This window comes from Oryctolagus cuniculus, chromosome 13, assembly GCF_051225735.1.
Source record: "Oryctolagus cuniculus isolate XC-2025 breed Fujian yellow rabbit chromosome 13, ASM5122573v1, whole genome shotgun sequence".
Lineage (NCBI taxonomy): Eukaryota > Metazoa > Chordata > Mammalia > Lagomorpha > Leporidae > Oryctolagus > Oryctolagus cuniculus.
Window position 1 is genome coordinate 90,941,222 of NC_142879.1, and position 60,948 is coordinate 91,002,169.

At 50.6% G+C, this 60,948-nt stretch overlaps 2 protein-coding genes and 1 long non-coding RNA gene across 17 annotated transcripts in view; all 3 read right to left on the reverse strand.

The window, feature by feature from the left end:
• The window catches only part of CCSAP (centriole, cilia and spindle associated protein), a 19,361-nt gene extending 14,282 nt beyond the window's left edge, over positions 1–5,079 (reverse strand). The window contains exons 1-2 of one of the 3 annotated variants that reach the window (XM_070055857.2): positions 4,928–5,079; positions 3,687–4,692 (exon numbers count right to left, since the gene is read on the reverse strand). In XM_070055857.2, the coding sequence (XP_069911958.2) occupies positions 3,687–4,065 (379 nt within the window). In that variant the 5' untranslated portion in view covers positions 4,066–4,692; positions 4,928–5,079. Of the gene's footprint in view, positions 1–3,686; positions 4,880–4,927 lie in introns of those variants that run through there. The other 2 variants (XM_017338846.4, XM_051838165.3) reach the window with 2 other exon arrangements.
• A 15,867-nt stretch (positions 5,080–20,946) lies between these two features.
• LOC103345741 (uncharacterized) lies at positions 20,947–53,199 on the reverse strand. 13 transcript variants are annotated; one of them, XR_016219149.1, is made up of 6 exons: positions 52,927–53,160; positions 52,552–52,591; positions 51,638–52,099; positions 46,615–46,725; positions 30,430–30,511; positions 20,947–21,308 (listed from the first exon to the last, which is right to left on the reverse strand). It is a non-coding gene; the product is annotated as an uncharacterized LOC103345741 (long non-coding RNA). The 13 variants fall into 13 exon arrangements; XR_016219147.1 differs by lacking the exon at positions 52,927–53,160 and having other exon boundaries at positions 52,552–52,869; XR_016219150.1 differs by lacking the exon at positions 52,927–53,160 and having other exon boundaries at positions 46,615–46,743; positions 52,552–52,683.
• On the reverse strand, positions 50,129–50,783 carry LOC100008964 (large ribosomal subunit protein eL18-like). Its single transcript, XM_002722895.6, has one exon. It carries the CDS (start codon positions 50,743–50,745, stop codon positions 50,179–50,181), a length of 567 nt encoding a protein of 188 aa, XP_002722941.3. The 5' UTR covers positions 50,746–50,783; the 3' UTR covers positions 50,129–50,178.
• Positions 53,200–60,948: the final 7,749 nt, after the last annotated feature.

Genomic DNA, 60,948 nt, shown 5'->3' on the forward strand with positions numbered 1-60,948 from the left:
TATTTCTAGAAAACGATTCAAGGGCTGTTGAATTTAAAAAAAAAAAAAAAAATCAGGGGTGGGGTTGGCGCTGTGCCGCAGTGGGTTAACACCCTGGCCTGAAGCGCCGGCATCCCATATGGGCACTGGTTTGAGACCCGGCTGTTCTGCTTCCTGTCCAGCTCTCTGCTATGGGCCAGGAAAGCAGTAGAAGATGGCCCAAGTCCTTGGGCCCCTGCACCCATGTGGGAGACACAGAAGAAGCTCCTGGCTCCTGGCTTCAGATTGGCATAGCTCTGGCCATTGTGACCAGTTGGGGAGTGAACCATCGGCTGGAAAACCTCTCTCTCTTTCTGCCTCTCCTCTCTCTGCCTCTCCTCTCTCTGTGTAACTCTTTCAAATAAATAAATAAATAAATCTTTTAAAAAATTTAAAAACCAAACAGGATCCTCGAAGTGAAAAAGTTATTGAAGACTTAGAAAAATGTTAAAAAAGACTTAGACTTAGATTGAGAACATCACCAAAAAAAAAAAAAAAGGAACAAAAAGATGAAAATTGGGAGGAAGCTAGAAAATTAAAGGATAAATTTGTGGAGTCTAATAGCCAATTAAAAACTCAGGAAAGAAACGGAAAGGAGAGAACTTGTCAGAATCAAACACATGAGTCTGATTGTAAGGACCTGCCCGGGGCCCAGCGCAGCAGAGGTAAACAGATCTAGATCACTGGCCAAGAGCAGAGCAAGAGCAAACCAAACATGGCACCTACGAGGACCAAGACTCAACGACGCAGAAGTGTAACAGCAAGCCTGCATTGGCAGTGTGGGTAGCAATGACTCCAGATGTCAGACACAATGACTTCCAGCTCAAAACTCCCTGCCCAGCCACACTCCTGGAATTGCAAGAGCAGAATAAAGTAAGCTCTCTTCTGAAACGTAAGGCCTCAGAAACTTAACCTCTCAGACTTTCTCAGGCAACCACCAAGAAGATGAGTCCCACCAAGGGGGTGGGGGCAGGGTGGTAAACCCAGGAGGAGGGGGACCTGAGTGCCAGCCACACAGCAATGGTCAAAGTTGGGAGGTCCCTGTGGACTGTTCCAAGACACCAGCCAGGCAGGGCAGCAGTGGGCCAGAGGCTCAGGGTGACAAGAGCAACAGTGGGCAGGTCAGGTTGGTTACGCCGTGAAACAAGGAGACAGGGCTCAAGGGAAACGATGCAGGTCAGCTTTGAGGAACGTTTCCCACAGGCACAGCAGTGGGGATACAAACTGTCACTCTAACAAGGATGACTATATTGACATGGTGTGGGGATGGGCTGTTCAGATGGGACAGAATAATTAAAAGAATTAAATGCCACAGAGGAACAGAGAACTCAAGATGGCACACCCAAGAACGGGCAACCCGATTCTCAGTCAAACCTTCGGCTCCTCCTTGGCATCTCACAGAGAAGCCCTAAGAAAATCTGGCTGGGTTACAATGGGTAATGTTAAAAACCGAAAAATTGGGCTGTGCTGTTGCATAGTGGGTAGAGCCGCTGCTTGTGGCGCCAGCATCCCATTAGGACACTGGTTCAAATCCCAGCTGCTCTACTTCTGATCCAGCTCTCTGCTATGGCCTGGGAAAGCAGTGGAAGACGGCCCGTCCTTGGATCCCTGTACCCACGTGGGAGACCCAGAGGAAGCTCCTGGCTTCAGATCAGCTCAGCTCTGGCCATTGCAGCCATCTGGGGAGTGAACCAGCAGATGGAAGACTTCTCTCTCTCTCTCTCTCTGCTTCTCTTTAACTCTGCCTTTCAAATAAACAAATAAATCTTTTAAAAAATGAAAAATAAAAAAATCCACAACAGCTATGTAACTTAGAAATAGAGAAATAAATACCAAAGGAAAAATCGGGAAATTGAAAGCCATTGCTAAGAAGTAGGTCACCTTTACGTGTGCGGGAGTTGCTGTCTTTTTGTAATAAGCTTTGTGTACATATACACAGGGAAGAGAACAAACGTAGTGTACAGAAACTCAAGAGAGTGGTTATCACTCTAGCATATGAAATCATCGACTTGAAGACAAGGACGTTTAATCTTGCCCAACGCAGGAAGGAAGGACTTTGCTAACTAGGAGCCGGCAAATGATCTTGACAATCGTCAATACTGGAAGCAGAAAACATCCCTTCTTTTCTCCGATGCTAAAGTTAAAATTTTAAAATTCTAGGAGAGAAAAAAAAGTGGAGGCAGGCATGTTGGCGCAGCTGGCTAAGTCGTGGGCTAAATACCAGCATCTCATATTGGAGTGCCTGGGATCAATTCTCACCGCCTCTGCTTCCCATCCAGCATCCTGCTGGCACACTCGGGAGGCAACAGATGACACCCCATCGTGTACTTGGGTCCCTGCCACCCAGGAGGGAGACCTGGATGGAGTTCCTGGCTCTGGCCTGGCCCAGGAATGAATTTTGGAAGGAAGGAGGCTAGCTAGCTGAATCCACTGGGAAGATTCCATATCTCTAAACAACTGAAAATCATCATGAACACAGAGCACACCCGAACAGGCAAACACAGGCCCCCTCCACACCACAACACCGCCTAAAAGTTGTCTGGATAGTGCACACAAATATTCAGCAACTCCTTGCCACACAATGAAGGGGGAGAGAGCAGAAAGAGAAGAATCCCAGCTTGATCGAGAATATTTCATAATTTAGCTAGCAAGCTCGGTGCCCACGGAATAATCTGGAAGGCAGAGTCCCCCCACCCCCTGCACCTTCTGTTACAATGACGGCTGACGCATCAGGAAATCAGTGAGAATTCACAAGAGCCCCGAGGACCGGGAGGCAGCTGTGCCACAGAGGAACGGAGACGAACTCAATAGGGCACGGCCTTCGTCTGTTTCTCAGCATCTCACAGAGATGCCCCGTAAGAGAGTCAGCCTGGCAGGCAAGCCAAAAAGTCACTCATCACCTGTCCTGAGCTTCCATTTCATCATCGATTAAAAAACAACCACAAAAATGGTGGCCCTGCCTCCTAGGATGGCCCCGAAGGTTTACTGAGAAGGCACACAAGGCTACATGCTGAACGCATAAGCTGTCACTCAATCTTGTTATTCTTCCTCGCTAGCACCTGCGAGCCCGCGGTGGCGCCAGATCAGGGTTTCCGGGCAGCAGCAAACAGCCGCTCCAGGCTGCACCCAGGCGCTCCCGGCTCTGCATCACTCCGGGCAGGAGACGTAACGACGCCAAGGAGCCCTGGTCCAGCGTCGGCGAGGTGGGCGCGCCGCCGAGACCCCCAGCCAGCGCCGGTACAGAGCACGGCGCCCAGGCCCGGCGGCGCGCGCGGGCGCCAAGTCCTCCACAGGGACAGCGCGGCGAGCTCAGGGTGCTCCTGCGGCACACAACGGCCCCATTGAGAACGCTTAGCTGCGGACTCTCATCCAGCCGGGGCGCCTGAGAAGCTGACTTATCGCGAACTGGCTCCGAGAAACGGATACAGGTCAGGGCGGCTCCGGAGTCGGAGCGGGCTCGGCCTAATTAGGGAAATAAGGGTGGGAGCGCAGAGGCGGGGCCCACACCTCCCCTGTTTTGTCAACGGAGGCGGATTCTCCATCTGCCCACCCACTCCCCCAAAAAACGCATCTTGCCCGAGCGCAGCCACAGACACTGGCGGTCTAGAAGCGCAAAGCGAACCAGCCCCTCGGCGGAGGCCCCCGCGCACCCGCTCCGGGCTCCGTACCTGACACGGTCGCGTCCTCCGCTTCCTGCGCCTCGGCGTCCCTGGCCTCGGTGTCCGGCTCCTCCGCGGGCCCCCGCGCGCGCCGCGCCGGCTCCTCCAGCGCAGGGGACTCCGCGGGCGGCGGGGGCGAGGCCGGGGCGCACCGGAGAACGGGAGCCGCTGGGCGCCCGGCGCCCGACGTTGCCGACGACGACGCCGAGTCGTCCGAGGAGCCGCCTGGGCCCCAGTCGTCCCAGAGCCAGGGCGCGTGCGCCTGCTCGAGCAGCCGGCGGCCCAGGCGGTAGTGCAGCAGCTCCCGGTAGCAGGGCCCGTACTCGTCCCAGCGCGGCTCCTGGTAGCGCTTCATGTACTCGCTCTTCACCCCGCTTCCCGGGGACATGGTGCCACCGCCGGCCCCGGGCGTCCGCCGCTCCGCGCTGCGCCGCCTCCGCCGCCGCCTACGGGCCGGGGACTCGACACAGAGGCCCGCCCCGCCCCTCGGCCGGCCCGGCCCGCCGCGACGTTTAAACCCGGAGCCCCGCCCGGATGGGGCGGGCGGGGGCGGAGAGGCGGGGGCGGGGCGGAGCCCAGCGGGCGGGAGACGGTGCCCGGGGCCTGGCACGGGGCGGGGCGACCGGGACAGCGGGGGCAGGGGCGAGCCAGGCAGGGATGGGGCGAAGGGGGCTGGGGGGGAACAGGTCTCCGAGGCGGTCGGGTCCGGTGGCTGCGGGCAGGGGGCGACTGGGCCAAGGCGGCCGCGGAGACCTGGAGTTGAGCCGAGAGGGAGGAGTGAAACAGGGACTGCGCAGGGCCGGGGCCCGAGTGGACCCGAGGTCCTCTCGGGAAGTGCCTGCGGGCCGGAGGGGTGACGGGCGGCCTTACCTCTTCCTGCCGTGCCAGCCCGGCCCCGCGACCCGCACTCAGGCCTGCCCGCGATGCGCGTGGCGCAGCAGCTCAAGCGCGGCCCGCTCTGCGCTGTGCTTTCCTCTCCAGCAAGATGTCGCCGTCGGCGCGGCAGCCCGCGTTCCTGCAGCAACCGGGAGGCGAAGGCGCCGCCTCAGTCCCGGGGAGTAGACGCCTCCCCCGCGCGCTCCGGGGCCCCGGGCTCTCCGCCTCGCGCCAAGGGGGCGGCTGGCTCCGTGCAGAGCGCGCGGAGCCGGAGTGCAGCGAATCTGGCAGCCCAGGGACCCAGGTCCGGGTCCCCGGGCCACCCATGCCCCGGCAGGCGCTGTCCCAGGCAAGCATCACCCGTCAGAAGGCACCTGTGGGCAGCAGAAGCTCCTTGTGTCCCGTGAGGGATGCCGCCCCCGGAGACACTGGGTGTCCCGGCTGGAAGTCTACCGGTCTGGTCTTCGCACAAATTCAGTTGTAAGGTGTGGAAAAATACAGTGTTGCCCTGTTTGTTGTTAACAGTTTCAAACACCTGTTCCCTTAAGGAGGGGGAAAAAAAGAAGAGGAGGAGGCGGTTTGATACAGTAACTGTGAAAAAAATTTGAAAGAAGTTTAGAAGAATCAAAACCCATTTCCCAGGGAAGAAACAGGCCCTGAAGCGAATGAGCCAACCCATCCTGGCTTCCATTCTGGGGTTGTTGTGGATTCACCTTGTGTTTTTATTTCTATGCGCGCGGCTTTTCCTCTCTCTCCCATCCTCCCCCTTAACTAAAAGATCCTGAGGTGGGCACTGACCCAACTGGGAGGAGCCAGAGTTCTGAGAACTTGAAGTTACTGGGCCAGAAGGCTTCAGCTGTTAACACCTCCACAGAAGCCGGTCCCCTGCTCTACTTTGTTCTTACTGCAGGCACATAGAGGGTTTTTGTTTGGTTTTTGTTTTGTTGTTTGATAGTGCTCCCATTTGCTGCTTCACTCCCCACATGCCCACAGGAACTCAATCCAGGTCTCCCACGTGAGTGGCAGGAACCCAATCACTTGAGCTGTCTTTCCTGCCTCCCCAGGTCTGCCTTAGCAGGAAACTGGAGCCCAGAGTTGAACCCCAGCACTTGGATGCTGATTGCAGATGTCCCAACAAGCATGCTACTAACCACTAGACCAGAAGCCTACACCTAGAGTTGGTTTCTAATGCTTGCACAAATATTGGATGCTGTGTAAGAAATGGCCGTGTGTGAGTTTTCTGAGAGATACAGGACACGATCTGTTTCAAGGAACTTTTGCTGCATAATTCACTCCAGAACTTAGTGGTTTAAAACAAGTAAGGTTGGGGTCTGGTGTTTTTGTGGTGTAGTGGGTAAAGCCATTGCCTGCAACTCTGGCATCCCATAATGGGTGCTGGTTTGAGTCCCGACTGCCTCATTTCTGATCCAGCTCTCTGCTAATGTACCTGGGAGAGCAGTGGAAGATGACCCAAGTCCTTGGGTCCCGGCAGCCACGTGGGAGACTGGGAAGAAACTCCTGGCTCCTGGCTTCAGTCTGGCCCAGCCCTGGCTGTTGCAGCTATTTAGGGAGTGAACCATTGGATGGAAGATCTCTCTCTCTCTCTCTCTCTCTGTCTCCCTCTCTCTCTAATTCTGCCTTTCAACTAAAACAAATGAACCTTAAAAAAAACAACAACTGAGATTTAGTATTCCTTGGGACTCTCGGGGTAACCTGGGCTGTTCCTCCACGGTCACATTCAGGTGCAGGGAGAGCTGGGCTGAAAGGTTCAAAATGGCCTCACCCATGAACCTGGCATGGCCTTGGTTGGTTGTGGGTGGGGCCATCTTGGCCTCATCCTCCAGAGGCTGGACTGGCCTCTGCATATCACATATCTCTCCTGCTGCATTCTAATGTTCTGGTAAGCAAAGTGGCCGAGCTTCAAGGGAGAGAGAACTAAACATCTCTGGGGGGGCTGGCGCTGTGGTGCAGCGGGTTAATGCCCTGGCCTGAAGCGCTGGCATCCCATATGAGCGCCCGTTTGAGACCCAGCTGCTCCACTTCCGATCCAGCTCTCTGCCATGACCTGAGAAAGCAGTGGAAGATGGCCCAAGTCCTTGGGCCCTGTACCCATGTGGGAGACCCAGAAGAAGCTCCTGGCTCCTGGCTTTGGATCAGCTCAGCTCTGGCCGTTGCAATCATCTAGGGAGTGAACCATTGGATGGAAGACCTCTCTCTCTCTCTCTCTCTCTCTCTCTGTGTGTGTGTAACTCTGACTTTAAAATAATAAATAAATCTTTAAAAAAATAAAATCCATCTCTGCAAAGGAGGAACAGGGAACACACATTGCAAAGGGACCTGCTGTCTGCATGGGAGAATGTGTGACCCACTTTTATAATCTACAACACAACCACACACAAACATATATATATATAAAACTTATTTTTATCAAAGATTTTGTCAGTTCTTTTTTTTCTTTAAATATTTATTTATTTATTTGAAAGGCAGAATTACAGAGAGAGAAGGAGAGGTAGAGTCAGAGAGAGAGAGAGAGAGAGAGAGAGAGAGATCTTCCATCTGCTGGTTCACTCCCCAAATGGCTGCAACTGTCAGAGCTGGGCCGATCTGAAGCCAGGAGCCTGGAGCTTCTTCCAGGTCTCCCACATGGGTAAAGCGATCCAAGGACTTGGGCCGTCTTCTGCTGCTTTCCCAGGAGCATTAGCAGGGAGCTGGATAGGAAGTGGAGCAACTGGGACTCAAACCAGTGCCCATATGGGATGCTGGCACTGCAGGCAGTGGCTTTAGCATCTATGCCACAGCACCAACCCTGATATACCATTTTCTTAAGCAACTGAAAAATAGGCTCAGAAATAATTTGAGTTTTTCCAGTTTGCTTGTCCCTATATTCCATAATTAAAATTTACTGCCTTCCTTCTAATTTTTAAAGGTGTTATTCTGTCAAGATTTATCCACTTGGAAGCGACAGTAGAAAAATTCACCTGCTTAAACAGAGAAGACATGTGTGGCCCCAGGCGGTAATAGACATGGGGGTTTCAGTCCATGTCATTTGGGACTCTCTTTCTATCCTTGATCTCTGCTTTCCTTCTGAGAGCCTCTTCTTCTCCCCTTGAAATGGACTTCAAGCACACAACTGGAGAAAACACCACCTGGAGCCCCAAACTTGTGTTGCTTTAACTGAAGACCAGCTGCAAATGAGAATCTCCAATTATAAAGTCAGATGTTGCCAGAACAGGCTGATATAATTGGCCAAGCCAGGTCACTTACCTATCCCTGTAGACAGGGATTGTGTGGGAGGATGGGATGGACAGCCCCACCAGAAACACACTGAATAGGACATGCTAGGGGCAGGCAAAATAACATATGTCCATCTATATATTTGCCTTTGTGTTTAAATAACAAGAACAGGAGGAGAAAGAACTTAATAACACCTGTGGGACTAAATGAAACAAAACCAAACCTCTCTGGGGATGAGCATGAGTGAGGCACAGCTGTGAGAAGACTGTATTTATAAAGCAGAGGAGATAAACCTCCACCTACAGAATCCTCTGTTCATACAGCACCACAGGACTGCCCGTGTGGATGATGGTATCGATTTGTTGTGTAGCTGGAGTAAGGACCAATGAAGAGAGATGACAAGAAATAACTGTGGCAAATGTATTCAACATGGGACTGGTTTCTTAAGGCAGAAAAAAAATGGAATGGCCTAAAAAGTTTGCAGAAGAAATGGAAAGGGGTAGACACCCAGGAGACCCCAGAGGCCAGGCTGCAAAGTGCTGGTGTAAGCAGGAAGTGGATAATCTGCTTCCTCAACTTTGGTAGAAGGACCCTTCAGTGGGGGGCAGCCCCAGGAGCCAGTAGTAAGGAGGCTGGACCCCTAAAAGATGCTGGAAAAATAGCCACTATTTGCTACACAGACACACAGACGCAATATCAAACCTGCCAGTCCGAGCCTGGCCAGCTGTGGAATGGGGAGTCTTCTGGAGCGTGAGCTGCACAGGCTGTCACAGGCCATCACCCTCAGGGTACACAGCTGAACTGCCCTCATTTCCCATCTCCCAGAGCCCTTCCACATTGGCCTCTGTCACTGTCATTCCCCCAGTGGGCCCTCCCATCCTGTCTCAATATCCTGGCCTTCTGAGTCAGGGGAAGCTGTCCTCCAAGAAGATGCTGTTGTTTCCAAGCCGGGGGCTCTGCTCCCACCCTTCCTGGCTCCTCCCACACAGAGCTCCCTCCACCAGCCATCTCCTCCCTATTTGTCTCTGGACAATTCTCTACACTCAAGTCCTCTATCCACTCCACACTTTAAAAAAAAAAAAAGATTTATTTATTTGAAAGGCAGAAATACACAGAGAGAGAAGTAGAAGCAGAGAGAGAGAGAGAGAGGTCTTCCATCTGCTGGTTCACTCCCCAATTGGCCACAATGGCCAGACTTGAGCCGATTCGAAGCCAGGAGCCAGGAGCTTCCTCCAGGTCTCCCACACGAGTGCAGGGGCCCAAGGACTTGGACCATCTTCTACTGCTTTCCCAGGCCATGGCAGAGCTGGACCGGAAGTGGAGCAGCCGGGACTCGAACCAGCACCCATATGGGATGCCGGCACTGCAGGCGGCAGCTTTACCCACTATGTCACAGCGCCGGCCCCTCTACTGACTTTTAGATATGTGACTTTCCAGAGTTTCTTTCTGTGATGTACAAGCAAGCACTGGACTGTCCCAGATCTTTCCATCTCAGGCATTCCAGTTTCCTGGGAGATTCTATGCCTCTTAGTCCTTTTTCAACCACAAGTTCCGCATTCTTGCCTCCCTTCTCTTCTCACCCCCTCCTGTGCAGGAAACCACATGGCAGCGGTTATCTCCCCATACCATGACTTCAGTATCTCAGGGTCTGGCTCTTTCTGGAGGTCCAAGCCAACTTTCCAGCTCATTCATTGGCTGTGATCTCCTGTGCACAGCTTGTAGACATCTCCTGTTGGATGTTCATGCCTAGCTTTTCTTATCCCCCCAACCCCATCAGTCCCTTCTTCTGCATTCCCAATTCCTATTGATGGTGCATCTTTCTCCCAGGCACAGGAGCAGAGCATCCATGCCACCTCTGAGATGTGCAAGGTCCTGCAGAGAGAAAAGCTGGGTCCAAGCAAAGGCTCTGCAGTCAGATCAGGTCTAACTAAGCTACTGCACTCACGGGGCTTCCCAGCCCAGAAGGGAGCTGTCAAAGCCCTCAGACTGATCCAGGCTGCTACATGAGAGCAAAGAAAAGGAACTTAGGAAGAAAGGGAAAGGAAAACACTTGGAGTGGGCCTTCGGCTGTCAAGCTGCCTCTTGGGATACCACATCCCCTATCAGAGTGCCTGGGTTTGAGTCCTGGTTTTGCCCCTCGTTCTAGTTTCCTGTGAATGTGTAGACCCTGGGAGGCAACAGGTGATGACTCAAGTAATTGAGTCCCTGCCACTCATATGGAAGACCTGGGTGAGTTCCCAGCTTCTAGCTTTGGCCTAGCCAAGTCCAGCTACACAGGCAGTGGGTGGAATCTCTCTCTTTCTCTCCCCCCCACTTCAGATAATTAAAATAAATGAATAAAAATTGTTTTAATAAAGGATAGGCAATGTTGTTCATAGGGTATAATCCTCCACACTCCATTCCTTTAAGAAAAGAAAGAAAACAAAAAAGCCTTGGTTACAACCCTAGTGTTTATCTGATCTTTCCCTCTTGTCTACAAGAGATACAGCCAGGGACTGTTGTATAGACAAATACATGGTGATAGGATGTGCTTTTACCTGGACAGGATCTGCACTAAGCATTTGCTTTACTGGATTTCTCTCGGTATTCATAAATCTCTATATTGTTAAAGGCCACACTGGCCGTGGGAAAAATCAAAACTGGTGCTCTTCCTGCAAGCAGCCTTAGGTGATCAGTGAAACCAGTTCGCTACTCACTTGATCCAGAAAACCCCATAAAATTGTGCAAATCAAGAGGTTCCAATCTTCGCATTCATTCACTGTAAGAACACTCGAGAAACTGCCTAGGCCATCAGGGGTATGCAGATCCAAAAAGCCACAAAGTATGTGGAAGGTGTCACCTTAAGAAGCAAGTATGTCATTCTGTGGTGTAGAACTGACAGGTAGGACCAGGCCAAGCCATGGGGTTGGACACAGGGGGTCAGTGGCCCAACACTCTGCATGTGCTTAAAACTGCAAAGTGTTGCAGAAATGAAGATTTTGGATGCAGATTCTCTGGTCATTGCACATACTCAGGTGCACAGAGCCCCAAGAGGCACCGCCGTTCCTACGGAGCTCATGGCCGGATTAACCCAAACATGAGCTCCACGTGCTGTGCTGGGATGATCCCCCACGGAAAAGGAACAGATTGTTCCTCAGCAGAAGAGGAGGTGGCACAGAAGGAAAAGATATCCCAGAAGAAACTAAAGAAACAAAAAACTTATGGCTCTGGAATAAATTATCATAAAATAAACGCAAATTAAAAGAAAAAAAATATGCTCAGCTTGCGTGCCTCCTAGAAGCCTGGAAAAACATTCCCAAGTGAATAGCCTGGGTCCCCGTGAACCAGAAGAGGGTTACAGAACAGGGAACGCCATCCTGACGCACAGGTCTGCAGTTACATGGCGCCCATCTGCGTCGGGCTTGGGAAAATGACCTTAAGACTTTCACTTAGAAGAAGAGACAAAGAGATGCTCACAGACCCTGGCCCTGGCCACCACATGGGCACCTCCTAGAAGAGCTGCTCAGCTCTGGCACTGACCGCTCTTTGGGTAAAAGCCCCTGTGTCTCTACCCTTCTCGGCCACTGCCACCTTTGCCTACTGATGCCCCAGGGAGGGGGGCTCTCGGCCCCTCTCCCCTTCTCTCTCTCCTTCTTTCCTTTCCTCCTCCTCCTCCTTCTCTCCCCTGCCTTTTCCTCTCTCCCTCCATTTCTCTCTCCATTTTGCCTCATCTCTCCCTCCGTGTCCCCACTCGTAAGCCTCTCAGCACGGTGCCTCTGTCTTCCTCTAAAGCAATCTCCCCTCCCTGGTGTTCCCACTCTTAGATCCATCTAACAAAGAAGCATGAAATTCTCCCTAATTACCTTGTCTACTAGATAATAAGCCATCAGATGAAGAGCAGTGTGATGACCATGGCAATTTTTCAGCACATAGCATTCTGTGTGCAGCTCATCTGGCTGCGTGCAGAGTGCCTGCTTTGAGACAGTGCCCGGACTGTAATTCTTGCTGCTTTATTCCATGGGCAGCACAGAACACTGACACAGTGTGCCCTAGGTGACCTATTTGTTTTTTGTTTCCAAGGAAATTCTTAGTCCTGTCTGCATATACTCAGTCAGCCTACCACCATACATCAAGATATTGATCATTTTTTTAAAAACTTATTTATTTATTTGAAAGGTAGAGTTACAGAGAGGCAGAGGTGGGAGTGAGGGGGGAATCTTCCATCCGCTGGTCACTCCCCAGCTGGTTGCAATGGCCAGAGCTGTGTCGATCTGAAGCCAGGAGCCAGGAGCTTCTTGCGGGTCTCCCACGTGTTGCAGGGCCCAAGGACTTGGACCATCTTCTACTGCTTTAGAGCTGGATTGGAAGTGGAACAGCCGGGTCTCAAACCAGTGCCCATATGGGATGCCGGCCCTAAGGTAGCAGCTTTACCCACTTGGCCACAGCGCTGGCCCCCAGGATATTGATCTTTTTAGGAAGCTTCATAAAGTGTGTGAAAAAATGGAAACGTCTACCATCTAATGAAGCAGCACAAAGTAGCTCCCCTGGAGCAGTTCCAACTCTGTTAGGCTGGGGAGCAAGGATGCAGTTTTCAAGGAGGATTGCCTTAATGCATAGGTCCTTATTCCACTGATGGAGGCATTCAAACATTCTTAAATTTTCCTTGCACTCTAGCCAATCCAGTGTCCTCCAAGAGCAGGGATCTGGCGCTCCCAGAATTGCTTTTTCTGAATTGCATTTGGTATTGGAGCACTGGCCTCATGGTGACCTATGACAGAAACCGCCAGACTGCGCTCTCTCTGACACCTGGACAAGGGAAGTGCTGGGAGCAGGGCACCCTTCAGCCATTGCCCACCCTGGGAAACCTGCAGGGTTTATTGACAAAATGACTTGTCAGTTATCGCTGGGGTGCTGCATGCAGGATCTATGTTTTCCCTTGCTTTCACTCCTGGAATGGATGTGGGCACCTACCTGGCCTACTTCTGCACATTAAACTACCCCAACTCTGTTCTGTTTTTCTGCCCTTTTCTTGCTCTGATTTTCTCTCCTGTTGATTTTATCCTCTTGTGTTATGTGTGTTTCTGGACACTTGGTTAATCATTTCTTAAGTGTTTGAAAATAATTACTTTTGCAGAGGAATACAAAAGGCAAGCATTTAAAAAATTAAATAAGAGACCAGTACTGTGCCAGCAGTGCCAGCATCCCATATGGGTGCTGGATTGAGTCCCGGCTGCTCCACTTCTGATCCAGCTCTTTGCTATTGCCTGGGAAAGCAGTGGAAGATGGCCCAAGTGCTTGTCTCCCTGCTGCTCTTTAGCTTGACTCAGCTTTGGCCATTATGGGTTAAATGGTCATGTGGGGAGTGAACCAGTGAATGGGAAATCTGTCTCTCCCTCTGTGTGTGTGAACTCTGACTTTCAAATAAATAAATCTTTTTTGAACAAAGAGTAATAATAAGTGGTGATTCTTCTTGTTAGGAAGCAGAGCTACAGGGTGACCCTGTGCCTTGGAAATGACCCCAGGTTGGGAGAAGAATGATAAAGAACAGATATGGCCAGAGAAGCCGGCAGAGAACTGAGGTAGCATCTTCAAACTGCAGATGAGTGGTGGTTACCAGTACTGAGTAATGTAGGATGGTGAGGAATGGAAAAAAAATTGTTGTGGAAGAGTTTAATCAGGTGAGCTTCAAGACTGGGATTTTAATTAAGTGATGAAAGTCAAATCTTGGGAAGTTGAGGAATGTGTGAGGATTGGGAAAATGAGTATAGCTGATTGCTATTATTTGGAGGTTGAATTTCCCCCAAAGGGTCATATGTTACAGGCTTGGTCCCCAGGGTGGTGCTTTGGGGGGAAGGTCCTTAGGTCATTGAGGTTGTACCCTTGGAAGGTACCTTCTTGAGTTCTCATGAGTCCCCATGAGAAGGTTCTTGTAAAAGCTTGAATTTGGTCCCATCTACTCTCTGCTTCCTGGCTTGTCCTGAATTCCATAATTCACCCTGGGCTTATCATCAGAACCAAAGCCTGTCCCATGTCATTTAGAAAATCCTTACTAGTGGTTTTAATGGGGAGTGATTTTGCACCCAAGAGGGCATTTGCAATGTCTAGAGACATCTTTGGTTGTCATCACGGTGGAGGGGATTCCATTGTCACTAGTTGGAGGGGGGCAGGGATGCTGCTAAGTATCCTACCAGCCAGGGCCGGCCCGGGGCTCACTAGGCTAATCCTCCGCCTAGCGGCGCCGGCACACCGGGTTCTAGTCCCGGTCGGGGTGCCGGATTCTGTCCCGGTTGCCCCTCTTCCAGGCCAGCTCTCTGCTGTGGCCAGGGAGTGCAGTGGAGGATGGCCCAGGTGCTTGGGCCCTGCACCCCATGGGAGACCAGGAAAAGCACCTGGCTCCTGGCTCCTGCCATCGGATCAGCGCGGTGTGCCGGCCGCAGCGCGCCTGCCGCAGCGCGCCGGCCGCGGCGGCCATTGGAGGGTGAACCAACGGCAAAGGAAGACCTTTCTCTCTGTCTCTCTCTCTCACTGTCCACTCTGCCTGTCAAAAAATAAAAATAAAAAATAAAAAAGTATCCTACCAGCCAAAAGAGTAACCAAAGAGTTACCTGGCCCAAAATGGGTAGTGCTGAGCCTGAGAAACCTTGCTCTACCTGTGTGTCTTGGTTTGGCCACTGGTTTGGAAATTTTAAATTCTGTCAGGATTGTGTTAACTCATAAAACACAAATGATCTTTTATTGTGGTGGTAAATACTCAACTTTTCTTTTTTTTTTTTTTTTTTTGGACAGGCAGAGTGGACAGTGAGAGAGAGAGACAGAGAAAAAGGTCTTCCTTTTTGCCGTTGGTTCACCCTCCAATGGCCGCCGCGGCCGGCGTGTTGCGGCCGGCGCACCGCGCTGATCCGATGGCAGGAGCCAGGTACTTCTCCTGGTCTCCCATGGGGTGCAGGGCCAAAGGACTTGGGCCATCCTCCACTGCACTCCCTGGCCACAGCAGAGAGCTGGCCTGGAAGAGGGGCAACCAGGACAGAATCCGGCGCCCCGACCGGGACTAGAACCCAGTGCACCGGCGCCGCAAGGCAGAGGATTAGCCTAGTGAGCTGCAGCGCCGGCTAATACTCAACATTTTCAAAGAAAATTTATTTGAAACACAGAGTTACAGAGAGAGAGGGGCAGAGAGTTAGAGAGAGCTCTTCCATCTGCTGGTTCCTTCCCCAAATGATCACAACAGCCAGGAGCCAGGAGCCAGGAGCTTCATCTGGGCCTCCCATGTGGGTGCAGGAACCCAAATACTTGGGCCATCCTCTGCTGCTTTCCCAGACACATTAGTAGGGAGCTAGATTGGAAGTAGAGCAGCCAGACTTGAATTGGTGCCCATATAAGATGCCAACACTGCAGGCCAGGGCTTTAACCTGCTGTGCCATAGCACCAGCCATGAACTTTTTTTTTTTTTTTTTTTTTTTTTTTTACAGAGGATCAGTTTAGTATGAATTAAGTAAGGATTTCAACAGTTTGCACCCCCATAGAAACACAAAGTGAAATATATTGTTTGAGTACTCGTTATAGCATTAAATCTCAATGTACAGCACATTAAGGATAGAGATCCTACATGAGGAGTAAGTGCACAGTGACTCCTGTTGTTGACTTTACCAATTGACACTCCTGTCTATGGCATCAGTAATCTCCCTATGCTCCAGTCATGAGTTTCCAAGGCTATGGAAGCCCTCTGAGTTCTCCGATTCTTATCTTGTTTAGACAAGCTCATAGTCAAAGTGGAGGTTCTCTCCTCCCTTCAGAGAAAGGTACCTCCTTCTTTGATGGCCTGTTCTTTCCACTGGGATCTCACTCGCAGAGATCTTTTGCCAGAGTGTCTTGGCTTTCCATGCCTGAAATACTCTCATGAGCTTTTCAGCCAGCTCCGAATGCCTTTAGGGCTGATTCTGAGGCCAGAGTGCTATTTAGGACATCTGCCATTCTATGAGTCTGCTGAGATTCTCACTTCCCATGTTGGATCACTCTCCCCTTTATTTACTCCATCAGTTAGCGTTAGCAGGTACTAGACTTGTCTATGTGCTCCCTTTGACTCCCAGTCCCTTCACCATGACCAACTGTGAACTAAAAAAGATTATTTATTTGAAAATCAGAGTTACAGAGAGGGACAGGGGGAGTTGGAGAGGGAGGGGAAAGAGGTGAGGGAGAACAGTAGAAGATGGCCCACGTACTTGGGCACCTGTACCCATGTGGGAGACCTGGAAAAAGCTCCTGGCTCCTGGTTTCAGCCTGACCTCGTCCTGGTCTTTGTGGACATTTGGGGAGTGAAGCAGCAAATAGAAGACCTCTTTATTTCTCTGTGTAACTCCTTAAAATAAATAAAATAAATCTTAAAAAAAAAATACCAGCCAGTGCCGCAGCTCACTAGGCTAATCCTCCACCTGCGGCACCAGCACCCCGGGTTCTAGTCCTGGTTGGCGCGCCAGATTCTGTCCCAGTTGCTCCTCTTCCAGGCCAGCTCTCTGCTGTGGCCTGGAAGTGAAGTGGAGGATGGCCCAAGTGCTTGGGCCCTGCACCCGCATGGGAGACCAGGATAAGCACCTGGCTCCTGATTTCAGATTGGCGCAGTGTGCTGGCCGTAGCAGCCATTTGGGGGGTGAGCCAATGGAAGGAAGACCTTTCTCTCTGTTTTTCTCTCACTGTCTAACTCTGCCTGTCAAAAAAAAAAAAAAAAAAAAAAACTGCTCCACTTACAATCCAGCTTCCTGCTAATGTGCCTGGGAGAGCAGCAGAAAATGGTCCACATACTTTCCATGTGGGAAATTAGGATAGAGTTCTCAAATTCTGTCTTTGGCCTAGCCCAGCCCTGGTTGTTGTGGCCATTTAGGGAGTGAACCAACAGATGGAAGATAACTCCATTTTTCTCTTTGTGTTGCTTTTCCTTTCACATAAATAAGATCAATAAATTTTTTTTAAAAATCACAGTGGATATTGAAATATTGGGAATCCTTTATTACTGGCAAGTTAAAAGCAAAAAGAAAGGAACAGGAAGAAGACCTACAAGAGGGAAAATTTCATTAATTTTTTTTGACAGGTAGAGTTACAGACAGTGAGAGAGAAAGAGACAGAGAGAAAGGTCTTCCCTTCATTGGTTCACTCCTCAAATGGCTGCTATGGCTGGCACTGCACCAATCTGAAGCCAGGAGCCAGGTGCTTCTTCCTGGTCTCCCACTCGGGTGCAGGGCCCAAGCACCTGGGCCATCCTCCACTGCCCTCCCAGGCCACAGCAGAGAGCTGGGCTGGAAGAGGAGCAACCAGGACTTGAACCTGGCGCCCATATGGGATGCCAGCACCACAGGCAGAGGATCAACCAAGTGAGCCACAGTGCTGGCCCCATGAATTTTTTAATTACAGAAGTTTTAAAGAGCTATACTTTTCTGTGAGTGCAATGTATAATTCAAATTAAAATGTACCTGGAGGGGCCGGCACTGTGGCACAGCAGGTAAAGCTGCCACTTGCAGTGCTGGCATCCCATATGGGTGCCAGTTTGAGTCCTAGCCGCTCCACCACCAATCCAGTTCTCTGCTATGACCTGGGAAGGTAGTAAAAGATGGGCAAAGTGCTTGGGCCCCTGCACCCATGTGGGATACCCAGAAGAAGCTCCTGGCTCCTGGCTTCGGATCAGCCCAGCTCTGGCTTTTGCAGCTATCTGGGGGAGTGAATCAGTGGATGAAAGACTTTCTGTCTCTCTCTCTGTCTCTTTGTAACTCTGCCTTTCAAATAAATCTTTTTTAAGATAAAGTAAAATAAAGTGTACCTGAACACAGCTAAGCATATGTTCAACTAATGAGCATGGAGACAGCACTAGGCAAGGATGTGCTGTGAAAATAGAAAACCTTTCTTTCCTAGGTAGGCATTTGCTGCAAGACTGGGAACTTGAAGGGACATGACAATGACTTGACTTTCCTTTTGAAAAATCTTGATATCTGATAACTTTTTCATTTTTAGTGCTTAAGGTTCTGAAAATGCAGAAGAAGAAATTTCAACACCTCTGGCCAGTAAGAATTTCCTTCCTCAAAAAATGTATGAATGGTGTCAAGCTCAATGAGACTTTTGTAGGGGCAGGGACTCATGGAACTTACGGGAAGGTTTAGAAACTCTCTCTTGGCTGAACTGAAACTGAGAGGTCACCATCGCTTTCCCCATAGGAGGTGCTCAGCGCTTGACAAGTAGCTCTGCACAGCCAGAAAGTCCAGTTCTTAATGTACGTGGCTGCTACTCCACCCAGAGTCTGCCTTCAGCTGCCAGAATCTGGAACAGTGTTCATCAACCTCCTCCCTTTGACAACCTTAGAGCCTTTCAACTATTCAGACTCGGTCCTGTCCTATAGGGAAGTCATTCCTTTTTTACACTGGAAGTGACCCGAAGGAGCACTGAGTTAAGCCCTTCATTTTGGCGATGGGGCAAGCAAGCCTCAGAAGCCAAATCGGGACCTCTGAGCCCTCACCAAACTTGCTCTTCACCGTCTCACCACCCCCAGTCTCCTCATCTCCCCCCCAAAATGTGGAGGGAATATGGGATACAGGTGTTTTCTCCCCTGCTGCTTCTTAGTTTGTACCCCTAGTTTTTATAATGTGCCTTTTATTGGCTTTTTAAAGGAAAAAAAACTAAAACTATTCATGCTTTCAACATAACACAATTTCTTTAACTACACACACCTTGCTTCCAGAAGCCTCTTTACTTCGGACACCTCCTCAATGGCCTGGGGTTCATCCCTTTTCCTGGATCTTAAAATGCAGAGCCCAGAATTGAAGTGCGATGTGGCTTAGCAGGAACTAGGTGGAAGCCAGTTGTGTTGTATTGAGACAGAATCACAATATAGGTACTCAAGCAAGATGGTGCAGGATTGTGGGCAATTTTTAAAAAATCATATCACGGCTGGCGCCACGGCTCACTAGGCTAATCCTCCGCCTGCAGCGCCGGCACCCTAGGTTCTAGTCCCAGTCCGGGTGCCGGATTCTGTCCCGGTTGCTCCTCTTCCAGTACAGCTCTCTGCTGTGGCCCAGGAAGGCAGTGGAGGAAGGCCCAGGTGCTTGGGCCCTGCACCCGCATGGGAGACCAGGAGGAAGTACCTGGCTCCTGGTTTTGGATTGGCACAGCGTGTCGGCCGTAGCAGCCATTTCGGGGGTGAGCCAATGGAAGGAAGACCTTTCTCTCACTGTCTAACTCTGCCTGTCAAAAACAAAAACAAAAAAAGAATCATATCACACTGTGGTCTATTTGACCCCTCAGTTTCACATGGATTTCTTAGATGTTTTCCCTGTAGTTAAAAATCGAAGTCCAAGCCTGAATGGCATCCTGGTTAGCTTTTCCCTCAGTGATCTGAGCCTGCCAGTCCAGGCTGTCAAGTTTGTAAATTGAAGTTAGTCATCAACATATTAGCTTCTCTACCAATTTATATTATCTACAGTCTTGGCAAGAAAGTTTTCTAACTCCAGTCATTGAGAAGTGAGAACAGAACCCTTCATCATCCACTGTGGTACCAGTCCAGTCTTCTTCACTGTCATTGTTTGATCAACTGACCTTTCATCTGTCCAATTGTCTTGCTACACAGCCAATATTTTTCCATTTAAAAAAAAATGTATGTAGTTAGTTAGTTGAAAGGCAGAGTTACAGAGAGGTAGAGGCAGAGAGAGATTGGGGTCTTCCATCCTCTGGTTCACTCCTCAAATGGCTGCAATGGCTGGAGCTGTGCTGATCTGAAGCCAGGAGCCAGGAGCTTCCTCCAGGTCTCCCATGTGGGTGCAGGGGCCCAAGGACTTGGGCCATCCTCTACTGCTTTCCCAGGTTGTAGCAGAGAGCTGGATTGGAAGTGGAGCAGCCAGGACTAGAACCGTTGCCCTTATGAGATGCCAGCACTGCAGGCTTAACTCCACTACACCACAGTACTGGTCCCTATTTTTCCATTTTATCCATGGGATTTTTATGTCAAATGTCTGATGAAATTTAACAAAGTCCCCCCACGGGATTACTCAGAAGTGTTAACTGAGCCCCACTATAGAAGCAAGGAAGGATGTCAGCTTGGCGTGATCTGTGCTTTCAGAACTCACACACATTTCTAGCAGTCTCTGTACTCTCTTCCTAACATTCACAAATCAGATGTTCAACCGTCGATCCCAGGAGTTTTAGCAGAGCAACAGTTTCTTAGGATCTACTGTATTTTCCTTTTCAAAACTTAAAAAAAAAAATCCCTGCCTGATTCCAATCTTTTGGGGACTTCTTCTAGCATTCCCCATGATGCCTTAAAAAAATCACAAGAGGTTCCCCAGTTATTTCAGGAGCAAGGAACATCTTCAGAACGCCGCAGATTCTGGGTCTAGGACTGCAATGCGATTAGAACAGTTTGCTCTGACCTGAATTGTGCTGTTTCCTGAGAAGACAATGAGAAAGAATGCTGAGACCATGGGGCACAAATTGACAAAGAAAACCCAGTGCCAGTGCCTTCTTCCCCAAGCACAGTGCAAGTTATAGGTCCAGACGTTTGCAAACCTGCCCGCTGGGGTCCTCAGGGACAGAAGTTTCCCCCAGGACTCACTTAAGGGCTCAGATGGCATTCCCTGGGCAGCCAGCCGTGGCGGATTAGGCAGTAAATGATATCAGGGCCAGACTGACACCAGGGTATGTCTCCTCCTCCCAAAGCTTCCTCTGGATGGTGCGCTTGCCACTGTCAGTGCTCAGCTTGTGTCTGGTTTATACAGAGCTCTGCATGTCTTTGAGTGTCTCGGGGCACTCCTGAGCAGAAAGGGCACAGCAGAGATGAGAACGGAGGGAATCTTTTTTTTAAGATTTATTTATTCATTTGAAAGTCAGAATTACAAAGAGAGAGAGAGAGAGAGAGAGAGAGAGAGAGAGAGGTCTTCCATCCACTGGTTCACTCCCCAAATGGCCACAATGGCTAAGGCTGGGCCAGACCAAAGCCAGGAGACAAAAGCTTCTTCTGGGTCTCCCACATGAGTACAGGGGCTCAAGGACTTGGACCATCTTCCACTGCTTTCCCAGGTGCATTAGGGGTCTAGATTGGAAGTGGAGCATCTGGGACTCGAACCTGTGTCCATATGGGATGCTGATGCTGCAGGCGGTGGTTTTACCCTCTACATCACAACACTGCTCCCAGATTTTAAAATTTCTTTCTCATCAGTTGGTTTCCATAAAATGAAAACATCAAATCAAGCCTGATACAGAATCAAGGATTTTCAGATTAATTTCCTTTGGGATTTAGATTTGGGTTTTTATGAAAACAATGGCTCAGCTAGCATGTAACCAGAAAATTCCTTAGAGGTTGTGGAACTAAATTTAGGAAGAGGGTAAAGAATTAAGATGCTGAAAGCAATGAAAGATTTAGCTCCTACGCAGGCTGATGACCCAATTTCTTCTGAAGGTAGAACATGTTTCTCTGCTTTCTGCGCCAACAGTGCCTCCAGCCTGCTCCTCCCACAGGTACCTGACTGCATGCTAAAAAGCAGCATCCCCTCTTGGCCACTGATCCAGCTTCTCCTGAAAAACAGGAAATGGGATTTATTGGAAGAGTGGCCAGAGGGCTGGATTCTAAGAACAAACAGCCTTGTCTAGGACATGAAACACTGGCCAAGCTGACATCCAAGGCACCCAAGATGCTGACCCGTGTACTCAGCAGCCTACAGGATGGGGCTTGAGGACTCAGCTGGAGGTCATCAAAGTACTGACTTCATCTACCGATCTCTCCTATGTTCTCAGGGCCATTGTGTCCCCTGCCCAGCAGCTGAGTAAGGCAGGGTCTGGGGCTGGAGGGCCAGCAGAACTGTGAGGAGGAGGAGCCCAGTGGACCAGAGTAAAGTAGGGAGGGAGACAGCCCAGCCCGGACACCGGGTAATGCAGCCAAGAAGCAGGCAGTGTTTGAAACCCAGGGAAGTGCGTTGCATGGTCTCTCGGGCTGACCCTGACCTCGAACGTTCCCTTCTCTCTACCCCAGCTACACTTCTTTTTTAAGAGTTTCTTTAACTTATTTATTTGAAAGGCAGAGTTACAGAGCTAGAGAGGAGGAGAGACAGGGGGAGAGATATTCCATCTGCTGATTTACTCCTCAGATGGCCACAATGGTTGGGGCCATGCCAGACTGAGCCCGGAGCTTCTTCCAGGTCTCCCCTGTGGGTGACAGGGGCTCAAGCACTTGAGCCATCTTCTGCTGTTTTCCCAGGTGCATTCACAGGGAGCTGGGTATGAAGTGGAGCACTCAGGTCTCAATCTGACACCCATAAGGGATGCTGGCCTTGGCGGCGGTGGCTTCCTCTGTGAGCTGGAGCACCGGCCCACCCCAGCTACACTTGACATCATGATGACCACCGAAGGGAGGCTCTTGGCTCCCAAACCCATCATGGGAGTCCATGAAAACTCACCTCTGAGTCTGCCGTCCCTCTCTGCCACCAACTCAAGAGCCCAAGAGGGCTCTGGTTCTTAACTTCCGCTCAGGAAAAGGGCTCTCATGCTTCTCTGAGTTCTCTGAACAAACCTACTGCCTCTTCTGTTCCTGAACAATTCCCGTGATGCTCAGGAAGGTAACATAAAGATCCTTTCTCAACAGCAGCCTGGAGCTTTGAGCCTCAGGGCCCTTCGAGCTGACCCTGAGGACATGCTAGATGCTAGAACAGTGAGTAATGTTTGACTTTCTAAGGCACTGAGCCAAATCCAGGCCTGTCTGACTCCGAGGTCAGCTCCAGGTCCCTGCTGCTCAGCCAACCCCTCTGCAGACTTAGGATCCCAGCCGCAAACAAGATGTCTCAGGTCCTGCAAGTTCGGGTCTCTTCCCCACAACATGAGCCCATCAGGGGCTGGAGCTACGTCTTTTATGCAGCTCGACAGATACTTCCTAATGTGACTTTGTAGTAAAGCTAATTATGTGGCTGGTGTTGTGTAGCAAGTAAAGCCGCCACCTGCAGTGTCCACATCCCATATGGGTGCCGGTTCGAGTACTGGTTGCTTCACTTCTGACCCAGCTCTCTGCTATGGCCTGGGAAAGCGGTGGAAGATGGTCCAAGTCCTTGGGCCCCTGCACCCACATGGGAGACCAGGAAGAGACTCCTTGCTCCTGGCTTTGGATCAGCACATCTCCAGCCGTTGCACCCACTTGGAGAATGAACCAGCGAATGGAAGACCTCTCTCTCTCTCTCTCTCTCTCTCTCTCTCTCTCTCTCTCTCTCCTCTGCCTCTCTGTAACTCTGCCTTTCAAATAAATAAATCTTAAAAAAAAAAAAGCTAATTATAATAAGCTGCAGAAGTCCTTATCAAGACTCTGGGAATAGCAATGCTTGCATATGATGGTAGTTTTTTAGTGAAGTTTGCCGAAGTGAGATAAGCACAACTTTCCCTCTGTTACATTTCTTTTCCTAGGAATGCGGTAGCTATAGGTGATTCAGGCTCTTGCTAGCTTTAGTGGGCTGCAGTTCTGTGCTCACCATCACCTCCACACATAGCCACCTCGGGAACAGCTCCCAGGATCCCCCCACCCCAGCCCACAGTGCAGACTTGTGGAGCAGCCCAACGCTGTAGCATGGTGTCAGAGTCATGCCATGGCCTAAATGTATCCTACAAAGCCCAGCACTGGAAGCATGTGAGCCAAGCTGGCACATTAATGCTGGGATGGATGGGGCCAGGAGCTAGTCTGGAAAGACATTACAGAGATGTGGCAGTCAGCTAGTTAATGAAAAGATTATATTATTTTCCTGTATCCTATCATAGCATGACCTTGTAAGGTTTTTTAAAACCTTGTAGTTTATGATATCTATTTTTTTGTCCTTGAAAAGGCCCTCCAAACTGTCTAAGCAACAGGCATGTGTAAGCTGGCCCTCCAGTAAAATTAGGAATCCAACAGTGCACAGAAAGTCAGGTCTTGTGGCCCTCACTCTGTTTTCACACTGAGGGGATGTTCTGGGCACTGGGAAGTGAGCAAAACACGCAAGCCCCTTGATCCATGGATGTCCCAGTGGCTGGGACAATGCCAACACTTGGCAAATACGTAATGAATGAAGACCTAAAGCTGATTCAGCCTAGTGGAGTCAGCTTCTCTGGGAGGCCCCAGGATGACCCAGGGGCCCTCCACGGTTACTTTCAGAAGAATTCTTTAACTTGGTTGGACAGGTGAGGAGTCTACACTGGCATCAATGTCTCCCTCGGGGCCTCTGCAGGGTGGATAGAGATTCAGCTCTCTCCAGACCTCAGCAGCAAGGGACCTAGTGTCCCTTGACCCAGGTTCCAAAGACATTCCCTTTGGCCTGTCCCATGACCTGAAATACTTCCAAAAGGATGGCTGCTTTGTGTGTGTGTGTGTGGCTTTTTTTTTTTTTTCAAATGCTCAATTTTAAGCCACAGGATCCCTGGCTCAGTAAAAAAAAATTTTTTAATTTACTTATTTATTTGAAAGTCAGAGTTATACGAGAGAAGGAGAGGCAGAGAAAGACAGAGAGGCCTTCCATCTGTTGGTTCACTTCCCAATTGGCCACAATAGCCTAAGCCAGGAGCCTCTTCCGGGTCTTCCCACATAGGTGCAGGGGCCCAAAAACTTGGGCCATCTTCTACTGCTTTCCCAGGCCATAGCAGAGAGCTGGATCGGAAGTGGAGCAGTCGGGACTTGAACCGGCGCCCATATGGGATGCCAGCACTGCAGGTGGCGGCTTTATCTGCTACGCCACAGCACCAGCCCCTCCATAAAATTAATCATTAATTACTTGTGTATGAGCAAGAACTCATCCAATCAGCTCCCTTTTCCTGTGATAGGAAGTGAAGGTTATCACACAGGAATAGATGGGACAGCACCCAAGAGGGCACCCATCAGTCAGGAGGCATCATAAAGAGCCCGGAGCCCAGTGTGTAAGGGACAGGTACAGAAAAGGAGACAAGAGGGCCCTGAGACCCTTCCATGGGCTACAGAATTGCACCTACGCACCCACTTCCCTCTCCAGGGAGAAGAGCCATCTCTCCCTCATGCCTCAGTGATCACCCAGTGGTCACCCCTGGTCAAGCCCTCTGCAGGGGCTGCTGAGGCCACCCAAAGGGAACCCTCTCTACACCTTGCTGACAGACAGACCACCTGCCACTCCATCTGCCCTGCCCCCCACCCCCATGGCTGTTAGCAGCACTGCCCGACTGCAACTTTAGGACAGTCCCCAGGGTCACCAGAGTGGGACAAGCGTATTTTTAGGCTAGTTGTAAAAAATGATTATTAAGGGGGCCGGCGCTGTGGCTCACTTGGTTAATCCTCCGCCTGCGGCGCAGGCATCCCATATGGGACCAGGTTCTAATCTCGGTTGCTCCTCTTCCAGTCCAGCTCTCTGCTGTGGCCTGGGAGGATGGCCCAAGTGCTTGGGCCCCTGCATCCGCATGGGAGACTAGGAAGAAGTACCTGGCTCCTGGCTATGGATCAGGACAGCTCCGGCCGTTGTGGCCATTTGGGGAGTGAACCAACAGAAGGAAGACCTTTCTCTCTGTCTCTCTCTCACTGTCTGTAACTCTACCTGTCAAATAAAAAAAATAATAATTATTAAAGAGTCCGTGTTGTGGCGTAACAGTTAAAGCTGCTGCCTGTGATCCAGAATCCTATATGGGCACCGGTTCGAGTTCCAGCTGCTCCACTTCCAATCCAGCTTCCTGCTAATGTGCCTGGGAAAGCAGTAGAAGATGGGCCCAAGTGCTTGGGCCCCTTCATCCATGTGGCAGACCCAGATGAAAGCTCCTGGCTTCAGATCAGCCCAGCTCTGGCCATTGCGGCCATCTGGGGAGTGAGCCTGTGGATGGAAGACCTCTCTCTCTCTCTTTCTCTCTTTCTCTCCTCCTATGTGTAACTCTGACTTTCAAATAAATAAATCTTTTAAAAAATAATTATTAAGGGCCGGCACCACGGCTCACTAGGCTAATCCTCCGCCTTGCGGCACCGGCACACGGGGTTCCAGTCCCGGTCGGGGCACCAGATTCTGTCCCGGTTGCCCTTCTTCTAGGCCAGCTCTCTGCTGTGGCCAGGGAGTGCAGTGGAGGATGGCCCAAGTGCTTGGGCACTGCACCCCATGGGAGACCAGGATAAACACCTGGCTCCTGCCATCGGATCAGTGCGGTGCGCCGGCCGCAGCGGCCATTGGAGGGTGAACCAACGGCAAAAGGAAGACCTTTCTCTCTGTCTCTCTCTCTCACTGTCCACTCTGCCTGTCAAAAAAAATTATTAAAAGGTAATATGTATGTCGTGGATTACAGGGAGCCCAGGACTTGAACCGTCACCTGTTGCTGCTCAAAATCCACATTAGCAGGAATCTAGAATCAGGAGCAGAGCCAAGACTCAAAGGCAGGCTCCTTGTTACGGGATGTGGACAATGAAAGTGGCCGTTAACTACTAAACCAAACACCCGGCCAGAGTAGTTTTTGATCTGCAGTTGGTTGAATCCATGGATGCAGAAGTCATGCACACAGAGGGCCAGTTGTATGCAAACACATTTTTAAAAATAAAATTCGGAGCATGCTGATTTTGTAGTTTAATCTCTGCTAGCTTAATAAGGGCCTTCTGACCTTTTTAATAAGCTGGTATTGGGGTCATTTTCTGTCATTTAAAAACCTTTGAGTCGGCCGGTGCCGCGGCTCACTAGGCTAATCCTCCGCCTTGCGGGGCAGGCATACCGGGTTGTCGTCCCGGTCGGGGCACCGGATTCTGTCCCGGTTGCCCCTCTTCCAGGCCAGCTCTCTGCTGTGGGCCGGGAGTGCAGTGGAGGAGGGCCCAAGTACTTGGGCCCTGCACCCCATGGGAGACCAGGAGAAGCACCTGGCTCCTGCCATCGGATCAGCGCGGTGCGCCTGCCGCAGCGCACCAGCCGCGGCGGCCATTGGAGGGTGAACCAATGGCAAAGGAAGACCTTTCTATCTGTCTCTCTCTCTCACTGTCCACTCTGCCTGTCAAAAAACAAAAACAAAAACAAAAAAACAAACAAACAAAAAAAAAACTTTGAGTCCATATACATACCTCCATTTTTATCCTATTTTATTTTTAAAGATTTATTTTGTTTGAAAGGCAGAGTTACAGAGAGGGAGAGACAGACAGGCAGACATACACACACAAATGTTCCTTCCACCAGTTCACTCCCCAAATGGCACAATGAAGCCAGAAGCCAGGAACTCCATCTGGGTCTCCAACGTGGGTGGCAGGGGCCCAAGCACTCAGGCCATCTTCTGCTGCTTTCCCAGGAGCATTAGCAGGGAGCTGGATTGGAAGTGGAGCAGTTGGGACTTGAACAAGCGCTCTGATCTAGGATGCCAGCATTGCAGACAGAGATTTAATCCACTGTGCCACAATGCCAGCCCGCCTACTGGTGCCCAGTGGTCCCTCTTACCCCACACACCACACTTCATCAAATTGGGTGAGTCTTGTTAGGTGACTCACGGCTTCCTGTTCAGGGTTAGCATCAGAAACACTCTCCCGAGCATCTGTGTAATGTTCCTCATGTATTATTCCCTTAAAATAGATTCCTGAAAGTAAGATCACAGAACATGACATTTTTATAGCTTTTGGTCTTAATTTTCCAAATTGTGTTCTAGGAAAGTTTCCAATTTCCATGCCTAGCAGCACTGGGGGAGGACGTACTTCTCAGATTTGTGTTTGGCTCTCGAGTATCCGCCAGTTTGATATGTGGGTAGCGCCAACTCTTGTTGCTAAAATGATCGCTACCTTGGTCACCAAGAATGTTGCCTATTTGTCATGTGTATCAGTTTATGTATTTCCTTTTTTTTTAACTTTTTCTTTATTTAATTTTAGTTTTGAAAGACAGAGAGACAGATAGAGATTGTCCATCTACTAGTTTACTCCCCAAATGCCCACAACAGCCATGGTAGGCCAGGCCAAAGCCAGGAGGCCAGAGCTCAATCTATGTTGTCTCTCACAAGAAGCTGCTTTGGAAACGGATGCGTCAGCACTTGAACCAATATGGAACATGGGTATCCCGAGTGGTGACTTAGCTACTGTGCCAAACACCTACTCTGGCTTGTGTATTTCTTATTTTATGTTCTCTGTGCTTCGGTATGTTACTTTAATGCTTGCCTTTATATATGTTCTTTGCCTACTTTTCTATTTGGATGTCATCAGTCTTTTTCTATTGCTGTAACAAAGTACCTAAGACCAGGCAACTTATAAAGAATTGAAGTTTATTTGGGGAACCGGTGTTCACTCCCCAAAAGGCCACAACAGCCAGGGCTGGGCCAGGCTGAAGCCAGGAGCTCCTTCCATGTCTCTCACAAGGGTGCAGAGGCCCAAGCACTTGGGCTGTCCTCTGCTGCTTCCCCAGGTGCATTAGCAGGGAGCTGATGGGAAGTGGAGCAGCCAGGATTCCAACCAGTGTCCATATGGGATTCCTGTGCTGCAGGTGGCAGCTTAACCTGCTACACCATAGCACTGGGTCCAACTTATCTAATCTTAATAACCTCACAAAGACCCCACTCTCAATATAATCAACATATATGGGGTTAAGTTTCCACGTGAGTTTCTGAGGAGACATTCAAATCATGGCAGGTCATTTAAAGGCCAGTTTTATGGCTTTCTTTAGGTAGGAATACATTAGCGATCTAGTGGATTTGGGCACTGGGTTCCAGCTATCCTGCCACTACCTCTCTGTCTTCTTTGAATCGATTTAACCCCGGGCACCAATGTCTTTCTTCAGACTGGGCATGAGGGTAGTGAGGAGAGGCAATCCATGCCAGGTACTTAGTTTACAAGAACTCTCTGCTGGTTCAAGCCCAGCACTAATTCATCAGCCAGGCCTTTCTGGGCAGGTGGCTAGCTCTCTGCATGAGGCCCTCCCTGCCTCCTCCCGGTCGGTCCATGTCCTCGGCAATCTCCCCAATCCCTCAAACCCTCCTCTGCTCAGGTAAGTGCCACATCCACTGGCAGGATGCTAAACACTCTCCTACCTGCCTTTCTGTGCCCTGCTCCCTCCTGCCCACACTCCAAGCCCCAGTTGTGCTGTGCCGCTCAGAGTTCCCTGAGTGAGAAAGGCTTCTCTCCTTGGTGTATTTCCCTGCAAAACTGCTGCTGCATTTGCAGGGCTCATGGGAGGCCTTGCTCCTTCCTGGGAGTGCCCCTCCCTCCTCACTCACAGCTCCCACCCTCACACCTACCACTCCTGCTGCCAATTCGGCACAATGGTTCTAGATGCTTGTTCGTTGTCTGTCAGAGACAGGCACTGTGTCTCTTCTCTCTGGAACACCCACAGTATAAAATCTGCAGAAGGAAAGAAGAGAGGACAAAGAAGGATTGCTCCGTGGCTCTAGATCTTATCATAAGAAAGGGCTCTTTAAGACTAATCCCTAGGAGCAACAAACAGTATCATGGTTGCTGGTGTGGTGGCCATGGCAGGGTTGTTTTCATCATCTGTGTTAAACCCGAGATGGGCAGACAAACTACTCTCATGACAGAAAGATCATCCTTGGGGCCAGCGCTGTGGTGTGGTGGGTTAATGCCCTGGCCTGAAGCGCCGGCATCCCATATGGGTGCCGGTTCAAGACCCAGCTGCTCCACTTCTGATCCAGCTCTCTGCTATGGCCTGGGAAAGCAGTGGAAGATGGCCCAAGTTCTTGGGCCCCTGCACCCATGTGGGAGACCTGAAGAAGCTCCTGGCTCCTGGCTTCAGATTGGCACAGCTCCAACCGTTGCAGCCATCTGGGGAGTGAACCATTGGATGGAAGACCTCTCTCTCTCTCTGCCTCTCCTATCTCTGCCTAACTCTGACTTTCAAATAAATCTAAAAAAAAAAAAAAAAAAAAAAAAAAAGATCATCCTTTAAGGGGGGAATTTCTCATTTGGCAACAGCATGCTGAACCAGAGTGGTTTACTTCTTTTTTTTTTTTTTTTGACAGGCAGAGTGGACAGTGAGAGAGAGAGAGAGAGAGAGAAAGGTCTTCCTTTGCCACTGGTTCACCCTCCAATGGCCGCCAAGGCTGGTGCGCTGCAGCCGGCACACCACGCTGATCCGATGGCAGGAGCCAGGTACTTATCCTGGTCTCCCATGGGGTGCAGGGCCCAAGCACTTGGGCCACCCTCCACTGCACTCCCTGGCCACAGCAGAGAGCTGGCCTGGAAGAGGGGCAACCCAGACAGAATCCAGTGCCCCGACTGGGACTAGAACCCGGTGTGCCAGCGCCACAAGGCAGAGGATTAGCCTAGTAAGCCGCGGCGCCGGCCCTCCATGGCTTCTTATAGCAGAGATCTGCAGTGCTAATTCCTGCAGCCAGCCCCCAGTGAGCACATCCCCGAATGCTGAGAGGGAACATGGCCATGGGCACAAGCCACCGCCACAGCAGCCTGGACTCTGCCATGGGGGATGGCTGTCCACGGTGTGCCTGTCCCTGGAACGGCTGCTCCCCAACAGTGGTCCTCATGTGTCACCGGGGACCTTGTTAGACTGCGGAGTCCAGCTGCCCTCTCCCAGATTCTGACTGGCGGACCACACCTGGGTTGACACAGACAATGCCAAAGCTCCACAATGAGAGAAGAGCTTCAGCTGCTTCTGTCTGGCTCAGGGGAGACACAAACTCTCCCCCGCCCTTGTGTAGACACAGACATCCCCCGACTCAGCATGGAAGGAGGGTGCAAACCAGAGTGTCAGCTGCCCTGCCTGACCTTGACCTTGCACGGAGGATCCACTTGCTTGTAACCTCGCATCTGACTTGTTCTCTGGTAAGGAGACCGCTTCTCAATTTGCCTGGGAGAGAGCAGAAGGGAGATCATTGCTATCCCTGGAGGGAGGAGCAGCCAGGGGGTGCTCCCTTTGGTTTGGTCTCTCTGGACTGTTCCCCTACCCCATCTGCACCTGTCATTCATGTATTTATGTGCAGAAAGGGGTGCTTTGGGGACAATCCAGCTGCAGTGTCCAGGGAATTTGGGAGAGGAAGGTCCTGACTCCCAAGAGGGCAGGACCATGAAACTATGCTCCAGCTTCCCACAGCTTGCTATAGCTGTCTCTCCTCTGCTTGCCAGGGAAGGTACCGGGGAAGGACCAGGAACCCTGGCAGAGTGGTGGCTGAGGACAGTAGACCTTTATAGACCCTGTATCCTGCACTGGGCTACACTATCCTTTCACAGTCCTCAGGGGGGTTCTGTGCTCTGCGGGGTACAGAAGGCTGCATCATAGAATCTCTCTCACCCCATCTCCCATGCCTGTTCTCTACCAGGTATAGGCTGGAGGCTTTGTGGACCAAAGGTTAGTGCCCTGTCTCTCATGAGGGTTCAGGTGAGGGGCCACAGGCACCCCTGTGACAGCCTCCCCAGGTGTGTCAGGGCCAGGCTAATCTCCAGCCCCTCTGGATGCAACTTCCACCCTTCCTACTCACTCAAGGAAGTTTGCCAAAATGCAGGTGAGAATGGTTTTAATAGGAGGATAATCTTAACTCTTATCCACACACACAGTCATAATCATGTTGTTTACGTGGCTACTATTGGCTTCAGATTGTTGACTGTTAGAGCAACCTACCTCTTAGGACACCTTGATGTGGCCAGAGAGCATGGAAGTTCTACCCCATCCCCCACCAGAGATGGGTAAAAGGACAGGTAGACAGCTGTGAGGAGGGGGAGGAGCCACTGGGGTGGTTGGCTCCAGGGAGAAGGAGAAAGTCCTCAGAGATAAGAAACTGCAAATCTGGGGCCAGTGCTGTGGCATGATGGATAAAGCTGCCACCTGCAATGCCAACCTCCTATATGGGTGCAGGTTTGAGACCCGGCTGATCCAGCTCTCTGTTGTGGCCTGGGAAAGCAGTAGAAGATGGTGCAAGTGCTTGGGCCCCTGCACCCATGTGGGAGACCCAGAAGAAGCTCCGGGCTCCTGGCTTCAGATCAGTGCAGGTCCAACAGTTGCTGCCATTTGGGGAGTGAACCAGTGGATGCAAGACCTCTTTCTCTGTATCTCCTTCTCTCTGCTGTAACTCTACCTCTCAAATAAATAAAATCTTTAAGAAAAATGCTCTAGTCTATTATTGGAGTGTGTACATTTGAGTCCAGTTTTCTGCCAAGGCAGACCCTGGGATGAACTGGTGATGGTTTGAGTAGTTGGGTCCCTGTCACCCACATGGAAAACCTGGATTGAGTTCCCAATTCCATCTTCAGCCCCGGATGTTGCAGGCTTTTAGGGTGTGAACCAGCTGATGGGAGATCTCTGTCTCCTTCTGCCTCTCAAACTAAAAAAATAAATAAATAAATAAAATCCAAAAATATTTAATTTAGAAAAAAAAGCACACAAGATTACCATGTTTACTTCTGCCGTTGCATGGTGGAAAAACACAACTCCTCACATCGCTGTCATCTACAGCACGTGTCACTCCCTCAGTCTCCCACCCTGTAGAAGTCAGGCAGTGCAGCTCCAGCAAATGCTTGTGATTTGATTTGGGAGCCAAGACCAGACAGAGTGCCTGCATGATTCTTGTTTTTCTATGATGGACAAAGTGGTTCCCCCCACCACCACCCCAGCTGTGGGAAAGGATCTGCTCGCGCATCGACACTGGGGGCTGAGCCAACTACTGGTTTCCTCACGACGAATCAGCTGTTTGCATGTTCACCCAGTCCCCTCCTCATCCCAGTTTCATTTCAAGCCCTTCAAAGACAACACCACTATCAGTATCACCCCTGAGAGCACTTTTTATTTTGTCTTCTCAGATCGGGAAGTTCATAGTCATAAGAAAAAAGGCTGAATCAGAATGACATGTGTGACTGCATGTGGAAGACGTGAACAGAGCAGGGAGGGCTGAGGTGGCTGCATTCTGGCTTTTTTCAGCTTTTTGTTTATTCCCCAAACACCCTTGGAGATGCATGAATCATTGCATCTGTTAATCTTCACGAAGCAGAAAAGTATTTTGAAAGATTGCTATTCCTGGTACTTTCTTCCCTTTCTATGGTTCTTCATTAAAAGGCGGAGCTTTCACTTCCAGACATGGGTCTTAAAACTTGTATCAGAGGGGCCGGCGCTGTGGCATAATGGGTAAAGCTGCTGCCTGCAATGCTGGCATCCTCTATGGGTGCTGGTTCAAGTCCCGGCTGCTCCTCTTCCATTCCAGCTCTCTGCTATGGCCTGGGAAAGCAGTGGAATTTGACCCAAATCCTGGGGCCCCTGCACTCACAGGGGAGAGCTGGAAGAAGCACCTAGCTCCTGGCTCCTGGCTTCAGCCTAACACAGCCCTGGCCATTGCAGCCACTTGGAGAGTGAACCAGCAGATGGAAGATCTCTCTCTCTCTCTCTCTCTCTCTCTCTCTCTCTCTGCTTCTGCCTCTCTGTAACTCTGCCTTTCAAATAAATAAATAAATCTTTAAAAAATAAATAATAATTAAAACACACACACACACACCAGGGCAGGCACATGGCCTGGCAGTTATGAAACCATAACCCATCCTGGATGTTGATTCTGAAGGCAGCAGTAATGGCCCAAGTATTTGGGTTCCTATCACCCATGTGAGAGACCTGGAGGGTGACCTCAACCCAGTCTCAATTGTTCCAGGCCTCTGGGGAGTAAACTAGCAAATGGGGACTCTCCTCTCTTTCTCTTTCTCAAATAACAATGAAATTCTTAGAAAATCAAAGATAGTAGCCGGCGCCGCGGCTCACTAGGCTAATCCTCCGCCTAGCGGCGCCGGCACACCAGGTTCTAGTCCCGGTCGGGGCGCCGGATTCTGTCCCGGTTGCCCCTCTTCCAGGCCAGCCCTCTGCTGTGGCCAGGGAGTGCAGTGGAGGATGGCCAAGGTGCTTGGGCCCTGCACCCCATGGGAGACCAGGAAAAGCACCTGGCTCCTGGCTCCTGCCATCGGATCAGCGCGATGCGCCGGCTGCAGCGCGCTGGCCGCGGCGGCCATTGGAGGGTGAACCAACGGCAAAGGAAGACCTTTCTCTGTCTCTCTCTCTCACTGTCCACTCTGCCTGTCAAAAAATAAAAAAAATAAAAAAGAAAATCAAAGATAGTTGCAAAAATCAAGGCTTGTATTTGCAAGCACTTCACGTTCTGAGAATAATGGTAGGGTACCGAACTATCAAAGAAGACTTAGAGTGAAAGGATCACAGATGTACACACATGTGACAGCATACCATTGGAAGGGCATGTGCTTAGCCTGTTTTCCCACCACTCTGAGAAGAGAGGAAAACTCTCCAGGTGGAGACAAGGACCTATTCAGCCAAGAAGACCCCACTTTAAAAAAAAGATTTATTTATGTATTTAAAAGTCTGAGTTACATAAAGAAAAAAGGAGAGGTGGGGGGGGGGCGGGGGGTCTTCCATCCACTGGTTCACTCCCCAAATGACCACAACAGCCATGGCTGAGCCAGACTGAAGCCAGGAGCCAAGAGCTTCTTCCAGGTCTCCTATGTGGATGGCAGGGGCCCAAGCACTTGGGCCATCCTCTGCTGCTTTCCCAGGTCATTAGTAGAGAGCAGGATTGGAAGTGGAATGGTCAGGACTCAAACCAGAGCCCATAGGGGATGCTGGCACTGCAGGTGGTGGGTTAACCCACTGTGCCACAGTGCAGGCCTCACCCTGAGCATACTGAAGTCCATCCGGGTTTGATGACTTCCTGGGCTGCACGTGTCCTCACGACAGGTGGAAAGGTCTCCAGCAGCAGGTGGGGTGGCAAGGATGGGAGTTTATGAGCTTTCAGGGTGCTGGTCTCTCTGTCCTATCAGTGCTGTAGACAGTCATCTATTGGGGTGCCTGCCCACACATAAGCCAGTAGCCCTATTTTTTGGGATGTTTCCTCTTTGCCTCTTTCAGCCTGTGAGACTGGGCTCTCATCAGCCAAGTCAGTCCTGGAGGAGCCCCTGCCCCAGCCACTGCTGACTGGGCCAGCTTGATAACAGCTAGGTTTTCTTATTCCTGTAGTTAGCATTGAGAACTAAGAGAAAGTCGAGGGGCCAGCACTGTGGTGTAGCGGGTTAAGCCGCCACGTGCAGTGCCGACATCCCATATGGATGCCAGTTTGAGTCCAGGCTGCTCCACTTCCGATCCAGCTCTCTGCTATGGCCTGGGAAAGCAGTGGAAGATGGCCCAAGTCCTTGGGCTCCTGTTCCCACATGGGAGACCCAGAGGAAGCTCCTGACTTCGCATTGGCACAGCTCTGGCCCTTGTGGCCAACTGGGGAGTGAACTAGATGATGAAAATCTCTCTTTCTCTCTCTGCCTCTGTATCTCCCTAACTCTGACTTTCAACTAAACAAATAAAATCTTTAAAAAAAAGAGAGAAACGGGGTGAGGGGGAGACCCATGAGTGTCAATTTGGAGCCAAAGATGGGTCCATTCTCTAATGTAGGCCAAAGGAAGAGAAAAACCCACCTGCACATAGGGAATAATGAATCAGGTGTCCCAGAAAGGCAGGAAGCAATGCGGGGGGGGGGGGTGCCAAGGCCCTGCAGGCTTTCTTGTTGGGGTCCTGCCTTCAGCCAGCAACATCTCCCACACCTTACAATGACTCCTTGCCACCGAATCCCTAACATACCTCCTTCTTGGAATGCTGCTACATACCTCCAAACACCAGATCAACTCTGCAGTTGCGAGCAATTTTCACAATCCAAAGACACGCATGCATTTCTTAGTACAGGAATACTACTTCCTTCTTGTTTGGAAATAAAAATAATAGTTGCATGTTCTGCTTTGAGGTAAGCCAGACTTGAATTCATGCCCAGTTTCGAAATCTATGTCAGCGTCCTCATAGATAACATGGGGATAATAACAGTTCTTCTCTCACTAAGTTGTCGTAAGAAATCAGCTTCACATGCAATGAGGCAATGTCTCTGATCCCGTGGAAAGATATCCACCGTCTCATCACTTACCTCTGATAAGGTTATAGAAGTAGAATAATGCTTATTTAAATACTGATATCTATTTGCCCTGGGTGGGTGGGGGGGGTGTTGCTATGTTTAAAACACAGCAAAATTGGATCTCTAGGTGATTTTTGCTTATTCCCCTTTTGTTTCTATTTTTCTCATTCTTCAGCCAGACACACACACACACACACACACACACACAATTTACACCAAAGAAGTTAAGAGACAAAGCCCTCATCATCATTCTATTACCTAGGGCTACAAACAGCCTGAGATTTCTCCCTTCTCATCCAACCAGCAGGGGTGTCCTAAAAGCTGGTCAAGTCCAACAAGTGCTCTCAGCCTCCATCAGTGAAAGATATTTGAGGGCAGCTGGTTTAGCACCCCAGGTGACAAGAGTTTTTCTCCTTGGTGTGAAATTCAGAACTCTGGCCATAGCAATGCTCACCAACATTGTCCCCCACTGCAAATCCACCTCAGCTTTGCTGTTCAGAAAGAAGCTGCCTCCTAATGGCGAGCCATGAAATGGGGAGTCCAGGTGTGGGCACTGTGGTGCAGTGAGTTAAATCACTGCTTCGGGCACTGGCATCCTAAATAGGGAGTGTAGGTTGGAGTCCTAGTTACTCCACTTCCGATCCAGCTTCCTGCTACTGCACATGGGAAGCAGCAGAGGATGCGTCAAGAGTTTGAGTTCCTGCCATCTATATGAGAATGGTTCCTGGCTTCAGGCTGGCCCAGCACAGACTGCTATGGGCATTTGGAGAGTGACCCCAGAAGTGAAAGATACACCTCTCTCTCTCTCTCTCTCTCTCTCTCTCTCTCTCTGCTTCTCTACCTTGCAAACAAATAAATATGTGTATATTGTTAAACATCGGTGTACAATTCCAGCAATTAGAATGTAGAGTCATTACATGCCAAGAAGAAAAATGGACATGCCATTCCACAAATGAGCAAAGCACCTGAACAGACAAGTCACAAGAAAAAACTTTAGCCAATAAACCTAATCCACAAGCCTCCCCTTGCCCCCAAACCCACCCACAGAGTTCATCCCCTTAGTAAAAAGAGAATACAAATAGGGGCTGGCGCTATGGCTTAGCAGGTTAACACCCTGGCCTGAAGCACCAGCATTCCATATGGGTGCCAGTTCGAGACCTAGCTGCTCCACTTCTGATCCCGCTCTCTGCTATGGCCTGGGAAAGCAGTAAAAAATGGCTCAAGTCCTTGGGCCCCTGCTCCCACGTGGGAGACCCAGAAGAAGCTCGTGGCTCCTGGCTCCTGGCTTTGGATCAGTGCAGCTCCAGCCATTAGCGCGGTGTTGCAGCCAATAGGGGAGCGAACCATCGGATGGAAGACCTCTCTCTCTTTTTCTGCCTCTCCTCTCTTTGTGTAACTCTGACTTCCAAATAAATAAATAAATCTTAAAAAAAAAAAAAGAGAGAGAGAGAGAATACAAATAAAGTTCAGGATTTTCACCCATCAAGTCTCTAAAGGCTAAAAACGATATAAAATAAACAGAATCAGCATTAGCATTGTGGGAGGGGTCCCCATCCTTTTTTTTTTTTTTTTTTTTTTTTTTTTTTTTTTTTGACAGGTAGAGTTATAGACAATGGAGAGAGAGAGAGACAGAGAGAAAGGTCTTCCTTCCATTGGTTCACTCCCCAAATGGCCACAACGGCCAGTGCTGTGCCGATCTGAAGCCAGGAGCCAGGTGCTTCCTCCTGGTCTTCCATGCGGGTGCAGGGGCCCAAGCACTTGGGCCATCCTCCACTGCCCTCCTGGGCCACAGCAGAGAGCTGGACTGGAAGAGGAGCAGCCGGGACTAGAACCCGGCACCTATATGGGATGCCTGCACTACAGGCGGAGGATTAACCAAGTGAGCCACGGCGCCGGCTCCCATCCTTTTCTTAACTCCTTGTTTTCTTCTGCTCCCAGGGGGTGCCAAAGCTCACAAAGGGAATTCATCTGTAGGAACATTGGGGCCACACATTTTGCCAATTGTGCGAACAATCTGGCCAGGGAGTTAATTCTTCAGGAATTAGTACAGGGGAGACTGGTCTAGGAAGGAGTCAGCCCCAGAGGAGACCCAGTGCACCCTTTCAGGACAAGCACGGTCTGCCCACTCTCTGTTGCCACTTTCAAAGTGAAAACAAGAAAGAAAGAAAGAAAGAAAGAAAGAAAGAAAGAAAGAAAGAAAGAAAGAAAGAAAGAAAGAAAGAAAGAAAGGAAGGAAGGAAGGAAGGAAGGAAGGAAGGAAGGAAGGAAGGAAGGAAGGAAGGAAGGAAGGAAGGAAGGAAGGAAGGAAGGAAGGAAGAAAAAAGGGCACCAGATGTAGAAAATGATGTGGTAAGAAAAGAGGCTGCGGGAAAGAGGCACTGGTTTACTTCATCCCATCCTTTGCTCACAGGCAGCCAAGAACCACACTGCTGAGGTCAGGCTGGGGCTAGGGGACATGGGTCAAAACATGTGGGTGCCCGATGGCACTTAAGGCAGGGCAACAATGCAAAGAATAACGCCCGGTCTCAGAGCTGCTAGCTGCTGAGGCCAGTGTGTCCAACTTAGAAAAAAAATCACACACACACACACACACATACACACACATAGGGCTTGAAAAGAACAGACCTGGGGCTGGCCCGGCCATGGTGCAGCAGGTTAAGTCATAGCTTGCGACCCTTCTCAGAGCACAAGTTCAATCCTTGACTGATCCACTTCTGTCTGCTCCAGCCCCTTGCTGGTGTGCCTGGAAAAGCAGTGGAAGATGGTCCAAGTGCTTGGGCCACCACCACTCATGTGCTGTTCCAGGTTCCTGACTTCCTCCTGGCCCAACCCTAGCTATTGTAGTCATTTGTGAAGTAAATGAGTGCATAAAAGCTCTCTCTCTCCCTCTCTCTGCCTCTCTCTCTCTCTGTCTCTCCCTCCCTTCCTCCTCTCCATTATTCTTCCTTTTAAATAATCTTTTAAAAGTAAATAAAAATTTTTAAATGTCATTGCATGGATATCTGATTAAAAATAGACCTTAAGGGGCCGATGTTGTGGTGTAGTGGGTAAAGCTGCCGCCTGTAGTGCTGCCATCCCATCCGAACAGCTGGGTTCGAGTCCCAGCTGTTCCACTTCTGATCCAGCTCTCTGCTATGGCCTGGGAAAGCAGCAGAAGATGGCCCAAGTCCTTGGGCTCCTGCACCCGTATGGGAGACCCAGAAGAAGCTCCTGGCTCTTGGCTTTGGATAGGTCCAGCTCCAGCTGTAGTGGCCATCTGGGGAATGAACCAGTAATGGAAGACCTCTCTCTCTCTCTCTCTCTCTGTCTCTCTCTCCCTAACTCTGCCTTTCAAATAAATAAATAAATCTTTTTTAAAAAATGACCTTAAAATTGCAGCATTTGCGAAAAGCAAACACATAAATGGGTTCATTGACGCATTCCTTCACTACGAACCAGGCATGTACGAAGTTGCAGACACTAGCTGAGACACTGGTAACCCGCGGGTGAAGACAGGCATGGCCCCCTCCCCCAGAGCTCGTATCCTCTTGACGGAGACAGACAAAACTGGAGGAGCAGTGGAGAATACAGGAAACATCAGAGTCACGCAGCGCTTCCAGGAAGGCCTCCGTGGGAATCCTGTCTCCTGTTCTCTCTACGCTGAGGTTTAACATGCAGGGCCTTGCCGAGCCTGCAAGGACCACCCCTCCCAGGTGAGCCAACTCCCAGAGATGGTAAACAGCCTGCCTGTGAGCACCCACCCAGCCAGAGCCTTCTCCACACCACCTCTGCCGGGGGAACCTCGCTCTCTGGACCACCACCCACCTGCCCTAGTCACTGTAGGACCAGACAACTGGGACAGTCCCTACTCCCCCAGAGCTCTGAAATAACTCAGACTCACCCTTCCCAAGCCTGAGAGAAACCACAATACAGGCTGTTTCTCCCCTTTCTCCCCTTTGGCCCTGTGTGGTGCTCCATTTTCCTGCTTTTAGTGATCGATGAGTATTAAAAAGCTCCTGACAGTTATTTCTATGCCTGCATGTCTTACTACCCTGAGTCAAAGGAATTTTAGCCCCTGGGGGACGAGGCTTCAGCTGACCTCTGAAAGGTGAGAAGGAACCAACATGCAGAGACATGGGAAAGGCTGTGAGAAGAGCAGGTGCAAAGGCCCTGTGGCAGGAAATAAATTGGCTTGTTTGAGAGCCTGGACAAGACCCCTGCGGCCAGAGCGTAGTGAGTAGAAGGAGGAGCACTGTCCTCCCCATGAGGAAGTGTCCAATCAAAATGTCTTTCTAGGACTCCGGGCCGCCCCTAGCATCTTCTTCTCCTTCCCCAAGGTGACAGAGGGCTCTCTCTGCTCCTGCCTCCAGACAGAACGTGCAAGAGCCCATGCACACACACACACCACCTGACACGAGAGGAAATTCTCTTAGAACTGCCAGGAAACCCAGTTAGGAGAATATTCAGTCCTGGTTAGCGTGGCGTTTAATATTCATGGGCAGAAAGAACCTTTCAAATAGTAAACGGCCATGCCCAATTCTCTCGCCATCTGGCTTTTCGTCAAACCCTCCCAAGGGCGACCATCGGGATTTGGAAGCTGAGCAGTCCCCGAGGACTTAGCTATGACGAGTAACTGCGAAGACAAAGATGCACCTTCTCTCCTCTCTCAACCAAGCCCCTCAAAGCACCGTTTGAAAGGGAAAGGGGGGAGAGAGGCTGGGCGGAGGGAGAGCCGGGGGACAGGGCTTGCGTGTTGGGACCTGTCCTTAGGCGCCAGGCTCTGGTTTTCCGTGTGCACTTTTTACAGACGTGTAACATAACCGCAGAAAATGCCAGCGCCTCAGTGCACAGCTGGGTGCATTTTCACACCCATGAAAGAAACACAGCATCAAGGCAACCCAGAAGGCTTTCGGGGTCCTCACTCCATCAGTACAGCCTCTCGGGGCTACTCACCGTCTTCATTTTAAAAACGCGGACACAAGAGGCGCCCTAGGCGCCTAGGGGAGCGGGCAGGGCTTGGGCAGCAGGTGCCTGGGCGTCCGCGCTGCAGTGGCCCACAGAGCGCCAGGGGGCGCTGTCCAGCCCGCGTTTCCCCCAGGGCGGCGGGGGCGGCGCCGCGCCCCTCTGACCCCGCCCACTCCCGGCCTCCGCCACGCCCACTCCCGGCCTCTGCCCCACCCACTCCCGGCTCGCTGCAGCCCGGTCGCTCGCAGACCTTGCAGCCGCCCGGGCCCCGCCCAAGCAAATGTTTCAGAACTTGAAACATGAGCATGGTGGTTCCCAGAGGTGAGACGTTTCCAAGTTGGCCTTCGTCAGAGCGCCCGTTGAATTGCGGAGATTCAGCCTCCCTCCCCGGCGCGCACTGCACCTGCTTCTCCAGGTTGGTTCCTCCTGGCCTCCGGGACCCGCCACAAGCTGGAATAACCCGCGAGGCTTTTGAAAGACGGGAAGGGGCCGGCTTTTGTGGCACAGTGGGTAAAGCCACCGCTCTGGGCTCGCCGCTGCAGTGTAGGGGTGCGGCGCCAGCATCCCATATAGAGACCCAGTTCGAATCCCAGCTGCTCGACTTCCGATCCAGCTCTCTGCTATGGCCTGAGAAAGCAGTGGAAGATGGCCCAAGCCCTTGGGTTCCTGCCTTCCCGGGCCACAGCAGAGAGGTGGACTGGAAGAGGAGCAACTGGGACAGAACCGGCACCCCAACTGGGACTAGAAACCGGGTGCCAGCGCCGCAGGCAGAGGGTTAGCCTAGTGAGCCCGGCTTTGGCCAAATAAATAAATCTTTAAAAAAGAAAAAGACTATGTAAATGAGTGTGTACCAGGTTTGGCCTCAAAAGATGGCTGCTGTACACTTTCTGCAACTGGTTTGATGTCACATTTTTGCACCGACGTCACATCCTGAGAACACATAAATGTGTCTGCAGGTCCACTGTATTCAACTTGAAATACATAAAATGTTCTGGTTACCACAAGTTTATCTTTCTTTTCTGTGCATCCAATAAACAGCTATATATGCCCTACTGTGATAGACTTTTCCAAACAAAAATACCTTGACAGCAATTTAGCAAAATATGGCTTCAGTGGCACTCAACAAATGGAGTTTCCCCAAGCACAATTCTGTAAGAAGTGTGTGTGTGTGTGTGTGTGTATTTTAAGTTATTATTTGTATGGTGCAGACTTTTAATCTTGGGGATTAAAAATGTGAATTTGATACATGAAAATTATGGTTAAAATCATTGGCTTGGGGGCCAGCACTGTGGCATAGTGGGTAAGGCCACAGCCTGCAAGTGCTGGAATCTTCTATGGGTGACGGTTTGAGTCCTGCCTGTTCCACTTCCAATCCAGCTCTCTGCTGTGGCTTGGGAAAGCAGTGGAAGATGGCCCAAGTCCTTGGGCCCCTGCACCCACGTGGGATACCTGGAGGAAGCTCCTGGCTCCTGGCTTCGGAATGGCTCAGCTCTGGCTATTGCGGCCATTTAGGGAGTGAACCAGCTGATGGAGGATCTCTCTTGTTTTCTCTCTCTCTCTCTCTCTCTCTCTCTCTCCCCCTGGCTCTCCCCCTCTGCCTTTGCCTCTCTATGACTCTGCCTTTCAAATAAATTAATAAATCTTAAAAAAAAAAAATGGCTTGCCCTAGGGAAGATCACTAATGTGACCGTGTAAGCTAGAACAGTGGATTGCTTTATGTGTAGGTATTATGTTAAACACCAGGGCTGTTTCCAGGCACACAGTATGAATCATAATTTGGGATGGACAGTAGATGTGTCTGTGATGGCAGAGTGCAGATCTGTGGTGCTGGATCTGCAAATGTGTTGTGATAAATTAGAACAGATGGGAATCAGCCCTTAACATGGGGGACTCTGTGCCAAGTGGTGTTGACACCAAGCCTTAAAATACCCACGTGGAGTCGGCACCTCCCTTGTTCGCATGATCAAAGACCTCCCTGGAGCGGGAGTCTAACATGGGTGAGCAACAGGGCAGCCCCAGGCCCCAGGAGCTCTGCTTAGTTGGGAGGAGGCATTTCACCTTAGCATTGGTTCTTAGAGGCAGAAGTTGGCTCCTTGCATCAGGTTCCCCCAGATTCTTAGGAGGTTTCAAGTTTAACTGCTTGAGCTTTGTTGGGCAACCCCTTGCCCGATGTTGCTTCCAAGCTGTTCTTAACCCTGTTTCCAAGGCTGGGGGATGGGGTGTAGCCTCTGTTTTGAGAAGCTGGAGGTTCAGTAGACATCAATTATTTACTGTGACTTGTTCAGGACCACATTTTACAAAATGCCTTGTTTCTATTATTGTTTCTGGAAAGTTCTAGTAAAATTGTTTTCGATTGAATTTACAATAGTTTTTTTTTTTTTAATTAGGGCTTATTTTGAAAAATGTGGAGTTTAATTCAAATGTATTCCAGTATCTTCCAAAGTAAGATTGTGTTCAGAGACAGTTGTTCTGATCAGATGGTTTAGAGACATTTCTGGAATATTCACATTCCAAGATTCCTTAGGAATGAATGTGTTGGCTTAAGTCTAAACAAAGGCTGCAACCTGATTCGTCATATATTTTCATTATGTAGTGTTAACAAGCTTAGTTGCAAACAAATAAAATACTTAAGCTAAGAAGTAACTGAGATGAAACTGATGGAAGATAAAAATCAACCATGTTCTAGTGAACACATAAGGCAGTGGCATTTGCAAGTCACATGGTGGTGCAGCCATTATCTCTGCCTGATTCCAAAGCATTTCCATGGCCCCCAAAATGCAACCACTCACCCATTAAGCAGTTACTCTCTCCCCACCCCACTCCCTTCCTCTCAGCCCTTGGTAGCCAGCTGTCTGTTCTGTTCCTGTGGGTGTTCCTACTCCGGATATGTCATACACGCACTGTGGCTGTTTGCACCCGCCTTCTCTCCCTCAGTTACAGTGGCTTCAAGGTTCATGCATGCCCAGCAGGACTCCTTCCTTCCGAGGGCTGAATCATATTCCATTGTATGGATAGACCAGGTTTCTTTTTCTTCCTTTTTCCCTGCCCATTCATTTGTTGATGGTACTTGGGTTTTTCTTCCTTTTGGCTACTGTGAATAATGCTTCCGTGAACACGGATGGGTGTACAGGTATCTTCTCGGCCCTCAGTTATTTTGCTTATACACGCACTCTAGTCCTATTCCTAGAAGTGGATTTCTGGCTCATGTGGTAATTCTGTTTAACTTTTGGAGGAATTAGCATACCACTTCCCACCAGCAAGGCATGAGAGTTGTAATTTTTCTGCATCATCACCAATACTTGTTATAATCTTTTTTTTTTTTTTTTTTACATCTTAGCGGGTATGAAGTGATAACTCACTGTGGTTTTGATTTCTTTTTTATTTATTTATTTGACAGGCAGAGTTAGACAGTGAGAGAGAGAGACAGAGAGAAAGGTCTTCCTTTTTCCATTGATTCACCCCTCAAGTAGCCGCTACAGCCAGTGCGCTGAGCTGATCTGAAGCCAGGAGCCAGGTGCTTCCTCCTGGTCTCCCATGTGGGTGCAGGGCCCAAGGACCTGGGCCACCCTCCACTGCCTTCCCAGGCCACAGCAGAGAGCTGGACTGGAAGAGGAGCAACCGGGACTAGAACCCGGGGTGCCAGGGCTGCAGGCAGAGGATTAGCCTATTTAGCCACAGCACTGGCCTTGATTAGCATTTCTATAATGACTAATGATGTTACCCATCATATGCTTACTGGCCATTTATTTTTTATTTATTTTTGGAGAAAAATCTATTCAAATCTTTTGCCCATTTTAAAATTAAATTATTTGTTTTTATTGTTGAAATTGAAGAGTTATTTATCTGTCTGGGCTGGGTGTGTCTCTTTTTTTTAATCCATGAATAGTTTTTTCTTTCCTTTTTTTTTTTTTTTTTTTTTTTTGTAAAGATTTATTTATTTGGGCCGGCGCCACGGCTCACTAGGCTAATCCTCCGCCTTGCGGCACCGGCACACCGGGTTCTAGTCCCGGTAGGGGCGCCGGATTCTGTCCCAGTTGCCCCTCTTCCAGGCCAGCTCTCTGCTGTGGCCAGGGAGTGCAGTGGAGGGTGGCCCAAGTGCTTGGGCCCTGCACCCCATGGGAGACCAGGAGAAGCACCTGGCTCCTGCCATCGGATCAGCGCGGTGCACCGGCCGCAGTGCGCCAGCCGTGGCGGCCATTGGAGGGTGAACCAACAGCAAAAGGAAGACCTTTCTCTCTGTCTCTCTCTCTCTCACTGTCCACTCTGCCTGTCAAAAAAAAAAAAAAAAAAAGATTTATTTATTTGAAAGATAGAGTTACAAAGAGAGAAGGAGAGACACAGAGAAATCTTCCATCTGCAATGGCCAGGGTTAGCCTAGGCTGAAGCCTGGAGCCAGGAGCCAGGAGATTCTTCCAGGTCTCCCACATGGGTGCAGGGTCCCAAGTACTTGGGGCCATCCTCTGCTGCTTTCCTGGGCACATTAGCAGGGAGCTGGATGGGCAGTGGAGAAGCTGGCACTGGAAACAGCACCCACATGGGATGCCGGTGCTGCAGGTGGCACCTGAACCCATTACACCACAACGCCGGCCCTGATTTGTAAATATTTTCTTCAGTTTTGTGGATTGCCTGTTCATTTTCTTCATGGTCTCCTTTTTGGAGCCCAAAACTTTTTAATTTTGATGAGGTCAAATTTATCTTTTTTTTTTTTTTTTTGCTACTCATGCTTTTGGTGTCGTCTCTGAAAAAACCATTGCGTAATGTAAGGTCAGAAATATTTGCTGTTGTTTAAAAGATCTATTTATTTGAAAGACAGAGTTTACAGAGAGGAAGAGGGAGAGATGGGGTGAGAGAGAGAGAGAGAGAGAGAGAGAGGTCTTACATCCTGTTTCACTCTCCAAATGGTTGCAACTGCCAGAGCTGGGCTGGTCTGAAGCCAGGAGCCAGGGGCTTCCTCCAGGTCTCCCATGTAGGTGCAGGGACCCAAAGACTTGGGCCGTCTTCCATTGCTTTGCCAGGCACATAAGCAGGGAGCTGGATTAGAAGTGCAGCAGCCGGGACTTGAACTGGTATCCATATGGGATGCCAGAACCTCAGAACATGGCTTAACCCACTACACCACAATGCTGGCCCCAACTCTGGGTCTCTTAGAAAAAAAAAAAAAAAAAAACATAACAGCGGACTGGTGTGGTGGCATAGCGGATAAAGCCCACAGGGTCTCTGTTTGAGTCCCAGCTGCTCCATTCTTGATCTAGCTTCTGGTTGAATGCACCTGGGAAAGCAATGGAAGATGGCCCAAGTGCTCAGGCCCCTGCACTCACCTGTTGTGACCATTTGGGGAGTGAACCAGTAGATGGATGATCTCTCTCTCTCTCTCTGTGTGTGTGTGTGTGTGTATGTGTGTGTGTGTGTGTAATTCTTTCAAATAAATAAATTTTTTTAAGGTTTCATAGTTTTACCTCTTACATTTAGGCTTATGAGCTAATTTGAGTTTATTTTTGTATATGGAGTAAGGTAGGACACTCTCTTCTCTTTGCATGTGAATATCCAGTTTTCCCAAAACTGTTTGTTGAAAGACTGTTCTCTTTGCATTGAGTGGTCTTGCTGAAAATCAGTTGCCCAACAATCAATTATTACACACGACTCAAGCAAATCCAATTCAAGTTACTATCTGTGTGAAGACAAGTGACCCCTAAGAGCCAGCTACAAATACCTGTGTCCAGGGGATGCCGTGGGGGCCTCAGGTGTGCTTGGCACCATTGTAAGGACCTTATGAACACCATCTCCTGTCCTGCTTGGAGCAATTGAAGGAGAGCAACACTATTATTCTCTGCTACAGAGAAGGAAATGGAGGCACAGATGAAGTGAAGCAGTTTGGGCAAACTGCCCCAGCTGCTGGAGGGTGGGGGAGGAAGAGGACCAGGATTCAGCTGCCATTCCAGAGAAGGAGCCTAGCACAAACTCTGCCAGACATCAAGCTCTCAAAAAAGAAAGAAAAAAAGAAAAGACTGTTATTTGTGAAACGAGAATGGCAGTCTCTACATCAGAGTTTGAGACGATGGAAAGGCAAGTGCTGTCTTACCAGTTCTAAGCTGCCATCCCATTGTAGCACTGTGGATCCCTGGATGCTGGTTTTCTGCAGGATCACCAAAGACTTCTATCTGTGGAGGCTCCTGCTGGCGTGCCAACCTGACTGCGAGGGACATATTTCCTGTTCAATCCGGAATCAGTTACAATGAACAAAGAAACAAGTGGGTTTTCGAAAGACTTCATCCATCTCCCTAAAGGGTTAGCCCGTCTATTTCTGGCAATGTTTAGAATGCTTGGGAACCCACACGCCCACAGACACGTGCACACACATGAACGCCTCCATCCTACACGCCCAGCTCGGGAAAAGCTGCCTTTCCCTGGAGACATTTTGCTACGTAGAGAGGAAAACTAAAGTGTGAAAATAAATCCTCGGGCTTCAGAGGATCTATCTACAGGAAACTGTTGTCATCCTGATATTCAGGGAAAGAAGGCTCTCTAAATAGCAAAGGCAGATAATGACTGCTTTCCAAAGAGAAGTCAGCCAGAATTCCAAAGAAAGGAAAGCCAGTTCGCCTGCATCCAAGTAAGGCTGATGCAGATCTGATGCAGATTAATTTGCTTTTTTGGTGTAGAAGCATTTAGAACCCAGCACAGCAATCAATGCTAATTACCCTGGAGCTAGCTGTTTCTTTTCTTATTTTTTTTAAAGATTTATTTTATTTATTTGAAAGGCACAGTTACAGAGAGAGAGAGAGATTAGTGAGAGAGAGAGAGCGAGAGAAAGTCTCCCATCCACTGGCTCACTCCCCAGATGGCTGCAATGACCAGAGCTACACCGATCCGAACCAGGAGCCAGGTATTCCAGGCCTTCCATGTGGGTGCAGGGACCCAAGGACTTGGGCCATCTTCTACTTCTTTCCCAGGCCACAGCAGAGAGCTGGATCAGAAGTGGAGCAGCCAGGACTCAAACCAGCACCCATATGGGATACCAACACTGCAGGTGGCAACTTTACCTGCTATGCCACAGTGCCAGCCCCAAGTTAGCTGTTTCTAATATAGATCCCAAAGTAAAACATGCCCCCTTTAAATCATGGTCTCTGTGACCTCTGTAGATATTTTAGCCCATAACAGAAGAGGGAAATCAGCCCATAAGTGTCCTTGTGGTAGTTTCCTATGGCTGCTACAACAAATGACCACAAACGTAGTGATTTCAAGAACTTTATTTTGGAATTAGCATTGTGGCACAACAGATTAAGTCACAACTCATCTGAATACCAGTTTAAATCCAGCACCTTGCTAATGCACCTGGAAAAGCAGGGGAGGATGGTCCAAGTCCTTGGGCTTCTGCCACTTACCTGGGAGACCTGGGTGGAGTTCCAGGCTCTTGGCTTCTAGTTGGTCCAATCCTGACCATTGTCACTTCAGAGGGTGGGGGTCAGGCAGAATATTCCATCTGCTGGTTCACTCCCCTAAATGGCTGCAATAGCCAGGGCTAAGCCTCTGTGAAGCCAGAAGCCAGGACTCCAGGTCTCACACATGAGTGGCAGGGATCCAACTACTGGAGCCATCACCTGCTGCCTGCCAGGGTGGTGTGTTAACAGGAAGCTGGAGTTGTAAGTGGGGTTAGCACGTGGACCAAGGCACACCGATATGCTATGCAGTCATACCAAGTAGCATCTTAACCATTGCCCCAAACACCTGCCGTTCCCTCTCTCTTATAAGCACCTTTGTGATTACATTGGACCCATCTGGATAACCCAGAATACTCCCCCATCTACAGAGACCTGTATCTTAGCCACATCTGAAAACGTGCTCCTTTTTTTGTCATATAAGGTTACACATTCCCAGGTTCTAGAGATCAGGATATGAACATTTTTCAGGGGCCATTATTATGTCCACCACACCACTGCTCCCAAGGGAACAGGTAAGGTGTGAAAAGACATATATTTAGAATTAACCAGCTGGACTCAGTTTAAAGGATGCCTGTTTTGTTGGTGACATCTGAAGCATCATAATCAGGAGCCCTTTGAACACGTGCTGTCTTCTCTCCACCACGTCTGCTCAGGGTATTGGCTTTGGCCACATCAGTGTCAGAGAGGTCTCTTCACAGCCTGTTTGATCTGGTCTTTTCTGGCCTTGACATCCACAATGAAGGCGAGTGTGTTGATGTCTTCTGTCTTCTTCATGAGAGGACTGGTGGTCAGGGGAACTTGGTGATGGCACAGTGGTCAAGCTTGTTGCTTCTATTTGGACTGCAGCTGGACGTGCAGTGTCTTGGGGCCACTAGAACACCCGGTGACATCCGGATCCTCTTTTTGTCGTGGCTGTGGATGCCTTTCAACCTTGCCTGCTTGGCTTTCAAAGCCTTTGCTTTGGCTTCGGCATTGGCTTTGGGAGGGGCAGGAGCTGTCAGCTTCTTTGCCTTCAGTACCACCTTGGTGAAAAGCTCCAAGCTGTTTTCGAGCCCAGAATTCTTTGCCTTTCATCTCGAAGCTTCCAGGAGCTGTGAGCCTTGGGTGTTTCTGAGTGAGCAAGGCCTAAGTTCAGGTGCAGAGGAGGAGGGGTGGTTGGATGGGAACGGGGCCTTGTCTCCACCCCATCCCTCACCACAGGGGGTTCTAAAACAACCAGTCATTGCCATCTGCCCCAAAAGTGAAGGCAGAACTCAAGCTGTGACACTGAAGCCTGAGCCATGTGGAAGTGGGAGGACAGTGCTGTGATTGGGGAGGGCTGGAGTGGTCTTTTCCTGCAAGAGCTGAGGCAGCACCTGTACGCACGGCCCCACGCAGGAAAAGGAAGCCCCATGGGCTCTCCCAAGCCAGCTGGGGCACCCAGAGGCTTTGGAGCAAAGATCTTCAGCTGGTAGAAGGTGCTGGTGGTGGCATCGAAAGTTCCTAAGGTGCTTCAGGTGTATTAAGGGGGCAGAGAAGAAGATATCCCAGGAGACGAAGGGCCAACCAAGAGGCCAGCACTGCCTTCCGCCCCTACTGGAACCACGCTGCAACGAGGGAGCTGAATGTGCCTGTTGGAAACGTGGGAAACCCAGCAGCATCCTCTCCCTCACCACAGGATGGGATTCTGTGTGTGTGTTTGTTTAGATTTATTTATTTGAAAAGCAGAGTTTCAGAGAGAGAGACCCTCCCTCTGCTGGTTCACTCCCTAAATGGCTGCATAGGCTGAGGCTGGGCCAGGCTGAAGCCAACGCCAGACCCCAGGATGGAGAATCTTGTTTCCATGTTCATATTTACCTGTGTGCTGTTAATATGGACTGTTTAAAAATGTATTCAATAGGGGCTGGTGGTCCGGTACAGCTGATGAGGCTACCACCTGCAACACTGGCATTCCACATCAGAGCACCAGTTCGAGTGCTGGCTGCTCCACTTCTGCTAATGGGCCTGGGAAAGCAGCAGGTGATGGCCCAAATCCTTGGGCCCTTGCACCCATGTGGGAGATCTGGATGGAGTTCTGGGCTCCTTTCTTCAGCCTGACCTAGCCCTAGCTGTTGCAGCCATTTGGGGAGTGAATCATCAAATGGAATATCCTCCCCTCCCCTCCCTCCCCTCCCCTTTTCTTTTCCACATCCAAAATATCTTTATTAACAGCGCGGTCCGCAGGGTTAGTTCTTGTAGCCCCGGCTGGCCCGTCTGCCTCTGGCGCGCTCGAACTTCCTGCCCTTGGAGCGCACGTAGGGTTTGGTGTGGCTGTGTGGGGTTCTGGGGGCCTTGCCGAAATGCCGGTACACCTCTCGGCCCTTGCGGGGACCGGAGAGCAGGCCCGTGCCTCGGCCCTTGGGGGAGTCCAGGGCCAGCTGGTCGAAGGTGAGGATCTTACCCCCGGCCTTGAGAATGCGGCTGCAGGCACGGCTGGTCACGTGCAGGGCGCACACCTTCAGCTTGGGCACCTCCTGGACCCGCACGTCATCCGTGATGGTCCCCACGACCACGGGGCTTTTGTTTTCCTGGCCGGGAAGCTTCATCTTCCGGATCATCCGCGACAGGGACAGGGGCGGCCAGTTGGTGCGGCTCAAGAACAGCCTCTTCAGCACCACCTGGTTGAAGGTGGAGTTGGTGCGTCTGGCCAGGAACCTGTACAGCTTGACCAGCAGCCGCAGGTAGATGTCCTGGCTCTTGGACTCCTTGCGCCAAACCTTCCGGTCCTTGTTGTGGCGAATGTTGACTCCCATGATGGCGATTCCTGCCCCCACTTTGCTTTTCTAATTAATTATTTTTTTAAAAGTTTGCCCCCTTGGGGCTGGCACTGTGGCATAGTAGGTAAAGCCATCGCCTGCAGCGCCAGCATCCCTTATGGGTGCCGGTTCAAGTCTAGGCTGCTGCATTTCTGATCCAGCTCTCTGCTGTGGCCCGGGGAAGGCAGTAGAAGATGGCCCAAGTCCTTGGGCCCCTGCACCCACATGGGAGACCTGGAAGAAGCTCCTGGCTTTTAGCTTCAGATCAGCCAAGCTCCAGCCATTGCGGCTCTCTAGGGAATAAACTAGTGGATAGAAAACCTCTCTCTCTCTCTCTCTCTCTCTCTTTCTACTTCTCTGTAACTCTGCCTTTCAAATAAATAAATAAAGCTTAAAAAAGTTCTTCCCTTCAATTTCTTAAAAAATTCATATAGCACTTACTCCCTTTATGCTAAATGCAGTACAGATTCCAAGTCCTCATTTTGGCATTAGCGTTATGAGGCATCTAATCCTGCTAGGCTGTCTGGCTCCAACAAAGCATTCTCCAAGGCTCACTACCCTCCTCTCCGCTCAGGCACACTGTCCCCAGCTGTCCCATATCTGCCAAGGTTGGGCTCAGCCCCTTCCTTGATTGCCACCAAAAATAACTCCCTGGAAGGAAAAGGGAGCTGAAAGCAAACAAGACCTGTGTGAGTGAGGCAGCCTTCCCTGAAGATGGCAATGAGCGGTCCAACATCACAGAACCCGGTTCTGTGCGGGGAGTCTCTGATGTCTGGTTTTCAGAGGCAGTGCCCCCATCACCCACCCCAGGCAGAGTTCCTGGCCCCCGGCCTCCCTCGCCTCTCTCTTCCCTCCCCAGGGCTGTGGAAGGCAAGCCGCTTTTACTCACCTCTTGTACCCAATCCACGTTGGTGCAGCAGCTCCGTGAGGTGAGAGACGCCAGCCAATCGTCCAGGACTTCAGGGGTCAGAGCAGAGAGACCCCAGAGGTGATCGCTACGCCTGTTTCCGCTATTCACTCTGTGGAAGATCAGGCCCCTGGGTCACAGAGCCCCTGCCCTCCTGAGGCAGGAGTTGGGGGCCGAAGGTGGTGAGGGGATGCAAATGAGGTTGGGTTGTGGGGCGCCTGCTTTGAGAAAAACTGGCAGTTGGCTGAAGACAGCAGCCGTGCACGAATGCCCTCGCAGACCCTGGATCCCACAAGGCTGTGTGCGTCCAGCTCCGCGTGCGCAGTTTCTTAGGAATTCTCCAGTGGTGCTCAGCTTTTCACACAGGTATTCAAATCAGAGTGAGGAGCAGTAAAATCCAGCCAGCTCCACTGCCAGGGCCTGGCCAAGGTCCCAGCAGTGCACCTGCAAGGAAGCAGAGATGGGCGGGCCCGAGGTAGCACCACCCACACAGAGGGTCAGCTCCAGCTCCCCGCGGTCTTGGGGTTGCTCCCCTGTGACTGAAAGGGGTACACTATCCTCAGACGCCTGTCTTTTCCCGCCACTCTGTGGAAAGCTGCACCGTCTCCCTCCTGCACCAGCCATTGTCAAACAGAAGGAAAGGAAAGATGGGAGTACTTTCCTTCCATCACAACAGCTCAGCCTAACAGGGCCCTGTGTGTGAGCCTGCAGGGGCAAGGTGGTCCACGTGCCCTGGGTGGAGGCCCCACTTGCCCCTCTGGCCACAGTCCCTCCCAATTTCCAAAATTGACCCCTCTGTTGAACTACAATATTAACCACCCTGGTAAACAGGGGAGAAAGCAATTTAACCCTTGTCAGCCATGACCGGGTTCATTTATAGGAGGGAAAGGACTCACCGGTATAGGGTGCAAGAGCAGGGAGCTGAGCGAGGCAGGCCTGCAAGAAAAGGCACGGAAACCCTGCCTGTGACAACACCATCTCATATCAGAGCACCGCTTGGGTCTCAGGGGCTCTACTTTCCATCCAGTCCCCTAGGAATTGTGCATGGGCAAGCACAGTGGAAAATGGCCCAAGTACTTAAATCCCCGCCACCCCTGTGGGAGACCCGGATGGAAATCCGGGATCCTGGCTTCCACCTGCCCTTGTGGCCACTTGGAGAGTAAATAGCGGATGGAAGATCTCTGTCTCTCCCTCTCTCTCTGCAACTCAGCCTTTCAAATAAGAAAAAAAAAATATATATATATATATATATATATAGGCACTCAAAGTACCAAAAGGTGGCTTCTTCATTTGCCTGGAGGAAGCGCTGGCTCTGGTGTCTTTCCAAGGGGGTTGGAGGACCCTGGTTAATCTCAGGTTCGGAAAGGAGCCCGCCACAGACTGTGGTGGGCCTCTGGCCCCACCCTCTGAGGTTCACCCAGGCAGCAGGAGTCCCTGGGACCTAATAATACACACAAATCAGAAGGCAGGCTGCAGGCCCTGGCCATGCAAGGAGAGGAAGCAAGCTGACGCCTGCCCCAGCTCGTCCCCGCTGGCCTTGCCCTAATGCAGGAGGACAGCCGGAGGCCTCGCTCCCTGGGCATGCCAGCAGCACCCTATATTGAGAGGATGACCCTGCCGGGGGGAATGGCAGGCATGAGGCCCAGCTGTCACAGCGAGCCCAGCCCAGGCTGTCTCCTTGCAGCCTTCTTCCCACCCCAGGCTCTGGAGCCAACAGAGGAGCCACAGTCAGTCCCAGCTCTGGTGCTGTGGGTCTGGTTAGGAGGACTGGGCAGGCTGTGTGTGTGTGTGTGTGAGAGAGAGAGAGAGAGAGCGAGCGAGCAGGGGGAGGGCTGTGTACACCCAGCCAGAACTTAACCTGCTGAAGGAGGGTGGCCAGCATTGTCCCCAGCTGACTCTGAGGGTGTGTGCTGGGAAGTGCCCGAGAGCTCCCAGTTCCCAGGGCTGCCCCCAGACTTGCCCCCCTCCAGTCCCCCAGAAGAAAGCAACAGATCAGAGTGGCAGACTTCTCAATGGACAGCAGCCCGTGACTGTATGACTGCCCTCAGCTCCAGTTTTCGTATCTGCTAAACAGGACTGCTTCTGGCTTACCTCCTGAGCTCACAGCCCCTCAAGTCCTTGGCCAGAGAGAAAAGAAACCCTCAACCCCGGTTCTCCATGGGCAGTGAAGCAGTGAGATTGTGGTGCAGCCCTGGGGGTAGGAGCAGTGTGGATGCCTGAGGGTCGCACCTGACAGTAACAAGACTTAAGGGAATGCTCCAGCAGTTCAGGGCAAGTCCCCCTTCTCCCTTCTCCCCCCGGGGCCGCCGCAGCATCATCTGCCCAGGGTCACGGACAAGGTGCACATGATCTTTGTGTACTCATTCACCAAAGGCAAGTATTTGAAATATCTGATCAGAGAGGCTGAGGAGCACCATGTGCCCTGAGCCTGGGGCCTGCTGCAGCTGCACCCGAGGCACTCAGAGGCAACGTGTGGGAGAAGGGGCCAAGGGCCACTACTTCAGGGCTCAGAGAAGGGGTGCAGGGGATTGCAGGTGGGAGCTGGCTCGAGGAAGCCAGCCTGTGCTTTGAGCCCGAGTAGCCCTGTGGGCTTCCCAGCTGGGATCTTGTGCCCAGAGCTTGAGACTTCCTGGGTAGGTGCCCTCCAGAGCCGCTGTCTCAGCTTTAAAGTTTGAGTTTAAAGCTGTGCTTACTTGTCCAAGGAGAGGGGGGAGACAAGAACAGGCGTCCCTCCACTTCCTTCTAGGGTCAGGCAAAGCACGGGATGGAGAGGACAGCTGCCTCTTGGGAGTCTCCAGAAAGGAGAGACCTGTGCCAGTGGCCCAGTGCCTGTGTCTGCAGGCGTGGCTCTCAGAGCCTCGGAGCTGTGCTGGGGAGGAGGTGGGTCCTGGATGTGGCCTCGGTGTGTGCAGGCAGACCATGGGGCTGGCCAGCGTCAGTCCTGGGGATCCAGGGGGCCACATCAGCCCTGGCTGTCTATCCCTCCCCAAAAGATCGCAGAAGAAGTGGTACGTGGCTCCCAGCTCACCCTCAGCTCCTCCCAACAAGAGGCAGTCACAGTCTTCTCTTCTGAGAAGGATTAACATACTGCACACCTCCCTTATGATTTGCTATGATAAGCGAGTTAACATGAGGAGCCAGGACCTCAAAAGCAGTCTCTGATGTGGATGCTCCAAGTAGCCCACTCACTGAGCCCCGGAGGAGGAATGAAGGTTGTCTTGGAGATGCCCCCAATGTCTTCTTGATGGGGCAGAGATGGGCTCAACACATTTTCACTAAGAGACATGGCAGAGAATCCCTTGCCCTTGACCTCTGAACCCGACCTTGGAAAGATGTCTGTACCCATGACAGACCCAAGTGAGAGCAGCACTCTCTCTCTCTGACACACAAGGCAAAGCTGTACTCAAGACACATCAGAATTCCCTGCAGCACAGCCGACAGGGACACTGAGGGCCGCTGGCCCCTTGGTTGTAATCCCCCAGCCCCTCAAAGCTGGGTGCGTTACCACCTTTACGGAGTGACGAAGAAATCAGGGCTCAAAGACTAGAACGACTGCGCTAGTTAGGCAGCTTGCAAATAGCAGACCCGGATGATCTGTCAGTTCGGCTGCACCGCCTGTGATCACCTACTGCGCTGAGCACCGCGAACAGCTCCCAGTCCCTGCTGTTCCTCTAGGAGCCCTATTCTGCAGTTAAGTGCCTGTTAGCACAGCTTCCCTGAGCCCCCCTCCGCGGCTTTGGGTGCCAGAGCCCAGGCTGTTGAGCTGGTGGACTCCCTGCTGTCGTTCGCAGAACGTTTATTGCTGCCGGAGGCTGGCAGCTCCTCTCACGACTGTACAACCGCAGCTGGTAACACCCACTCATTAGAAAAGGCGAAGTGCTCCTAATAAGAGAGGGGTCGCTTTCTAATTCCCGTGCAGACTTCCAAATTATCCCCTGGGTCCTTGTTCTCTGCCACCAGAGCCCCTCCGCCAGCTGGAAGTCAGATATGAGCAGGCGCTGATATAAAAATAGAGGCAGGCAGTGGGGGCTGGCAGGGTGACTCACCGTGTGGCAGGCGGTAGGCTCCGCAGACAGCTGCCGGCCTCCGCCCCTCCCCCTCCCCGCCCTTCCGTCCTTCCCCTCCCCCTCCTCTCCCAGGCCTCAGGGCGGATTCAGATAAAAGCTGGGCTCTTTAAGGCTCGTTTCCTCCCGGCTCCTTTATTATTATTCGCCCCTGGAAACGCCCACCCTGCACAAAGCCTTCTGCTGTAGGCTTTGGGGGGGTCTCTGCTCTAGACAAGAGTACAGTCCTCGGGACCCCTGCAGCAGCCCCAAGACTCCTAGGAGCTGAGAGGAAGCCAAAGGGCTGAGACCCAGGACCCGCCCCCACGTCAGGCGCTAGACCTGCCTCCTGCACCCCCTCCCCCACCTTCTCCAGGGCTACCAGTCCGCGCCCACCGCCCACCGGAAGGCTGGCCCCAGCGGGCTTCCAAGGGTGCAGATCCAGGCTGGCTGCTTCCTACTGGAGCCAGTCCCCTCTCCCTCCTCCCACGAAACAGTTCAATGGCCTTCCACAGTTCTTAGAATACAGAAAAAATATCTACCGTGGAAGGTCTGCACACACCCGGTGGGTTCCCGCCCCTCTAGCCTCCCAGCCATGCTCACCTCCCTGCAGCCGTCAGGGGGATCCTACCCAGGGCCCTGCGGGAGCTGCCCCCAGGCCCTCCACCTGCTGACTCCCTGGGGACCCTCCAGCCTGTGCTCCCCTCCCCCAGGGCGGCAGATGTCGCTCCCAGATGATGAGCATTTGTGTTCACACTAGACTGCGGGCTCCCTGAGGGCAGAGACTCTGACTCACCGCTGTATCTCCCAGCCGCAGCCTGGCACGTGTGCAGAAGGTACTCAGCAGAAGTCTGTTAACTTGTTGAGTGCTGGAGGGCGTGCCCATAAGCAGAGCGATCCTGGAAGGATCCTGGGTCCGTTTGGAAAATGCGCTCAATCATCAGGACTTAGGCTGGGGAAGACTGCAGCCGTGCCCCAGGACCCCCAGGAAGCTGCCTGAAAAAAATAAAGGAGAGACGCTTCCCTTCCCTGGCTTGCAGCTGCGGTGCCTGCGTTTTGTGGCCGTGAACGAATCTGTGTGGGTTACCCCTCGGAAAAGACACAGCCACCCAGTCCTGGGCGGGAGCCGGGGTGAAGCATGTGGGGAGCAGCCTCTGGGATGGGATGCGTGGGCGTTCCCCACTGTAAGTGCTGTCTTGAGGCACCTGGACATCTGAGCGCCTGCCTGCCTGTGCCTCTGTCTACCTCACCATCTTGCCTTCCCAATCTGCCTGCCCTACACATAACACTGGAGACTGAAACAAAAGTTAGAGGAGGGGCTGGCACTGTGGCGTGGTGCATAAAGCCACTGCCGGCAGTGTAGGCATCCCACATGGGCGCCAATTCAAGTCCTGGCCGCTCCACTTGGTTCCAGCTCTCTGCTGTGGCCTGGGAAAGCAGTAGAAGATGGCCCAAGTCCTTGGACCACGGCACCCGCATGGAAGACCTGGAAGAAGCTCCTGGCTCCTGGCTTGTGATCAGTATAGCTCTGGCCATTGCGGCCAACTGGAGTGAACCAGCGGATGGATGGAAGACCTCTCTCTCTCTCCCCCCCCCCTTTCCTCTCTCTGTGTGTAACTCTGACTTTCAAATAAATAAATAATTTTTTTTTAAAAATCAAGTTGGGAAAAATAATGAAGAATAAGAAAGGTAGGAAAAATCACCCATTTATTCCCTGACAGAAGTGGATGTGGTGCTACATGGCTTTGACCCACTTCCTTGTCCATTTGCCCTTCATTCTTTTTTTTTTTTTTTTTCTTTTCATGGTTCAGCTGATCCATGCTGACACATGGCGCATTAGCTTTGGGCTGCAAGGGCTCCAGGCGCCTCTGCCTCCCAGCTGGTACCCTGTCATCCTAGGGAAACTTCTAAGCTCAGTGCATTTTTAGGCCTAGGGAAATAACAACAGCTTTAAAATAAAGCAGCAGAATTTAGAGGAAAATTCCTTAAGCCTATATATAAGGTTCAAGCTGCCTTTAGGGGTGATCTGAGAAGGAGGGGTCGTACAGCCCTATGGCAGCTGAAATTCTTGGGATCAGCATACCCACTAGAAGTGCTGTGCATGGTATCCTAAAAATCATCTCACAAGCACTGAAGATTTAACAGATAGTAAAGAGTCACAGGACCAAAATCTAAGGGAAGTTACAAGTACACTGACCCTGCCCTGAGAGTGTTTGCTTATCCCAACCGCCTACCCCCCCCCACCCCCCGGGGGTTAATAGCTTTGCAGAGCTTGGGGCCTGGCTCCAGGAAGCTACACAGACCCACACTGACAGTCACGGATCTGTGAGGCAAGTTGCCTGGGCAGTGACGCGGAGAGCAGCTCTCTAGGAGATTGGAAACGCAGCTCGGTCCTCGTGTGTGCTTGCAGCCCCAGTCATGTCACTGTGAATCTGCTTTAATGTGGCCAGATTAGTAGTATTCAGGGAGATCCCTGGCAGAGGCGAACGCAAATCCTCTCTGGACAGTCACCTTTATTTGGAGCAAACCGCAAGTCATTCAAGGACCGTGAACGTAATGCAGCCAAGTGCACAAAGAAATAGGCAGTATGGGTAGGAACCAAAACAACAGACAATGGAAATAAACCCCACCCATTCTAGAACCTAATATAGATGGAATATTACATTATATGCTCTCTGGTGTAAATTTTCTTTTTTCGTTCAGCATGTTTTGAGATCCAACAAGTCGTTGTGTGTATTCATTTTTTTTTTTATTGCTGAATACTAGTCCATTGTATGGCTACACATAGTTTGTAGATCCCTTTTCCAGTTGAAGGATGCCTCAGTTATTGTCTTTTTGTATTTTTATGAATAAAGCTGCTCTTAATATTATGTTTAAAGTCCTTTTGTGACCAGATGCTCTTATTCCTTATGGGTAAATTCCTACAGGTGAAATTCTCAGGTATTGGAATAGGTATATGCTCATTTTTTAAAAAAGGATTTATTTATTTATTTGAAAGAATTATGCAAAGAGAGAAGGAGAGGCAGAGGCAGAGAGAGAGAGAGGTCTTCCATCCACTTGTTCACTCCCCAATTGGCTGCAATAGCCAGAGCTGTGCCGATCTGAAGCCAGGAGTTTCTTCTGGGTTTCCCATGTGGGTGCAGAGGCCCAAGGCCTTGGACCATTTTCTACGGCTCTCCCAGGCCATAGCAGAGAGCTGGATCAGAAATGGAGCAGCTGGGACTCTAACCAGCACTCATGTGGGATGCTGGCACTGCAGGTGGTGGCTTTACCTACTATGCCACAGTGCCAGCCCCAGTATATTTTCATTTTTATAGGAAATGGCCAAATGGGGAGAGCATGTAGCCTAGCAGTTAATATGTTCAAGTCCCACATGGCAGTACCTGGGTCTGATTCCTGGCTCCAGCTCCGGGATCTGGCTTTCTACCAATGGGAGGTGGTGATCATGGCTCAGGGAGCTGGGTCGCTGACACCTATGTGAGGGAGACCTTGACTGTGTTTCTGGCTCCTGCTTTTGACCTAATCTCAGCACTGGCCATTGTGGGAATCTGGGGAGTGAATCAGAGACTGGAATCTCTCCATCGCTCTCTCTCCCTCTCAAATCAATAAATACATGCATTTTTTTAAATGGCCAAATGTTGCTCCAAAACAATTATACCATTTATATTCCTACTCAGAAAGCATGAGAGTCCCAGTGGCTGCACATGCTTTCCAACACCTGGTCTGACAGTCCTTGTAACGTTATCCATAACAGCGGGAGTACATGGGATCTGACTGCTCTTCCAAAGACACTGGGCACTTTCTTATGTGCTTATTATATATTTTTTTGAAAACTTGTGATCATGGGGGTCGGTGCCGTGGCTCACTTGGTTAATCCTCCGCCTGTGGCACCAGCAAACCATATGGGTGCCGGGTTCTAGTCCCAGTTGCTCCCCTTCCAGTCCAGCTCTCTGCTGTGGCCTGGGAAGGCAGTGGAGGATGGGCCAAGTGCTTGGGCCCTGCACCCACATGGGAGACCAGGAAGAAGCACCTGGCTCCTGGCTTCAGATTGGTGTAGCTCCAGCCGTAGCGGCCATTTGGGGAGTGAACCAACAGAAGGAAGACCTTTCTCTCTATTTCTCTCTCTCTCTCACTGTCTATAACTCTGTCAAAAAAAAAAAAAAAAAAAAAAACTACTGTGGTCACATATACATAACATACAATGTGCGAGTTTAAAACGCTTTAAATGCACAGCCCTGTGCCATTCAGCACACTTACGTTGTTGGATAACTAGCACCTTCATCCAGTTCCAGAACTTTCTGTTCCCCTCCCACTACAACCCGGTCCCTGTTAAATACTAATACCCCATTCCCTCCTCCTCTGAGCCCCTGGCAGCTACTTTTGTATTTTATTTGTCTTTGAAGTTGATGACTCCAGTTACTTCCTGTGAGTGGAATTGTATGGCATGTGACTTTTTGTCACAGATCTGTTTGCTAAGCAGAGTGTTCTCAAGGTTTACCTGTGTTGTAACATCTGTCAGAATTTCCTTTCTTTCTGCAGCTTAAAAAGATTCCATCGTATGGGTATACCACATTTTGCTTCTCTTCCCATTCATTAATGGATGCTCCGATTGCTTCCATTTTTTCGCCTATTGTGAATAGTGCTGCTATGAACAACATTATTGTGAACATCATTGCTATGGGTGCACAAATGTCCCTTTGAATCCCTACTTTGATGTATTTTGTGTATATACCTGGAAGTGGAATGGCTCGGATCATGTGGTAATTCCATGTTTATTTTTCTGTTTTGAACAATTCCCGTGCTACTTTCCCACAGTGATTGTACCATTTTATATTCCCACCAGCAACGTGCAGGGTCCAGTTTCTCCACATCCTCACCAACACTTGTTATTCTGTTGTTGGTTCTTAATAATTTTAATAATGTCCATTCCAAATAATGTGAACATGTGCTTATTTTATTGTCCATGTGCATGTCTTCTGTTTTGAAATGTCTATTCAAAAATATTTTGGGGGCCAGCGTAGTGCCATAGCAGGTAAAGCCGCCACCTGCAGTGCCAGCATCCCATATGGGCGCCGATTCAAGTCTCGGCTGCTCCACTTCCGATCCAGCTCTCTGCTATGGCCTGGGAAAGCAGTAGAAGATGGCCCAAGTCCTTGGGCCCCTGCACCCACATGGGAGACCCAGAGGAGGCTCCTGACTTCGTATCAGCATTGCTCCGGTCGTTGTGGCCAACTGGGGAGTGAACCAGGA

Coding starts and splice junctions, on each gene's coding strand:
- LOC100008964 (XM_002722895.6), bottom strand. CDS start 50,745: ATGGGAGTCAACATTCGCCACAACAAGGACCGGAAGGTTTGGCGCAAG.